At 37.6% G+C, this 60,948-nt stretch overlaps 1 protein-coding gene across 1 annotated transcript; it reads left to right on the top strand.

Moving 5' to 3' along the window:
* The first annotated feature begins 454 nt into the window (after positions 1–454).
* On the top strand, positions 455–8,955 carry NMBR (neuromedin B receptor). Its single transcript, XM_069598915.1, has 3 exons — positions 455–876; positions 5,932–6,280; positions 8,331–8,955. Exons 1-3 carry the CDS (start codon positions 455–457, stop codon positions 8,730–8,732), a joined length of 1,173 nt encoding a protein of 390 aa, XP_069455016.1. The 3' UTR covers positions 8,733–8,955.
* The last annotated feature ends 51,993 nt before the right edge of the window (positions 8,956–60,948 follow it).

Here is a 60,948-nt window from a genome sequence, read left to right as displayed (position 1 = left end):
GCTAACCGCCCCACTGCTAGTTCCTAGCGTTTCAGCGGCTGGACAGCGACAGGATGACTTCCTGCCTTCCCCGCGAAAAGTCTGACAGGGACTTCAATTAATTTCAGAGCGATAACTCTTTATTCACAAAAGGGTTATTCTCCGCTAGCTAGAAGCGAGGACAGTCCCTTGAGAACTGGAACAAAGACTCAACTGCTTTGCCTTTTTTTTTTTTTTCCTTTTTCAATTCGGAGCCAGCAGGAGCCAACGCGCCCCTTCTAAAAGTGAAGGGCTGGGTCCTGCGGACACTTCTCACCCGCCGGGTCTTCCTGGGGATCACGCGGTGTGACCCGATCCTCGCGGGCGGGAAGCTTGTCCTGGCGAGAGGGAAATCCATTCAGCCTAAGAGTGAGTTGCACTCTTCTGGGCACCTGGCCGCACGGAAACTCCAGCGAACTCTCCCGGAAAAGAGACCATGCCACCCGAGTCTCTTTCCAACCTCTCCCAGCCCGCGGGCGGGAATCGGAGCGGTTTCGTTCCCGGGATGTCGGAAAGAGATTTCCTACCCGCCCCGGACGGGACCACTCCGGAGTTGGTGATCCGCTGTGTGATCCCGTCCCTCTACCTGCTCATCATCACAGTGGGCTTGCTGGGCAACATTATGTTGGTGAAGATCTTCATCACCAACAGCGCCATGAGGAGCGTCCCCAACATCTTCATCTCTAACCTGGCTGCTGGGGACGTGCTGCTGCTGCTCACCTGCGTCCCGGTGGATGCCTCGCGCTACTTCTTCGACGAGTGGATGTTCGGGAAGGTGGGCTGCAAACTCATCCCGGTGATCCAGCTCACCTCCGTGGGGGTGTCCGTGTTCACTCTCACTGCCCTCAGTGCCGACAGGTAAGGGCAGAGGCCGCGGCCGTGGAGAGTGGCAGGAGTGTACCCGGGCAAGGAAGGGTAAGAGAAGGGCAGGGAGGAAGAAGTAGAGGGGAGAGAAGGAGAGAGACTCTATCAGAGAATTAGAGTAAAAGGAGTTAAAATGGACAGAGATGTGAAGCTTGAAAAAAAATAAGAAAATCATTATTTTATAAATATTTGCATTAGTTTAAAATTGCACAGCCTAGCCTTTCCCTTCCACACTTTTTTGTTGTTCAGGGGCTAAGTCGTGTGTGAGTCTTTGCAACCCAATGAACTGCAGCTCCGCCAGGCTTCCCTGTCCTTCACTATCTCCCTGAGTTTTCTCAAACTCATGTCCATTGAGTCACACACACTTTGGGGATCTTCATTATCCATTTCATAGAAAAGCTATAGAATAGATGTGCAACAATCTTGTAGAAGCTATTGGTGTGTCCCTAAAAAATTAGAGGTGCACTTTCCTTATTCAGTAGTTTAATAACCTGATAGGTAAGACTGTCTGCCTTAATACTAGGAAAGTGTTTGATTTTGATTTTTTTTTTTTACAAATAAGGAGAAGACTTATTTCACTAACTAAATGCTGCTATTTATTTGAAGCAAAAACATCTAGAATAGTACATGTTCTTCAGACATGATTTTATATATTCTTCTAGTTTTATTACCTAAAGTCCAGTGATATGATTTTCCCTCCTACTATAGGGTAAGATACTAAGTTTCAGTATCTTAAAACACGGCTGAAAAATGCATCTTTGACATAAAATCTTCTTTCCATATATTTCAAGAGTGGGAAATGTCTATTATTCTACCTTACGGATCAACTAGTTCAACTGTGTTATTTTTCAGATGAGGATATTGAAGCCCAGGCAGACCTGGGAGGAGAATCCAGTCCTGTTGACTCTTGGTCTAGTACCCTATCCCAGACTCTCTACAATCATGATTTGGGGAATTTAAGCAGGAGGAATATCTGGATGGGTGTGGGGAGAAATGTGTAATTAGACATCATTGCATGGAACCCTGGTCAAATTTCCTTAGGAGTAGGTTATTGACTTAAACTGTTTAGATAAACAACTTAGCTTGAATGATTAAGGTGGTGTTCATGATCTTTCACTTTAATTTACATATTAAATCATTAATGAAAAATGAGTCCATCTAAATTTCTTGGCATTTGTAATAACGCTGTTACATCACTTTGGCATTGAGAAGTTAATCTTCGTTGATGAGAAGACAATATTCAATAGAAAGTTGAGAGTCATTGTCTTTTAAACCAAATACTACTGACCTTTTAGTTTGTATAATGTATTCTTTCTAAAACCACATTCCTATAAAGACGGGTGACTTTGAGTAAGTTATGCATCTCATTTTGTTTCTATGACCATTTCTATTCAGTATTATCTTTTAAAACACTTTTTTTTGTGTATCAGAAGTAAAATGTGATGTTTTAGTTTAGTTGCCCTTCTTCATGAAATCCATTTTAATTAGAATGTGAAAAAAATTCTATTTAGTGATTAGAATAAAACTTAATGAAGAGCTATCATTATAATAGTTACTCTCTTTATGCTTTCATTTTTAAAAGTGATATCAGTAGCAAGACCTAGGGCTTGAGTTTATTTCATACTACTTCTCTCAATCTACTGTTTTGGAAATTGGTAAACTGGCTCTCACAAGGGAAAGAGAAAATGCTATTCTTTATATATTTACTGACTTTTTTCAGTTTACATGTATCACATACTTTTGTAAACATAGTGTGGGTACTTTAATAACAGCATAAAGTTGGTTGCCTCTTCTGTGTGGTCCAGAGCCTACTCTTGCTTCTCAGTGTGCATTTTGAAAATTTAAACCAAGAAACTGGAATTACTAGTGGTGAAATTACATAGTACATTCCAATATACACTTCAAAGGGTTTGGAAACACTTTGTTATATGTTTATACTTCTATTTTTCTCCCAGAACATAGTAATCAAGTGTTGATTAGTAATTAACCTCATACTTCATCTCACTGAACATTTTAATTTCTTATGGATTTGGAGATAGGTGTAAGATTAATTGCCCTTAGTACTGTGCTAACTTTTTTTTTATCCTTACAACGCTATGAAATAGGCACTGTAATTATTACCATTTAAAGTGAAGAAAATTAAGACCTGAAATTAAGCAACATTTCCACGATCTTGCAGTGATGGAACCATTGTCTGAACCCAATTCAAAACCTGGACTCGTCACCATTAAGATGCATTATTACTTTCCCTGGTATAAGAAATTCTTAATGGCTTTTCCTATTTAATGGCAGACTGAAAAGTTAAGTTTAAACATCATCATAATATACAACTTAACTCTGCAGTGAGCAATATTTGTTTAGCCATAATAATGCTGCACTGACTATCTTGTAAAAATGTAATATATCTTACTAAATCAAGAAGTTAGGAACAAGAAGAATAAAGGTGGTATAAGAAAGAAAATCTTTAAATATCATAACAGGATGTCAAGAGCTAATGTCTGTAATATTTAATTCAAGAGACAATGGCAGAAGTACATTTCTTGGACGTAAGGAGGTAATGATTTGGAATTTGTTTTAACTCAGGAGTGGGACCAGATATGGAATGAGAGACTTCTGCTTTGTAGCACTCAGTGCACTCTGATTTGAAAAACAAACCAGCCTATTTGAATGTATTCATCTGATAAAGTTTAGAAAAGAAGATACATTAGCTCATTCTAGTTAGTGATTGTATTTCTTTCAGTTTTGGAAGAACATGCAGTTAGTTAGAATAGGAGAAAGAAACTCATGCCTGTTGAGTTCTGCCATGTGCAAAGTCTGTATGTGTTTGCAACTTCATTAAATTTGGAGTTGAAGCTGCTTGTTGTTACTTTGCTTTCATTTCTGTATATTTCGTGGGAAGACCCTCTAGATGAAAATGTGAACTGCCACTTTCCTGTTGAGGGTCTGGAAATGACATCTGGTGCAAGTCAGGAGGGAGAAAGACTATGTTATTGAGGTTGGGAGCTGCTCCTCTCCTATGGGCAATGGGATGAATTCTTAAAGAACCTCAGAGGGAGACTTTATCTGCTTGTTTTATAGCTTAAACTATTCTGAATTTTTGAAATATAAAACTAACTCAAACATAAATAAAGAGAAGGAATAGGTTCATGGCATGGTAACTAACGGCTAGGTGCCAGGCATTGTAATAGGTAGTCTGTACAGTTTTTCTAATCACAAAACTTTGAGGGAGATGGTTTTATCCCCACCTTACAGATGCAGAAAAACATCTGAAGTGATATTCTAAAAGATATCAGAGATGAAATAACAGTGCTAATTTGTTTGACTAAAATCACTTTTTTCTGTATCTTGTTAACCTTCTAGGTATATGGGTAACCTGAAATGCTTTTAAAGATAGATGTAAGTGATTTGAGATTTACATATGATTTTGTTTTGTTTGCATTATTATTAACTTACTTAATAGTCATGTGCAATTGAATGAGGTTTAGAAGGCTTGGATTGTTTAAGCTATTGTGTCCTGGAGTGTGGTTCATTTACTACTATGATGGTGTTAGGTGGGAGAAGACTTCATGAGGTCTTGACATTAATGAAATTTGAGCTATAAAGACGGAATGCTATTCAATTCCAGTTCTTTCTGTCCTTGTGACTAAATTAAGGAGAAAACTCCCATCTAAATTCTTCTCTAAGGTTTCTCAATGTCCTTAGGGGGAAAAAGACATAGGAGACTCAACCTCAGAAGCCCTAGAAAAGAATTCAGGTAAATTTTAATAATACTATTTTGTGAACATTTTATATTTATGATTATGTGTTATAGTAATTGCAGTAGTATTTGGAAATAAAAGTATTTAATTAAAATTATTCAATATATGATAATACTTGCAGTATGTGTAGATGGAGAAAATACTGGTGAAGGATGTAAGCAAATTATTGAAGTTTGGGAAATGACAATTTAAAATTTTTTCTCATCTTTTCTGTGCTCATAGGCAGTGGAATGACTTGTGGGCAGAGAGACACCAGGGTTCTTAGTTATTCTACACACTACATAACAGCTTGGGGTATTGGCACCTCTCTCTTTTTAAAAAAACTTAAAAATTTGATTTTGTATTGGAGTATAGCCAATTAACAACGTTGTGATAATTTCAGGTGAACAGCAAAGGGACTCAGCCATACATATACATGTATCCATTCTCCCCCAAATCCCCCTCCCATCCAGGCTGCCACATAACATTGAGTAGAGTCCCGTATGCTATACAGTCAGTCCTTGTTGGTTATCCATTTTAAATAGAGTGGTATGTACATTTCAATTCCTATCCTTCCTCCCATCCTTAATCCTGGAAACCACAATTCTTTTTTTTTTTACATTACTAAGTGTAAATTTTTTTTTTCATTCTGTAAGTCTATGTCTATTTCTGTTTTGTAAATAAGTTTATTTGCATTATTTTTTAAAGATTCTTTATAAAAGGGAGGTCATATGATATTTCTCCTTCTCTGTCTGACTTTGTTAATTCAGTGTGACAATCTCTAGGTCCATCGATGTTGCTGCAGGTGGCATTAGTTCACTCTTTTTAATGGCTGAGTAGTATTCCATCGCTGAGAAGGCAATGGCACCCCACTCCAGTACTCTTGCCTGGAAAATCCCATGGATGGAGGAGCCTGGTGGGCTGCAGTCCATGGGGTCACTAAGAGTCGGACATGACTGAGCGACTTCACTTTCGCTTTTCACTTTCATGCATTGGAGAAGGAAATGGCAACCCACTCCAGTATTCTTGCCTGGAGAATCCCAGGGACGGGGGAGCCAGGCAGGCTGCCCTCTATGGGGTTGCACAGAATCGGACACGACTGAAGCGACTTAGCAGCAGTGGCAGCAGCAGTATTCCATTGTGTATCTGTACCATATCTTTATCCATTCCTCTGCTGATGGACATCTAGGTTGCTTCCTTGTCTTGGCTATGGTAAACAGGTTGGCATCTTAGTAAAATCTCTCTCTCTTTTCCTTTCTCTTTTAAATTTTTCTTTCTTAAGAGAGTAATTTGAGATGTATTGTCTGCGCAGGTACAGAGCCATTGTAAACCCCATGGATATCCAGACATCAGGGGCAGTGCTGTGGACCTGCGTGAAGGCCGTGGGCATCTGGGTGGTCTCCGTGCTGTTGGCTATTCCCGAAGCCATATTTTCCCAAGTGGCACGCATTGGCAGCTTGGATAACGGCAGCTTCACGGCGTGTATACCCTACCCTCAGACGGATGAATTACATCCAAAGATTCATTCAGTGCTCATCTTCTTGGTCTACTTCCTCATACCACTTGTTATCATTAGTGTTTATTATTATCACATTGCAAAGACCTTAATTAAAAGTGCACATAATCTTCCAGGAGAATACAATGAACATACCAAAAAACAGGTAAGCTCTGTAGGTGTGTATGTTGAGGGCATGCTGGTGAGAAGCAGTCAGTGCTATTTTGAGTTTCTAGTTCATGGGCTTTCAGTACCAGGAATGATTAGAACAGTAAGAGGACACTGGGACACATAGTAGCCTGAATTAGAAGGGATGTTGGAGACAGTGGTCTCTATTTTGTGGTCATGTCTTAACAGTCCATGGGGTCACTAAGAGTCAGACACGACTGAGTGACTTCATTTTCTCTTTTCAGTTTCATGCATTGGAGAAGGAAATGACAACCCACTCCACTGTTCTTGCCTGGAGACTCCCAGAGATGGTGGAGCCTGGTGGGCTGCCATCTGCGGGGTCGCACAGAGTTGGACACGACTGAAGCGACTTAGCAGCAGCAGCAGCTTAGCTGTAAAAGTCTGCTGAGGTCCAATTTATCTGACGCCTGAACATGCCTGTTAGAATGTCTCTGATGGCTTTTCTTTACGTGCAAATGTTTATGCAAAGAAACACATAACAAACCAGAAAAAAATTCATATTTTAAGTATGTGTGTGTGCTAAGTCGCTTCAGTTGTGTCTATTTGCGACCCTATGGACTGGATTGGGAAGATCCCCTTTTCCAGGGGATCTTCCTGACACAGGGATCAAACCCAGGTTTTCTGCCTTGCAGGCGGATTCTTTACCATCTGAGTCACATTTTGAGTATACATTTATTCAATAATTGTTTCTTCTCCCATTAGCCCACAAGGGATGACAGAAAGTCTGGGGGAAGGTTACATCAGAAAAGGACTAGGACACTACCCGGGGACTCGGGGTGAGGTTTGGTTAAAATACCGAAGCAAGAGACTGGGAACAGAGGGCCTCAAAACAAGAGTGAAAGGGAAAAGAGGGCGGGCTGGAGCCAACGTCAGACTTGGTCTAATTCAACTCTATAGCTTTTCCAATAAATAAATAGTAAATAAATGTATACTGCAGTGAAATTCTTGCACCTAGGCTCAACCTGCTATGGAGACCCATGCTTAGTGATATAAGCTTTACATCCACTTCCCTAATTCACCCAAGTTGTCTAATTGATGCTACTGGACTATATCCAGAGCGCCACATTCTGCTTCCTGGTCTAGACTCCTTCTCACTTACACTTTTGTTTATCATTCACCACTACTTACTCCCCAGATCTGTTTTAATCCTAAACCTTTCCAGGCTTCCCTGGCATATTCTAGTCAATTACCAATAGTTTAAGCTCAGAAAATACCTTGTCTACTATAAATATCTTGGTAAATTATGTCTTCACTTTCATGTTGCCTTATTTAAATATTCAAACAAATTAGACAAATGTGAGCTAAACTTGGGGCTCTCGATGTTAGAAAATGATTTTTAGATTTAAAAAGATTACTGTCTCATATTTGAATTTTGTCTATTTATCACATTCCTGAAGACCTTCCTATAAAACCCTAAACATACTAGGTGAATTTTATGAAAAGAAAATGTTTTTATTTTAAGGGTACATAGTCTAACATAATAATGTTTATAGAAATGACAGTTATATCAGATGCTTTTGATTTATGAGAGGCTGGAGTTTAAATTAAATTTCAAGTTTTTTTTTCTTGTGTGTGTGTGGAGAAGATTTTTAAAAAGTCATGCCCTATTTCAATAGATCAAATTTTCTTATTTAAAATACTCTGGTTTAAAGTTTTTTAAGCTTGAATTTATTCTGTGGTTTTTTAATTCAATGAGTTTAATACAAACAGAAATGATTTATGTTTATAGTGATCGTGATAAGGCTTTAAGCAAAAGGAAAAGTTAAGAAATGTTTAAGATCACAGTTTTAACATGAACATAGCCTTTTATAAACTGTCAAACATTTTAAAGTGAAAATAGTGTAATGACCAAAATAGGCTGCATCAAATTGTTAAAGTCATTATCTTGGCAAGGAAAATCGTGTTTGTGCTTTTGGATGCATTTGCATGCTATGCTGAGTTTTACATCTTTCGAACACAGTGTGTTTTAGAATGTGGCTGCCTCCATTTTCATTTTAATCAGAGGGACTATTTCCTTATATTTGCAGATGGAAACACGGAAACGCCTGGCCAAAATCGTGCTGGTCTTTGTGGGCTGCTTCATCTTCTGTTGGTTTCCAAATCACATCCTCTACATGTACAGGTCTTTCAACTATAACAAGATTGACCCATCTCTAGGCCACATGATTGTCACCTTGGTTGCCCGAGTTCTGAGCTTTTGCAATTCCTGTGTCAATCCATTTGCTCTTTATTTGCTCAGTGAAAGCTTCAGGAGACATTTCAATAGTCAGCTCTGTTGTGGAAGGAAGTCCTATGGAGAGAGATCCACCAGCTATCTACTCAGCTCCTCTGTAGTGCGCATGACTTCCTTGAAAAGCAATGCTAAGAACGTGGTGACCAATTCTGTATTACTAAATGGGCACAGTGTGAAGCAGGAAATGGCACTGTGATTTTGTCCTTTCAACTCACTACCTGAAAAGAAAGTACTCGTATTTCTGTTGAGTAGAACAGAACTGAGCAATTATTTTTCTTAGTAAATCTCAGTTAATTCATTAAAGGATTTCACAATTGACTCAGAAAAGGCAAAACAGACATTGTTACCATTTTTCTCTGAACAAGACTTTAAATAACATTAAAAATGTATGTATTCCTCACATTAAAAGTGATTCAAAACGCAACTCTATATTTGTATAAGTCAATATTGCTTCGAGATTGAAGTCGGTCCTAGGGCCATCTCTAGGGCATTTATCTTAAATTTGTTTCATTTGGGAGCATGAAATAAATTTCTCTTTTGACTCAATCATCTGATGAGTGTAATAGTCAAGCTCCAAATATTTGAAATACAAGTCATTTTTTTCCTGGTGAATTTTATTCATAACTAGTTCATGTATGTATCTGCATTGTTTGAGTAAATTAATAGAAAATTCAAAAGGTGGAACAAATCTTTGTGCAATTAATCATAATTTATAGAAATAATTTATATCTGTAACTTCTAAGCATGTGATTAAAAGGTGTAAAGACATTTGTATTATAGTGAAATAGATATCATCTGAATATGATTTGAATATAAAATAGGCATCATATGTCCCAAATTGTTAAATTATAACTCATAATTTGGCATGGCCATCTTATTGTACATTGCTAAATGTTTGGATATTTGGGTGATTCTGTGTAGCTGTGATGAGCTATAATACTGGTGAGTTCAATCATTTACTCTGGTGAATTCAACCATCCTTTCTTGCAAGAGCCACCAGATGAGTGTGTATATAATCTACTTGGATAGTTTATTCTGTATTAGTATCATAATTATCTCAATAATTTTGGATTAAAGTTTCAAAAATGAAACTTTAAGAGGATTCCACAGCCATGTGGGAGAGATAGGATTTAAAACCATACCATGACATACGTACTCACTATTCCATCATCTCTTTCTTTCTTTCTCTTTTCTCTATTGGCTTTCTTGTATCTCAAATAGCTGCTCTTAACCTTTAGGAAAGTTGGAGAGTCCTTCATCAGAAAAGTGTAAAATATCACAGATAAATTTTATATTGTCTCTAGGTATTTTGTAAATCTTTTAAGTATCATCCATTAAAATCTAAAGAACCATGGGTCTCAGGGTGAGAATCTTTGGTCAATCAATAACCATTCTTCTTGCTAATGATAAGGTGAGGGTAGAAATAGGTATGTATGAAAGATTACAATATATATGCGCATCATATTACATATATTTTTCTTTTAAATTCTAAATTTTCAGGACCTTACAGTTAAAAGGTGCATATGTCACTTTATCTTCATATATATATATATATATATAGTATATTCACTATATAATAAATATATCATATATTACTGGGCTTCCCAGGTGGCAGTAGTGGTAAAGAATCCTCCTGGCAGTGCCAGAAGTGCAAAAGATGCAAGAAATGTGGGTTCAATCCTTGGGTCAGGAAGATCCCCTGCAGTAGGAAATGACACTCCACTGCAGTATATTGCCTGGAAAATTTCATAGGCAGAGGAGCCTGGCAGGGTACAGTCCATGGGGCCACAAAGAGATGCACATGAGTGAGTGACTGAACACACACATACTTTATTACTATGTATAAGAATATATATACAATACATTGTATATGTAATTTCATATATGCTGTAAACTAAAAAGACATACATCTTAACTATAATGATCTAATAATTTAAGGGATAACATTGTTAAATAATCTGATATCTGATTTATTTTTCAAGAATGAAAAATGTAAAAAAATTTTTATTTTATTGAAAAATTTTAAAATATTTTGTTAAAAATGTTTTTCCTTAATACTACCAATGGGGTAATAATGGCACCACACCATAAATTTCAATTTTCCTTGTTTTTATTTTATTTTATTTTTTTAATTTTAAAATCTTTAATTCTTACATGCATTCCCAAACATGATCCCCCCTCCCACCCCCCTCCCCATAACATCTCTCTGGGTCATCCCCATGCACCAGCCCCAAGCATGCTGTATCCTGCGTCAGACATAGACTGGCGATTCAATTCTTACATGATAGTATACATGTTAGAATGCCATTCTCCCAAATCATCCCACCCTCTCCCTCTCCCTCTAAGTCCAAAAGTCCGTTATACACATCTGTGTCTTTTTTCCTGTCTTGCATACAGGGTCGTCATTGCCATCTTTCTAAATTCCATATATATGTGTTAGTATACTGTATTGGTGTTTTTCTTTCTGGCTTACTTCACTCTGTATAATCGGCTCCAGTTTCATCCATCTCGTCAGAACTGATTCAAATGAATTCCTTTTTACAGCTGAATAATACTCCATTGTGTATATGTACCTCAGCTTTCTTATCCATTCATCTGCTGATGGACATCTAGGTTGTTTCCATGTCCTGGCTATTATAAACAGTGCTGCGATGAACATTGGGGTACATGTGTCTCTTTCAGTTCTGGTTTCCTTGGTGTGTATGCCCAGCAGTGGGATTGCTGGGTCATAAGGCAGTTCTATTTGCAATTTTTTAAGGAATCTCCACACTGTTCTCCATAGTGGCTGTACTAGTTTGCATTCCCACCAACAGTGTAGGAGGGTTCCCTTTTCTCCACACCCTCTCCAGCATTTATAGCTTGCAGAGTTTTGGATCGCAGCCATTCTGACTGGTGTGAAGTGGTACCTCATTGTGGTTTTGATTTGCATTTCTCTAATAATGAGTGATGTTGAGCATATTTTCATGTGTTTGTTAGCCATCCGTATGTCTTCTTTGGAGAAATGACTATTTAGTTCTTTGGCCCATTTTTTGATTGGGTCGTTTATTTTTCTGGAATTGAGCTGCATAAGTTGCTTGTATATTTTTGAGATTAGTCGTTTGTCAGTTGCTTCATTTGCTATTATTTTCTCCCACTCAGAAGGTCAATTTTCCTTGTTTTTAAAAAAGAATTTTAATAATAGCCACATATTTGATTACATACTGTTATCAATATTATCAAACTTTTGACTACATTTTAGAATTTTCTCTCTGGTTTCTATTTATATTAATATTGCAACTCAGATTGTTGTTAATGTTGAACCCTGTTTTTAGGAGACATGTTCAATACTTGGAACTCTTTTTGTGAATTAAGCAGGTTGAGGATTATCTGTACAAACTCTTTTGTGAACTTGACTTGCATTCTACTGTTGAGTTATAATTTTAATTCAGTCACTAAACTGTTATGACTTCTCATTTTCAAAAAATCTCAAGAATTGCATCACTTTCTCAAATATTTCCTTTCTTTGGAAGTCACCTGAAAGTTAAAATAATAGTATATAATCTGTGGTTTATGATCATGCTATATACAGTATGAGAAGTAAATATTTAATATTTACTTTTTTTCCCCCAAAGTATTGTGTTTATAATGGTTAGTAACAGGCATCTTTATTTATTATCTTATTCATTTTTTAAATATTTAGGTCTTTATTTTTTATTTTTTTAAATTTTATTTTTACTTTATTTTACTTTACAATACTGTATTGGTTTTGCCATACGTTAACGTGAATCCACCACAGGTGTATACAAGCTCCCAATCCTGAATCCCCCTCCCACCACCCTTCCCATACCATCTCTCTGGATCATCCCCATGCACCAGCCCCAAGCATCCTGTATCCTGTGTCGAACATAGACTGGCACTTCATTTCTTACATGATAGTATACATGTTTCAATGCCATTCTCCCAAATCATCCCACCCTCTCCCTCTCCTTCAGAGTCCAAAAGTCCGCTCTACACATCTGTGTCTCTTTTGCTGTCTTGCATACAGGGTCATCATTACCATCATTCTAAATTCCGTATATATGTGTCAGTATACTGTATTGGTGTTTTTCTTTCTGGCTTACTTCACTCTGTATAATCAGCTCGAGTTTCATCTATCTCATTAGAACTGATTCAAATGTATTCTTTTTAATGCCTGAGTAATACTCCATTGTGTATATGTACCACAGCTTTCTTATCCATTCAACTGCTGATGGACATCTAGGTTGTTTCCATGTCCTGGCTATTATAAACAGTGCTGCAATGAACATTGGGGTACATGTGTCTCTTTCAATTCTGGTTTCCTTGGTGTGTATGCCCAGCAGTGGGACTAGTACAGCCACTATGGAGAACAGTGTGGAGATTCCTTAAAAAATTGCAAATAGAGCTGCCTTATGACCCAGCAGTATTTACTTTTATTATTTATTTTTCAACTCAAACAAAACTTCATGTCGTACACACACATACATATACTGACACACATGAGATTTGGTTCATATTAAAATTGGAGTTTCAACTTTGCTCTTGATCAGGTTGTATCTATATTTAGCTAATGTGCAGTTATTTTGCTTACATTTTGAAATATTTCCATTTATTTCTGGGAATTTAAAATTTTAATTGTTCTTATTATTAAGTAATGAAGTTAAAGGAATAAGCTTCAAATTTATCTATGAAATAATACAACAGAAGCAAATCTAACTGATTATGCTTATCAGCCAGAAGTAGAACAAAAATACCAAATTCCAAATCTGTTAAAAAATGTAGGGTAAAATAGATCTTCAAGGATATACTCAATTTATTGATTTATATAATTTCATCTAATAGTACTGTAATTCAAGGAAATATTAGGAAAAAAGCTGTGTCTAATGTGGTAATATCCCCATAATGGAGGGAATTCCTCATCAAATTTCTCTAAATTATTTTTAATGTAGATATAGGCTATGTCTTCTCTGAATCTCCTCCTTAAACCTAGAGAAGTTTAAAATAAATTTAAAAATATAGTATCTTTAAAATTCTTGGGACTAGAGAATGCTCCCCCTTAATTATTTTGTCTGTAAAATGAATTTACAGTGTTGTAATGGTCAAGGTAGATAATGAATGTAAAATATTCACATGGTGCCAAATTATATGCAAAATAATCACACATTAGCAAAATATAGATACAACCTGATCAAGAGCAAAGTTGAAACTCTAATTCTAACAGTAAGTGTTTGAGAAATATTTTTATCATCATTTTAAAAGTCATCTTTCCTCTTATAGTGAAATAATAATAAAATGTATTAAACATTTACTATGTGGCTGGTTTTATATTCTATCCTTTACAGGAAAGCCTCCTGTCAGCTCATAAAGAAAACATTATTCTGATTCCCATTCTATTGGAATTAATAAGCAGATTAATTCTATGAGGATTAATAAGCAGATAATTAAAGGAGTGAAGAGATTGTTACTGAACTCTTATCTATCTGACTTTAAATTTATATAATTTATCTATCATCGATACTGCCAGGAAACTGGAATTCAGATAATTCATTAGAAGAAAGAAGGAATCATGCGAATTTTCCTCCCTAGAATGTAGAGCTTCTCTGTCAATAAAGGACACAAAAAAGTAGTTCTCTGAGTTTATATCATTCTAGGGTAATGATAAAAGCTTAAATTCTGGTTGTCCATGTGAATACTTCTACAGAAATAAATTTCATATATAAAAATGTGGGATTGTAATTTCTCTCCCCAAGTTTCTTTCTCTTTTTTGTGCATATTATACATTAAAAAAAGGAGATGATAAATAATAAAAATTAACAGAACATCTTTTGACACCAAACATATATTTTATTGGACTATTTGCTTGTTAGAAAATTTCTTAAATGTTTATGATTCTATAGAGGTGTAAAATAGTGGATTTAGAACAAGGACAATTTTCCACTTAATAATATTTTATTACTGTCTTCACTGCACAGTCAGGAACTATTTCCATTAAGTTTCTGAGAAATGAAATATTTCAACCATCAGATTTCTCTTAAAATAGGATAAGCATGTGTATTTCAACTTAAAATAACTTAACATGTGTGCTTGTTTTCCTTAGACGTTTTTACACAATGAGCAAAGTGTGAGCAAATAACTGTGAGCAGGTTATGCAAAGTTTTAGTGTAGAAAGCCATTTTTGTAATGTTATAAAAAAATAAAATAAGAGTGCTAAGGAAAGTCTGGTAATAACTGTGTCTTTAATGGTTATTGGAGGAAATGTTACTTATGTACTGTGGTTACAGCATTTTATACCACTTCATTTTCTAAATTATTTTACCAAGTTATTTTAAGAGCTGTATTTTTTCCGTATGTTGTGTCTCACCAAAACTTCAAGCAGGAAATTTTCTTATACAAAGAGACATGTCTTAATCTGTGGTGGATAATTTGTTACAAGCTGGAATCAAGATTGTCGGGAGAAATATCAATAACCTCAGATATGCAGATGACACTACCCTTATGGCAGAAAGTGAAGAGGAACTAAAAAGCCTCTTGATAAAAGTGAAAGAGGAGAGTGAAAAAGTTGGCTTAAAGCTCAACATTCAGAAAACGAAGATCATGGCATCCGGTCCCATCACTTCATGGGAAATAGATGGGGAAACAGTGGAAACAGTGTCAGACTTTATTTTGGGGGGCTCCAAAATCACTGCAGATGGTGACTGCAGCCGTGAAATTAAAAGATGCTTACTTCTTGGAAGAAAAGTTATGACCAACCTAGACAGTATATTCAAAAGCAGAGACATTATTTTGCCAACTAAGGTCCATCTAGTCAAGGCTATGGTTTTTCCAGTAGTCATGTATGGATGTGAGAGTTGGACTGTGAAGAAGGCTGAATGCCAAAGAATTGATGCATCTGAACTGTGGTGTTGGAGAAGACTCTTGAGAGTCCCTTGGACTGCAAGGAGATCCAACCAGTCCATTCTGAAGGAGATCAGCCCTGGGATTTCTTTGGAAGGAATGATGCTCAAGCTGAAACTCTAGTACTTTGGCCACCTCATGCGAAGAGTTGACTCATTGGAAAAGACTTTGATGCTAGGAGGGATTAGGGGCAGGAGGAGAAGGGGATGACAGAGGATGAGATGGCTGGATGGCATCACTGACTCGATGGACATGAGTCTGAGTGAACTCTGGGAGTTGGTGATGGACAGGGAGGCCTGGCATGCTGCAATTCATGGGGTCGCAAAGAGTCGGACACAACTGAGTGACTGAACTGAACTGAACTGAACAGCAAAATTTAACCAAGATTTTATTTTGGGGGATGAATTCTTCCCCTGACCAAGAAACAGATGATAATTATCTATTATTCTGCATAGTAGAAGAATAATATAAATGTAACCCAGTTAGGAACCTAAAAAGCATTTTACAAAATATTTAGTGGTACTTAACAGAATAATTTGAAATGGAAAACCTTCAATCATTTGAGGTATTTTGACATTGTAGATAATCAAATCTGAGAATCAAGCACTGAAATGTTAAATTGTTGTTTGTATATGCTGCAAAACTTTAGTTGGTAGACACAAGCCTATGCTTAAAATTTCTAATTTTCTTCTGAATTTTAGAAATGCATCCATTTGTTTTAAGTGTTGGTATTCCACTGCATTCTTCAAACCAAGGAATGTGAGTCCTCATCAGTATGATCCATTTTTAAAAGACCATTATACATATTTATTTATGTGCATGTGTAAAAGAAAAATAAACATGGTCTTATAAGGGTCCCAAAGCAGGAGTGAAAAACCCACAAGTCATTTTAATACGACTTTGTTGTCTCCATTAGTCTTACTCATTCACCTGAGTTTATGGTTTTCAATCTTCTCTCTGGCAAAGCAGAAGAGTTTGGTCAAACAATTATTTGGTATCTTGCAGACAGTTAATAAAATTTGATGGGGAACTGAATTTAGTGTAGATTTCTAACTTATTTTAAAAAGACAAATTTATCCAAATAGCAAGTTACCAAGAGCTGCATTGTTTCTGCTTACATGGTCAATCAAATAAATCTCTTGGAATCAATAAGGACCATATAAAAGTGCATGCTGAATTTCAGGAGTACTTGATCTTCCTGCATTCATTTTATATTTTAGCATAAACTATAATAAGCTGTCTAGAGTATTTAAAAATTAGAACTTGTTTCTCCTCTCCAGGCAGTTTGCCAAGAAGCATGTTAATGAAACATATCATTGTTTAAAGAAAATGACTTGGCATACTTCACTGCACAGGACAGGAGAATACATTTTCTTTAGGAGAATTTGTTATTAGTGAATGAAATCAAGACATAGAAAATATAGATAAATGTTTGAACACTTTTAAGGCTTTTTGTCTGTGTGTGTGTACTCAGTTTTGTCCAGCTCTTTGCAGCCTCATGGACTGTAGCCCGTCAGGCTGTCCATGGAATTATCCAGGCAAGAATACGGGAGCAGGATGCCATTCCTTCATCCAGTGGATCTTCCCAACCCAGGGATCGAACCCACACTTCCTGCATCTCCTGCATTGGCAGGCAGATTCATTACCACTTTGACGATTGGGAAGCCCTTAACACTTTTAGTTCTTCATTATATATTGACCTCACATTTGGAGTACATATTTACTTCTTTTTAACCAATAAAATATTACTTAATAAATGGAAAGTTACACATCTTAGGACAAAAAAATCACTAAGTTCTGGAATTGAGTTCTGCAATCTTAAAACACCGTTTGGGTTGTCAAGTAGAGACTTTTCTCTTGAAGTTATCAAATAACTACATCCTTTTCTTTAATAATAGTTCCTTAAATCATTCAAAATCGAAATATCACTGTATATATAGTTTTTCATTAAGGTAATTGCATAAGTTTCAGTTAAAACTAAATATTTTTGAAGAACATTTTATTTCTTCTTTCAGTTCAGTTCAGTCACTCAGTCGTGTCCGACTCTTTGCGACCCCATGAACTGCAGCACGCCAGGCCTCCCTGTCCATCACCAACTCCCAGAGTTCACTCAAACTCACGTCCATTGAGCCGGTTATGCCATCCAGCCATCTCATCCTCTGTCGTCCCCTTCTCCTCCTGCCCCCAATCCCTCCCAGCATCAGAGTCTTTTCCAATGAGTCAACTCTTCGCAAGAGGTGGTCAAAGTACTGGAGTTTCTTTTTTACATTATTTCAAAATATCAAATTGGCTATAAAGTCACAGAAGAGAAGCCCATTTCACTACCCTCAAGTTTCAGCTCTCTCTTTCTCAGCTTTAAATATAAAGAATATTTTTCTTTTGTTAGAAAACAATGAAGGTTTTGAAGTTTACAAAATTGTATCTCTTTCAATTTAATGACATACCATCCTAATCCAGAATTACGTAGGGTATTAGTGTGATTGTTTCCATCAGAATCTGCTCTTTAGATTTCTAAGGTGTGTATAGGACTATTTTCCTAATTTTGAGCTTTTGGCTCAAAGAAGAGAGCTTTTTTCTGTGTTATGTTTTTCATACTGATGGGGGTAGATGAATGCCAACTTGAAGTATTCATTAGAGAAAACAATAGTAGAAGTAAAAAACCCATATTTTTGTTAGAATTTTAAACACATTTAATTTTATAATGTTTACTGTTATTATTAGTTGATATTCTTTCTACTATTTGAAACCTCAAAGAATTAGATGTCATGATAAGAGGTAGTCCTCTTTAAATTTCAGTTTATGATTTGGCAACATACAGATTGCGGGAATGTGCAGAATTGGGGAATTAATAGTTCCATTTGATGTATTAGTATGACTGTTCACTGTTATTTTAAAGGAATAATAAATTTAATTCAGGTTGAATTAGAATCAGCTTTAACTCATGTTTTTTTCCTATCTCAGAATCTATGACACAATTAAATAAATAATCTTGGATTTATTTTGATCCTTGTTCTTTTTAGTAATTGAATTTTCACTGAGAGACTAATCAGAAGTTATTAATTGCAATTATTGTATCTTTTAAAGTATGTATGATTATATTTTGTTCTTTGACTTAATAAATAAGTTAGTGCATGAATACATTTATTTAAAAAATTTTATTGGAGGATAATTGCTTTACAATATTGGGTTGATTTCTGCTATACAACAACATGAATCAGCCATAAGTGTATATATATATATCCCTCTTGAGCCTCCTTCCCACCCATCCCCCCATTTTTTCTTGTAATAGCATTAGTTCATAAAGCTCAATTGTGGGAGATGTTATCTAAGAGAAAGCACACAAAAAAGATAGAAATTTATAGTTGCTTACAAAGCAGAGGAGATCACGTGTCAGAAACTTGTAACCTATAAGGGTTACAGAGAGATGAAAGGTGAAGTAGATATTTCAGACACAAATACTTTGACTTAAAAAACACTTGGGTTTAATTTCAACTGTATATGCTAATAAAGGAGATAAGTCTTGTCCTCTCAGAATGCTTGCTGAGAGTTTTTGCTTCAAAGTACAAGATTGAGAAGGCTCTTTTGTTTTAACAGATTAATTGGTTGATGCATCATGATATTTGGTAAGCATGTGAATTACCCTCATGGCTTTCTATTGCATTAACTATCTTCTGTAATGATTAAAACTATTGTTAGAGAAAGTATTTCTTGGCACATATTCTTCAGAACTGTATAATAAGATTTAATGCACATCAGTATCTTAACCTCTCCTAATAGAAAGACAGAAAAAGTGGTGACAAATGAGTGTCTTACCTCAAATTTTCATAAGGTAATGCATAGTAAAGTGAAAGATGGATCTGGAATCTTGAACCAAAAATTATTGCACTTGATTAATCTTTAAAGGGTATTTTTCATTCCTTTCTGTATATGTACTTTATGGTTGGATAGCATTCTTCTCATTAGAAACGTACAAACCAATGGTATTTCAACAGAGTGCCAAATATCTGGATGGAAAATAAAACATCCATACAGCTACTTACTATGTCTTATTATTTGGTTTTTAGGTGAATTATATATATGATCATGTCAATCTTTCATCTTATTGCAATATTTTAGTGTTGTTACAGCTTAAACTCTCATAGTAGATCTTAGTGGCTAGGTTAACTAATAAATGATTTCATTAGTATATGTTTGCTATGCTTTTTTTAAGTTGAGTTGGTTACCTCAATGTATATGAAATCACTATTTTCTTGATGTTTCTGCCTACCTTTTACTCATGATAAAAGGAAATTTATGCTTTAATAGTTTCTTTACCTAACAAATGAGAATTTTTTTTGAGCTCTTAGCAATAATAATAACCACTGCAAATATTCAGTGAATGCCTCTGTGGCTCTGTTTATTATGTATAGGATGTGGATGACAGTAACAGAGCAAGTACAGCAAAAGATTTGCCTTCTTATATATACTTTCTTATGGAAAGGCAGTATTGACTTATTTTTAGCTAAAAATATTCATAGAATAGACAAAAATCAGAAGTACAACTGATGGGAATTTATTTTCCTAGGTATCAGAGGAAGAGTCAAAATGTTTTATGATCACTTTTATGTATTTCAGAGAGCATTCTCTTGTGCTGATATGGATTATTTAGCTACCTTTAATACACTTCTTTTATGAAGGTTCCAAAAAACTTAAAAAACTTCCCTTGAATGTTGCAGTCAAATCATTTCATAGGATGCTCCACAACTTGTGAAACAAATCAAAGGGATATTGGTTATTACTCTGTAGTGAAGACTCTGAAGAGAAACCTAAGACTTCAGTTGAATTGGCCCACTAAACTAGAGATGTAGCGGGTAAGGGCTTGATTTGGAAGGGGCTTTCAGCAATCGGTGTGGTAAGGGGATTGTGACTGACGGGGACTCACCGTCAATCATTAGTAAGAGAGCAGAGATAGGAATAAATTCTTTTGATAGAATGGGTATGCTAAAGATCAAATATAGGATCATTTGAAGTCCCAAAGCTTATAGAGTCCTGGTCTGAACAGTTTATTTCTTTGGGAGTAAGAAAAAGAAGAGTTCCACAAAGGCTGAGAAAATAAAAGAGAAGAAAAGGGAAGGGATTTTGGTAAGACTAATTTTTAAGTTTTACCTCAGAGACTGATATGCTCCAGAGCAAGTGACATGGGTGCTGGATGGGCCTTGAAGAGGGCAGCGACTCTGGTCAAGACCTGCAAATCAGTGTCTGCGTGGATCGTTCAAAGTCAACTGAAAATTTATGTGTCTGCAGCTAACTCATCATTCCCAAACTTGGTTTCCACTTACTTCCACATTTTGGCAAATGTCATGCCTTCTACCCTTGCCATACTTAATTCTTTTTCTGCTTCTCCACCTCCCCTCCATCAGCAAACCCTATTGACTATACTTCTGAAATATATCTTAAGTCTTTCACTGTCTCTCCATTTTAACTGTGTCCACATGTTCTAAGCTAACCACCCCCGCCCCTTGCCTAGATTAATGCAGTAAATGCTTAACTAATCTCCCTGTTTTCACTCTAGTTCAAATTAAATCCATTCTCCACACTGTAAACAGAAATCATGATTAACTTAAATTACATCATGCCACATGTTTGTTTCCCAATACCCTTAGAATAAAATAAAAACTACTTGCTTAGAGCATGTAATCTGGCTCCTGAATACCATTTCACAATCACTTCTCACTTAGCTCACTGAATGTCAGTCTCACTGGCCCTCTGTTTTGTTCCTCTAGCACACAGACAGCTTCCCACTTCAATGCCTTTGAACTTGTGCATTGTGACTAGGAGTCTCTTTACACAGATATTCACATGGCTGACTTGTCAGAAAGGTTGTCAGTCATCAAACAATCTATAGAGGCCTCTATTAGATCCTTCCATTCCACTGCCTTGTCCTGATTTATTTTCCTATGGTGGCATCCATCTATTTTGTTTCTTTCCTTACTCACTTATACGGTCTTTTTCCTTTATCTTAAATAAAAGTCCCATAAGAGCAGGCACTTGTTTGTGTTGATATGTACCATGTCTTCAGGGTTTGAAGCAGTTCCTGGAATACAGTTTAATGTTGTTGGTGCTCACTAAGTAAAAAGTTAAGGATTAAATGGCGCTGGGCAGGGAAGGTCTCCAGGGATTATCCTGTAGTTCTCTTTCTTAAGGAACTAAATGGAAACCCTTCTTTTAAACAGGAATGGAAAACAGTTGGGATCATCATAATGTTATACTTTGACTCTATCTTCTGCACTGTTGAAGTGAAGTGAAGTGAAGTCGCTCAGTCGTGTCCGACTCTTTGCCACCCCGTAGACTGTAGCCCACCAGGCTCCTCTGTCCATGGAATTCTCCAGGCAAGAATGCTGGAGTGGGTTGCCATTTCCTTGGCTTTCCTCATGCCAGGCAAAGCTTGGAGTGCCTGACAAAATGTCATTTAGATGACATCTTTCAGGGAAAATGCAAAGGGCATAAAGCATAATTGAACCCATTTTTCTGCAAGCCACGTGAGATGCTCATACCTTTAGACTTGCCTTATTCTTTTTTTGGGGGGGGGGGTTTATTTTATTTATTTATTTTTTAAAATTTTTATTTTTATTTAACTTTACAATACTGTATTGGTTTTGCCATACATTGACATGAATCCACCACGGGTGTACATGCGATCCCAAACATGAACCCCCCTCCCACCTCCCTCCCCACAACATCCCTCTGGGTCATCCCCGTGCACCAGCCCCAAGCATGCTGTATCCTGCATCGGACATAGACTGGTGATCCGATTCTTACATGATAGTATACATGTTTCAATGCCATTCTCCCAAATCATTCCACCCTCTCCCTCTCCCTCTGAGTCCAAAAGTCCATTATACACATCTGAGTCTTTTTTGCAATGATGACCCTGTATGCAAGACAGCAAAAAAAATAGACTTGCCTTATTCTTAAACGTCTGATAGTTTGAAGTGAGAAGAGAGCTCATCATAGTTTGTCTTCAGGAAGAAACTTTTGGATACCTTGAGGACTCTTGCCATTAAAGCAGCCACTTTGTGTTGTGGGACCATATCCACTATAGCTGAGAAGAAATCCACTGACTTCCATTACTACTACATGAAAACTTCTTTCCCTTTTTAGGGACTTATAACTAAAACCTGACTGCATTCTGTTCTATTTGAAAGTTCCACTAAGTGAGAAAATGGAAAGAGTCACTGCATAATATTATCTTAGATGGTATGCTTAATATTATGAGCAGAACAGAAAAATTGGGTTTCCCTAGTGGCTCAGATGGTAAAGAATCTGCCAATGCAGGAGACCTGTTTGACCCCTGGGTTGGGAAGATCCCCTGGAGAAGGGAATGGCAACCCACTCTAGTATTCTTGCCTGGAGAATTCCATGGACAGAGGAGCCTGGCAGGCTAGAGTCCATAGAGTTGCAAAGGAGTCAGACACCACTGAGTGTCTAACACTTCATCTGAGTGCAGATAAATTAGTCTTCTAAGACGTGTAATTTTCACAAAATATTTGTCAAATATTTTCCAATTAAAATGATTATGGTTAGATTTAATTGACTGATTAGAATAAAATGGCCAGAGACTTTGGGTCATTGCTATTGTGTCTGCATTTCTAAGCTATTGGGTTGGCCAAAAATTTCATTTATTTTCCATAATATGGTAAGGAAAAACTTGAATGAATTTTTGACCAACCCAACAGTTCTTTTATTGAAAATTCTGAATTCCTGAGTGCTGTAAACTCTATACTTTGCATGATTTACTACCTCCTTGCTACACTAAATTTGATTCACTTATTCATTGGGATGCAAGTTGCCTAAAAAGGCTTGAGGTATAATGGAGTAACAGCATTGAGAAAGGCTAAAATTATAGCTTTTTTTTTTTCCTTCCAGCTGGGTGTCAGAGGTTTCCTTGATTGAGAGAGACTGTTTCATTGACTTACTATATTTTCATTGAAAACACAGGTGTAGATAAACATGGCTGGCCTTTCCGCCCCCAATCTCTGGTTAGTAAAAAAATGAAAATAAAGTTGCCCAGGATGTATTTTACATTGGTAAAATACTAGTAGGGGGAAAATAACCTTGAGGAAAATGTGAAATCTAACATATTAAGATAACCAGGTACTGTATTGTACTGGTCCAATGTAGGTTCTGATCCTGTTCCTATCTTCAATTTTTGCATGGCAAATGGCATTTAAACTGTAGATATGATAAGCGGTTTCAAGTATGGTGGTTTCTTACAGATTTATTGCATTAACTTCTGAACAACTGTAGATCAAGGAATCTTAATCTGTGCCAAAGCTTTATCTGCTGTAAGCTGACATCAAAACCACTAGTAAGAGAACTGTTGTATCTCATCTTGAAAATCTCCATGAAAATAGCCTTCTTGGTAAAGTATAGCAGTATACGACTTCAGTGTCAGAATAATTTTGTCAATAGTTTACTATTTGACCTTACTTTTCTTTTGTTATGGAGAAGAAACAATTTTGGGGGGCAGCCTCAAGATTGTTTCCCAAGACAATATTTTTGCATTTTATTATGACAACTACTCAGCAGACCAAAATCATAAAGAAGGTATGCATAGACTGTACAATTTAAATGAAACTCTCATAAACAAATTATTACTCTGCACAGTGGTCTACTTATATTTGATGATGTCGATTTTAATCTCAGAATCTCCAGATGACTGGAGTCCCAATCAGGTGGAGAAACATTGGTCTCCTGGGTTTCAGAATCACTTGCTGCCTGCCTGAGAAAAAGCTCTTAAAATGGGCCCCTTGCCTATACTTGTTCAAAGAGTTAGTGCTCAACTGTATTGACTTGATTATTTTTCAAAATTTTTTTGTTTGGGGATTATAGGAACAATTCTTAGACCTGTTTTTCCTTCATGAAACAGCATAAAATTTTATTTAAGCAAATATCTATGTAGAAGCACTATGTATATAATGGGTCCCTTGTTAGATCCTGGGTATACAGTGTAAGTGGCTTCCCAAGTAGCTCACTGGTAAGGAATCTGCCTACCACTGGGATATGCGGGTTCAGTCCCTGCGTCAGAAAGATCCCCTGGAGTAGGAAATGGCAGTAGGAACTCCAGTGTTCCTGCCAGGGAAATTCTATGGACAAAGGAGCCTGGGAGGCTACAGTTCATGCAGCTGCAAAGAGTCGGACATGACTGAGAGCACACGCACATGCAGTGTAAACAAAGCAAATGTGGACACAGGAATCTTAATTGTCATGAATGGGCAGTAGCTAACTAAAACAGAGGTAAAACATTGGGGAAGAATATTCAGAATTCCCCAAACAAATGGAAACCTGAAAGCTAGGCAAGAAACATGGGCAAGAAAAAACCAAGAAAATAAAAAAATCAATATAGAAACTCCAGTACTTTGGCCACCTCATGCGAAGAGTTGACTCTTTGGAAAAGACTCTGATGCTGGGAGGGACTGGGGGCAGGAGGAGAAAGGGACGACAGAGGATGCTAGATGGCATCACTGACTAGATGGATGTGAGTCTGAGTGAACTCTGGGAGCTGGTGATGGACAGGGAGGCCTGGCGTGCTGCGATTCATGGGGTCGCAAAGAGTCAGACATGACTGAGCGACTGAACTGAACTGAACTGAACTGAATGTGATTGATGCTGGTGATGTTAGAGAAATAGAGGGCTGAGACAGAGAATAACAATCTGTGGGTAGGCATGAGAAAGATCTCTGATGTTTAAGCTGAGAGGAAGGATGGAAAGACACCTCCTAGTAAGCTTACTTTCAAAATTATTTTACTATCAATATTGTTTTATTACACATATTTGAAAGAGATTGGACTGATACCTAGGAGGTTAAGAGTGGGTTTGGTGGGCAGTGATGATTAGAGGAGTGTCCCAGGCAAAGGAAATAGTGCATATAAAATCTCGATGGCAGGAAAAAAAACAAAAAAAGCATGATATATTTGATGGACATGAAAGAGGGCAGTGTGACTGAAGCAGAGTGGATAAGGGGGAGGGAAAAATAAGATGAGATTTGGAAGTTAGGCAATGGTCCTAACTCCAGACTTTGGAATCTATTTGAGGGGAAATTGGAAGTTTTAAAGGGTTTTAACTAAGAAAGCGTATACTTATTTTTACCTATTAAAAATTATTTTGGCTGCTTTATGGAGAAGAGAAAGAAACTGTGAGATGAGCCAGGGGTTTGCTGCAATAAAACACATGACAATGATCTGTGTTGTCATTGATGTCTTTGTATCAGCACAGTGACAATGTATACTGGGGAGAAGTGATCAAAGATATGCTATAAATGGGAGTATACAAACAAGGAATTGATGGATTATATACCAATTTTAAGAGAAAGATTTTCCATTTTTGAATGGAGAATTTTACTTATGTGAGTGATATTTACTTATTAGTCTAGATGCTTTTGACTACAAATGACAGAAATTGAATTAAAATTAGATTAAGAAAAAATTGATTGGCTCATATGATTGGAAAACCTAAGAGTGGATTACGACTTTATGCATCATTGTGTCCTAGCCTATGGATATTTTTGAGCTTTTTATGAACCTCTGCTGGTCTTCCCTGGTGGCTCAGATGGTAAAAGTGTCTGCCTACAAGGCAGGAGACCAGGGCTCAATCCCTGTGATCCCCTGGAGAAGGCAATGGCAACCCACTCCGGTACTCTTGTCTGGAAAATTCCATGGATGGAAGAGCCTGGCAGGCTCCAGTCTATGGGGTCGCAAAGAGTCAGACACGACAGAGCGACTTCACTATGAACCTCTTGTCTCCATTTGTTTCTGTCCACAAAAGAACATGTTACTCTCCTTGCTCCAAGCCTTAGCACACGTTATGTCAGGCAACCCCAGGTTAAAAACATGAGAAGAACAGGAGACATTTCTTATGGTAAATCACATATTAAGACTCTGAGAAGGACTCTGATAAGCCCTTCTTGGGTGTCTCACATGGCAGTGACTATTAGGCTATCAGCCTGGGTTTAGCTTATTACAATGCCCGTTATAGAGTGCCCCTCAATACCTGATAGAGTCCAATTCAAAGTCAAGTCCTGTTTCCTTAAATCCTGCCCCAATCATCTAATACAAGCTCAAATCCTATTATAAGTCTTCTCTAACACCCTCTTACTGAGTCAGCTCATGGGAACCTGTATGTGCCTTCATCCTCAGAGCAACAAGCAAAAAATCAATTTGTTCAGCTACAGTGTTATTCTTGGTGGTGTTTGGCTCAAAAACATTAACATAAATGGTTTTTTTAAATTTATTTTTTTTAATTGAAGGATAATTGCTTTACAGAATTTTGTTGTTTTCTGTCAAACCTCAACATGAATCAGCTATAGGTATAGGTATATATCCCCTCCTTTTTGAATCTCCCTCCCATCTGCAGCCCCATCCCACCCCTCTAGGTTGATACAAAGCCCCTGTTAGAGTTTCCTGAGCCATACAGCAAATTCCCATTGGCTGTCTATTTTAAATACAGGACATAAGTGTTTTTTATCATTAATAAAAATAAAACAAAACTGTATAGCATAGGGATCTCTACTCAGTGCTTTATGCTGATCTAAATGGGAAGGAAAGCCACAAAAGAGGGGATATATGTATAAATATAGCTGATTCACTTTGCTGTACACAGAAAATAATACAGCATTGTAAAGCAACTATACTTCAATAAAAATTTAAACAAGCAAAACGCCCAAACAAACAATAACAACAACGAAAAATTCTTTCAAGTTTACGTTTTAAGTTGCAACCTATAAACTTCATTTGGCCCTGCCTGGTAATCTCTTTTTCTCCCTCATATTTTCATTTTGAGCATTAATATAAAAGATAGCAATAGTGAGGAACTTAGGGAAAGTAATTGTCAAGACATTGCTAGGATGGTGATGAACTTGAACTTTTATGATATATCATGTCATGCCCATGTTCTACGTGTGTTAACCAACTCCACTGTGACACAAACCTGTCCTGGTTCTTTGATGAATGAGGAAGCCTTGGTGCTTCCTTTTAGCAATCAAACTGATAACACAATGCCATCAAGTTTCCTTTGACTTCCTCTGATTTTAATCATTCATGATTTTCTCCAGATTTTTCTCTAGGACTGTATCAGCCAAAGGCTGGCCATAGTACTGAAAAAGAAATCTTTGTTCATGACTGACTGTTTCCTGATCATTAAAGCAGGCTGAAGGTATAGTATAAGTAAAGAAAGGTTTTTTTTTTTTTTTTTTTTTTTTTGGCTGCTTGGAAATGAGATGAACAATTTTACCATGGCTTCTGTTGAAATCGTTGCTTTTTTTGTATTCTTTTAGTAACCAGCTTTTTCCTAAACTGTACAAAGATTGAATGGGTTTTATGAAAGACTGTGTCTCTCTTGCATGTGTGCTGTCACTTCAGCTGTGTCTGACTCTTTGCAACCCTTTGGAATATAGTCCCCCAGGCTTCTCTGTCCATGGGATTCTCCAGGCAAGAACGCTGGAGTGGATTGCCATGCCCTCCTCCAGGGGATCTTCCCAACCCAGGAACTGAACCTGAGTCTCTTATGTCTCCTGCATTGGCAGACAGGTTCTTAACCTGGGAAGCCCTGTATCTTTCTTGAAGGAAGGAATTTATTATTAAACTGTAAGTTTTTAACAACTATCCTTATTTATGATATAAAGTGGGTACTTAAATATTTGGTGAAAAAATGAAAGGATACAATTATAAGTAAACTTCACTCTCTTAACATTGCTCCTAAAACAAGATCCAGACTCTATCCATGACCTTCACAGCTTGGCATGATCTAACGAATGGTCCAAGCTGCTCCTACACCAGGTTATACCCTCTACCTGGGCTTTAAATAATGTACCAAACCACTAATATCCAGGACTCGGCTCTTGTAGTTTCTTCAGCTGGAATGATCACTCTGAATGCTTTGTTAGTCAGTTTCTTCTCATTCGTCAAGTCTCAGCTTAGTGTTTTTTTCAGTGTAGTCTTCTCTACTACCTTAGGTAAAATTATCTCTCACATTTATATCACCATCTTTATTTCCTTTATAGAATTTGTCCCAATAGCTAGGCTACATATTTAGGCTACTTCACGTACAGTCTGTTTTCCCATTGGAATGTGAGTTCCAGGTGGCAGAAATCCTTTTAGTATGTGCATAAATCTATCCCCAGTGCCTGTCATGGGGACTAGGATTTAGTAGGTCCTCAACAAATGTTTATTGATGTTATGAATAAAAGACTGATTTCAAGTTAACTTTGTAGCTGACTTAAAGAATTCATATTTAGGGTAGACCTAAAAAATATCATAATATCTTGAGGAATATTAGATATTATAGGATAAATACAAATAATGAGAGTTTCTTATGCTTGTTATCAGAAAAGGGTTGAAGAACTAGTCACACTTAAGCAGGGCCTTGAGAGATAGTTAAGATTTAATAAGTGGAGATTTGGGATGACACAGTATCAGGGGTGGCAGTTCTTTAAAATGATAATTGGTCTATTTTGGCTGAAGCATAAACTTTCCAGATGAAATTGTTGACATAAGAATTAGGAAGGAAAATTGATACCAGACTGTGCATGGTTTGAAAGGCATGCCAAGACTGGATTCTGTGTTGCAAGCTAAGGGCAAGCATGGATTCTGAGCAAATGGACATTCTAACAGAGTTGTTTCTTCAGGTAACTAACATGATAGCTGCATGGGGGATGGTCTGTGGAGGAGAGAAATTGTTAGAAACCAGTTGGAGATTATTTCCTGGAATAGGGCAGATGAAAAAGTGAAGACTCAAGCAAGAGTGTTGGAAATGGGACTAGAAAGAAGACAGAGTGTAAAAGACAATTTAAAGGTAAATCAAGCTCACAGGGTATTCAACAGGGTACATAGAGTTGTACTAGGTGTTTATTCTGCTCTCTAATAATTGTCTTAGCAAGATATTTTTACTGGTACTATTAGCTTTTTTATTGAGGGAACCTGTGAAGTGGAAAAGTACTTGATCTGGAAAGAGAGCAAGGACACTCTGACCAAGATGCAAATTTCAGAAAAAGAAACCTAAAGTCTACACAGCACAGACAAATTTACTAACATTAGCAATTCCAGAGAAATGTCTGTTGTTGTGCAGGGTAAACTGACCAGTTGCAGTTAGAAACGGATCAAAGTTGGGGCTTGGTGCTGGAACACAACGTCACACTGACTATCGAGCCAAAAATCAATGTCTAATTATAATATTTCAGCTATTTTCACAGGGGTATGATATGAGGGTAAGTGCTTTAAAGTTCCATCTTGGTCTTTTTGAGCCAGTTTTACTTGAGGCAATCGGTAGTAATATTGTTTAAATGGAGTAAAAGTATTTTACTACTATCCTTGCATATTATAATGTTTCATAGTTATCTCAACTAATCAATTATTGATGAGCAGACTCTAGCTCCCATTTGGGACCACCTCCACATAATCTTTCAGTTTGTAAATGAAAGGCTTCATGGAGCCATTTTTCACTTTGTGAGTCTAAAACTCCACAACAGCACTGGACTTAATCATGAAGGAATATTTTCTTTTAGGAATGGTAGTATCTTACTAATATTAGAATAAATAACTAATTTTTCCAAGTAATTATTTATTGTGCCTAACCTTAAAAAGAACTGATATTGCAACAATAAACTATTCTGGTAGAATAAATATCTGCCTTTGCATTTAAAGCTTAATTCACTATGATGTCAGTAATAATAAAAAGGTAGTGCTGAAATATACACAAATCCCAATTAAATTACTCTTTCCTCCTTTAATCTTTGATTTGGCTGGCATCTTAACATTTTGGACTGATTATTATTTCTTACTCACAAACAGCATTTAGTTGAAATGACTTTATCAACTCTGCATACATTTTAATCAGCTCTTGTTCCATGTTGGAGTATAGTTCAATTCTATTAAATAATTCACTTTGCCATTAAATTCACCTCTCATTGGTGTTGCCTGTTAAATATGGTGTTTTGGAGAAAATCCATATTACTGAACATTCACTGGTGACATGAATTATCTCCTGAAGATGGTGTTGTGATTCAATGCCATAAGTTATTTGGACAGCTCTTACGGTAACTCTGTTTTACTCTGTAACACCTCATAACTCACCACTGTCAGCTGAAAAGGGTGGGAGGAAGTCCCCACATCCTATATGACTTCTTCCATTAGTCCTCCTTCCTTTCTCTCCTAGCAGAGAAAAGCTTGTCATAGCAATCACTGGTAGAATTTCCTTTTGAACTGCATGGTTTATTCTTTGAATTGTTTTGAATCTGAGACAATTAAATAACCTCTTGAAAGAAGGGGGAAGATCTTATCCTTTTAGTAACAGTGCATTTATTGTCCAACTTTCTGAAACAAATATTTGCCTTAAGACATCCTCTCTTCTTCATGTTCCCTGTGGGACAGAGGTTTATTTGCAATTTGATGAGGTCACCCAAAAACCGTCTGAGTGTGTGTCACGTCATTGTGCTGGGTTGGCAATAGCAGGAGGAGATATGAAGGGGCAAATCTGATGGTTAGGATGCAGAATTGGTAAAACTGTCATTTCAGACAAATGCCAGAAGATGGCAGTCCTATTTGTTCAGGTCTTTATGAATTTTGCAGGACCCATGAGTGTTCTTTGGTTTCAGCATGATCATAGCTCACGAAGAAACCCCAGAAATTAGGTTTTGTTACTATAGAAACCAAATGGAATGACTGATTTTTTTTTCAAAAGAAGCAGTCTCAAATATCAGAATACTAGGGAAAAAATGTGCTAGAGAAAGCAAACACTTATTTATTTCTTCTTATGGCAGCAGTGAGAAACTCTTGAGCCCTTAAAAGTATTTTTGCTTCTTTGTTTTAAACAGAAATATATTCAAGCTTTTGAAAATCATCTATTGCTTTAAAATAAACTAACAATTTGTAATGTTGTAAGTACAATAAATATACGAGAAGGAAACTGAAATGATTTTTTTTCAGTACAAAAAGTATATCAGGATATTTTTATGCTTTTTGGTTGAATATAAAAGATTCCATGCCAGAAATTATCTAAAAATGGCTAAATTTAGAAAACAAAGTTGTCCTGCTTCCTCCGGCTCCTCTTCAAGGTGTTTTTACTGTTGATACTTTGTAATTGCTTTTGTTGAACTGATTTACTATATGAGCTACCAGATAAATGATCATTTTTGACTACTCCAATCAGCACATTTAACATTAGAGCACTCTCTAGAGCACCTCTCTCCTTGTATTTAGGATTTAATGGGGCCTATTTTACTATATTTTAATTTTGCATGGAAACTACTAAGTAGCAAGCATAAGCAATAGATGTAAAAACTGTATGTTAAAGCACCCTTTTTTTGATCTCTATTTTGGGAGTAAACAATTATATGCCTGTGAACAGTAACAATTCAAGAGGAAGCAATGAGCTAAATAATAATGGAGAGGAGCTAGTGCAAATAAGTTGAATACTGTTATACCTTGTGTGGTTCCCATACTCTAAATTCCTCCTCTAGCTTCACGTGGCATGTATAACCCTCTCTTATATGTCATAGGGCCACCATGACACAAGGACTGCATTTATTCTATTGCTGGATAGCTCAATATATTTGTCCTTTACTGGTGCTGTGCCTCTGAACTTGGACACCAATCTGGATAGCTAGATTTTGTTTTTCCATGAAATCTACTCCATTCTTCTATTACTTAGACTCCCTCCTCATACTATTGCCCTTGTTTAGGTGATTTGATGTCTCTATTCCTTAATACTTGTCACTGTTTATTGTAGCTACTACTGTTTTTGGAGACAAGAACTTTGGCTCTGAACCACAGCTGCTCTTCAGCTCAGTTCAGTTCAGTCACTCAGTCGTGTCTGCCTCTTTGCGATCCCATGAATCGCAGCACACCAGGCCTCCCTGTCCATCACCAACTCCTGGAGTTCACTCAAACTCACATCCATCGAGTCGGTGATGCCATCCAGCCATCTCATCCTCTGTCGTCCCCTTCTCCTCCTGCCCCCAATCCCTCCCAGCATCAGAGTCTTTTCCAATGAGTCAACTCTTCGCATGAGGTGGCCAAAGTACTGGAGTTTCAGCTTTAGCATCATTCAATGGCACCCCACTCCAGTACTCTTGCCTGGAAAATCCCATGGACAGAGAAGCCTGGTGTGTTGCAGTCCATGAGGTCACGGAGAGTTGGACATGACTCAGTGACTTCACTTTCACGCATTGGAGAAGGAAATGGCAACCCACTTCAGTGTTCTTGCCTGGAGAATCCCAGGGACAGCGGAGCCTGGTGGGCTGCCGTCTATGGGGTCGCACAGAGTCGGACACAACTGAAGTGACTTAACAGCAGCAGCAGCAGCAGCATCATTTCTTCCAAAGAACAGCCAGGACTGATCTCCTTTAGAATGGACTGGTTGGATCTCCTTGCAGTCCAAGGGACTCTCAAGAGTCTTCTCCAACACCACAGTTCAAAAGCATCAATTCTTCGGCACTCAGCTTTCTTCACAGTTCAACTCTCACATCCATACATGACTACTGGAAAAACCATAGCCTTGACTAGATTGCTCTTAAGGGCCTGTTAATTGATGCTTGATACCTGCTATACCCACTGTGACTTCACCTGTCTTTCCACGCCTCTCCTCCGCATCTCTTGAGACTCATGCCATTGCTGCCATGGTTACCCATGGGCTCATTTAAGACTGTGGTCTGGTGTCACAAATAGATCCTTGCTTGTCTGGTGGAAACCTACAGCTGTTGCAAGCTGTCCTTGCAACTTAATATACTGCTAAGTTGTGCCCACAACTTAGTTCCAGAATTTGGCTTTGTATCTCTTTGTTGGAAATGCTACAAAATGAATGTTACTACACATCTCTTCCCTATTCTGTGACTTCATCTTGGCAGTTTGAAATAAGCTATGGTGGGAGTATTTATCCCATATAAATTGGCAAGTGATATAAACTAGGGCTTCCTCCCAACATATCCCTCAGGAGAACAAGTGTAAAGCAACTATCAGAACATCACTACCCCTCAATTTAGAGGTGCAAGATCACCATTTTCCTTTTAAAAATAATTATATAATGAATGAAAATCCAATTTATGGAAACATTGGCAATGTAGGAACATAGTTTTGGGACTTGTAATAGATGATGAGAAAAGGAAAACACTAACTAAAAATGAGATTCATATTTTTTTTTTAAAAATCACTTACATAAGTTGAGGATATAGTTCATAGGATGATTATTGTGGTTAGTCCATGGAATTTTCCAAGTCAGAATACTGGAGTGGGTAGCGGTTTCCTTCTCTAAGGGATCTTCCCAATTTGGGGATTGAACCCAGGTCTCCCACACTGCAGGTGGATTCTTTACCAGCTGAGCCACCAGGGAAGCCCAAGAATACTGGAGTGGTAGCTTATTCCTTTCTCTAGTGAATCTTCCTGACCCAAGAATCGAACTGGGGTCTCCTGCATTGCAAGCGGATTCTTTACCAGGAGCTACCAGGGAAGACCCAAGTTAGCAGTTCAGATCAGTTTACTCGCTCAGTCGTGTACGACTCTTTGAGACCCCATGAATCGCAGCACGCCAGGCCTCCCTGTCCATCACCAACTCCCGGAGTTCACTCAGACTCACGTCCATCGAGTCAGTAACGCCATCCAGCCATCTCATCCTCTGTCGTCCCCTTCTCCTCCTGCCCACAATCCCTCCCAGCATCAAAGTCTTTTCCAATGAGTCAGTTCTTCTCATGAGGTGGCCAAAGTACTAGAGTTTCAGCTTGAGCATCATTCCTTCCAAAGAAATCCCAGGGCTGATCTCCTTCAGAATGGACTGGTTGGATCTCCTTGCAGTCCAAGGGACTCTCAAGAGTCTTCTCCAACACCACAGTTCAAAAGCATCAATTCTTCGGTGCTCAGCTTTCTTCACAGTTCAACTCTCACATCCGTACATGACCACAGGAAAAACCATAGCCTTGACTAGATGGACCTTAGTCGGCAAAGTAATGTCTCTGCTTTTGAATATGCTATCCAGGTTGGTCATAACTTTTCTTCCAAGGAGTAAGCGTCTTTTAATTTCATGGCTGCAGTCACCATCTGCAGTGATTTTGGAGCCCCAAAATATAAAGTCTGACACTGTTTCCACTGTTTCCCCGTCTATTTCCCATGAAGTGATGGGACCGGATGCCATGATCTTCATTTTCTGAATGTTGAGCTTTAAGCCAACTTTTTCACTCTCCTCTTTCACTTTCATTAAGAGGCTTTCTAGTTCCTCTTCATTTTCTGCCACAGGGTGGTGTCATCTTCATATCTGAGGTGATTGATATTTCTCCCGGCAATCTTGATTCCAGCTTGTGTTTCTTCCAGTCCAGCATTTCTCATGATGTACTCTGCATATCAGTTAAATAAGCAGGGTGACAATATACAGCCTTGACGTACTCCTTTTCCTATTTGGAACCAGTCTGTTGTTCCATGTCCAGTTCTAACTGTTGCTTCCTGACCTGCATACAGATTTCTCAAGAGGCAGGTCAGGTGGTCTGGTATTCCCATCTCTTCCAGAATTTTCCACAGTTTATTGTGATCCACACAGTCAAAGGCTTTGACATAGTCAATAAAGTAGAAATAGATGTTTTTCTGGAACTCTCTTGCTTTTTCCATGATCCAGTGGATGTTAGCAATTTGATCTCTGGTTCCTTTGCCTTTTCTAAAACCAGCTTGAACATCAGGAAGTTCACGTAGTGTACTATAAAAGAAAAAGAATTTGATATGAAGAAACAAGAAGTATTAGAGAAAGAAGAACCATCTCCTTATCATATTGGAAAATTTATTATTTACAACCCTTTCAAAATTTGATGTTTAAAATCATTGTACATGCTGGTGAATGCTGTTGAATGTCTTATGTCTGTTTAAAATACTTGTCTCGTTATGTCTTAAAATTTCATTGTCATACTTTATTTATTTATTTATTTTAGTTTTTTTTTTTTAAAATTTTAAAATCTTTAATTCTTACATGCGTTCCCAAACATGAACCCCCCTCCCACGTCCCTCCCCATAACATCTCTGTGGGTCATCCCCATGCACCAGCCCCAAGCATGCTGTATCCTGCGTCAGACATAGACTGGCGATTCAATTCTTACATGATAGTATACATGTTTCAATGCCATTCTCCCAACTCATCATTGTCATACTTTAAAGCAAAAAAAGCAAAAAAAAAAAAAAAAGGATCCCAACAAGCATTTATGTAGCAGCTGCCAGTTTGCTAAGAAAGAAAAAGAACAATAAGAAGCACTGCTATTTGAAGGGTGAAATATCATCAAATACCCTTAAATACTCTTAACATGAGCCTGTCTTAATTCTGTTTCTTTCTGTGGCATCTTAAAATGTTATCTTTTTAATACTTCTAACCATCTGATAGAATCAGAGAAAAGACTATATCAGCCATGAATGTTAAAAAAAAAAAATTCTTGATTTGAAGCACACAGAAAATCAAGAAAAGGCAAAAAGTGCAAGGAAGGAAATTTCTCTGTTTATCAGCCATGAATGTTAAAAAAAAAAAATTCTTGATTTGGAACACACAAAAAAAATCAAGAAAAAGCAAAAAGTGAAAGGAAGGAAATTTCTCTGTATATTTTATAATCCCCAGTGATTTATGGAAAAGTTGTTTTGATTAATGGTATTGTGAATGAATTAGGCTGACCTTTCCTCTTCTTTAGCAGCAAAAGCTTAAAGTTCTACCTGTTATGCACCTCTCTTAAACAGCCAGCCACCTGGGCCATTCATATGGAATCCTGCATCCTGGATTTGAAGTGATTTCCTGTATCATTAAAAGAAACTGGAGCTTAGGGGATGCAAAGAACAGCTGCATAAAATCAGGTTTGTCATTATTTAGGAGCTAAGACACAAGGGATTAGTCTCTACTGCCAGTGCTCTTCAGGCCCTCAGAAATAAACTTTTCTTCCCACCCCCCGCCTCCACCCTTATTGTGTGACTTAAATAAATTAATACAAGTATTACTCTTAGAATGCCTGGAGAAGGAAAGGGCAAACCAGTCCAGTATTCTTGCCTGGAGAACGCCATGGACAGAAGGGCCTGGTAGGCTACAGTCCATGGGGTCACAATAGATGGACACGACTTAGTGCCTAAACTACCACCCACTCTTAGAATAGTGCCCGGCACACTGTGTTTGTTATAATTTTTATACCAGTCAGTAACATTTATTAAGTTGCTTCTCCTGCCATTAAGTGGACTGAATATGTAGGTGTGCAGGGCTCTGCAGACCCTTGATATGTAATGCACAGGACAATTACTGACACTGTGTTCCCTCTATGTAATCACTCCACACGTGTACTGGAGATGAGTGGATGTGAACTGTTACGTTTGAAAGTAAAAGATAAAAAAGGGGCTCTGGAATCATCTGAACATTTGAACGTAGGTTCAGCTACAATTCCAAGTACTTTCTACATGTAAAGTAGGACAAGACCATTTAACAGGCAGTGCTACACTTAATCTATGAATTAGATGTAACTATCACTATCATTTATTGCTGGTCACCAAGGAAAACAACAGAATAGGAAAGACTAGAGATCTCTTCAAGAAAATTAAGGATACTAAGGAAACATTTCATGCAAAGATGGGCACAATAAAGGACAGAAATGGTCTGAGGAGGCCTTACAAACAGCTGTGACAAACAGCTGTGAAAAGAAGGGAAGCGAAAAGCAAGGGAGAAAAGGAAAGATATACCCATTTGAATGTAGAGTTCCAAAGAATAGCAAGGAACAGCAATCACTGCAAAGAAATAGAGGAAAACAATAGAATGGGAAAGACTAGAGATCTCTTCAAGAAAATTAGGGATAACAAGGGAACATTTTATGCAAAGATGGGCTTAATAAATGACAGAAATGGTAGGGACCTAACAAAAGCAGAAGATATTAAGAAGAGGTGGCAAGAATACACAGAACTCTTCAAAAAAGATCTTCACAACCCAGATAATCACGATGGTGTGATCACTCACTTAGAGCCAGACATCCTGGAATGTGAAGTCAAGTGGGCCTTAGGAAGCATCACTATGAACAAAGCTAGTGGAGGTGATGAAATTCCAGTTGAGCTATTTCAAATCCTGAAAGACGATGCTGTGAAAGAGCTGCACTCAATATGCCAGCAAATTTGGAAAACTCAACAGTGGCCACAGGACTGGAAAAGGTCAGTTTTCATTCCAATCCCAAAGAAAGGCAATGTCAAAGAATGCTCAAACTACCGCACAATTGCACTCATCTCACATGCTAGTAAGGGGATGCTTAGAATTCTCCAAGCCAGGCTTCAGCAACACATGAACCATGAACTTCCAGATGTTCAAGCTGGTTTTACAAAAGGCAGAGGAACCAGAGATCAAACTGCCAACATCCGCTGGATCATAGAAAAAAGCAAGAGAGTTCCAGAAAACATTTATTTCTGCTTTATCGACTATGCCAAAGCCTTTGACTGTGTGGATCACAATAAACTGTGGAAAATTCTGAAAGAGATGGAAATACCAGACCACCTGACCTGCCTCTTGAGAAACCTGTATGCAGGTCAGGAAGCAACAGTCAGGACTGGACATGGAACAACAGACTGATTCCAAACAGGAAAAGGAGTACGTCAAGGCTGTATATTGTCACCTTGCTTATTCAACTTATATGTAGAGCACATCATGAGAAACGCTGGGCTGGAGGAAGCACAAGCTGGAATCAAGATTGCTGGGAGAAATATCAATAACCTCAGATATGCAGATGACACCACCCTTATGGCAGAAAGTGAAGAAGAACTAAAGAGCCTCTTGATGAAAGTGAAAGAGGAGAGTGAAAAAGTTGGCTTAAAGCTCAACATTCAGAAAACTAAGATTATGGGATCCAGTTTCATCACTTCATGGGAAATAGATGGGGAAACAGTGGAAACAGTGGCTGACTTTATTTTTTTGGGCTCCAAAACCACTGCAGATGGTGACTGCAGCCATGAAATTAAAAGACGCTTACTCCTTGGAAGAAAAGTTATGACCAACCTAGATAGCATATTCAAAAGCAGAGACATTACTTTGCCAACAAAGGTCTGTCTAGTCAAGGCTATGGTTTTTCCAGTGGTCATGTACGGATGTGAGAGTTGAACTGTGAAGAAAGCTGAGCACCGAAGAATTGATGCTTTTGAACCGTGGTGTTGGAGAAGACTCTTGAGAGTCCCTTGGACTGCAAGGAGATCCAACCAGTCCATTCTGAAGGAGATCAGTCCTGGGTGTTCTTTGGAAAGAATGATGCTCAAGCTGAAACCCCAGTACTTTGGCCACCTCATGCGAAGAGTTGACTCATTGGAAAAGACTCTGATGCTGGAAGGGATTGGGGGCAGGAGGAGAAGGGAACGACAGAGGATCGAATGGTTGGTTGGTATCACCGATGCAATGGACATGAGTTTGAGCAGACTCTGGGAGTTGGTGATGCACAGGGAAGCCTGGCATGCTGCAGTCCATGGGGTCCAAAGAGTTGGACACAACTGAGTGAGTGAACTGAACTGATCACCCTCATAATGAGGGGTCTGCAGCTTAGAGGGTGGTGCTATTTGATCAAGATTGCATGTCTAGAGAACAAAGAACCTGAATTTGAACTTGGACCTTCTGACCCCATATCAGAGGTTATCCCTACTCAGCTGGTAGTTGACCTTGCCATAAAATGGTCTTCCTGGGTAAACTGTTCTCTACTTTTGCTCCATAACTGCCCTGAAATTCTAAGATGGTGGTTTTATAGTCTCATGTTATCCATTGGCATTAAACCAGTCTGTGAGATGTGGATGGGAATGAGGAAAGCCATAGTTACTGAGAGTAAAAGATTATTGTATATATGAATAACTAGGCTATGGCAAGCTTCAGAGGGAAGACTTCTCTTTATAAGAACAGCTTTCAGGCTATTAAAATGTTAGATTAAGCTCCCTAAATGGTACTCCAGTTATCTTAAAATGTTACCAACTGTCACTAAATGCTTACTTGACATAGTAGAAATTATTTCCCAGGTATAGTTAGTATCACAAAAATATCTTTAAAATGACTTAAGAAAAAGAGCCTATTTCTGTTTCATTCTTATTAGGAGTCAATTATTTTCATACCTCAGATTTTTAATGTTCACTGAATCCCTTGTTTTTTATTTTCAGATATTGGTTTATTTTTTCATGTAACTCTCTTTGCCCATTCTGTATTTCCTTGAAGTTTTGCTCCACAGACTTTATGCTACTACCAAAGTTCTCTAAGTGAAGCAAATTGGTCAGTGAAATGCACAACTCATTCACTAAAGCTACCTGCCTCCAGTGAGTTGAGGATGATGGATGTTATTACCTAAGACTGTTTTATCACTACCCAGGTAACACTATCATCCCCAAGCATCATTTTAACTTGAATACTCCTAACAGAGCCAAACGGATGATCTGCAAAATTCTAAAAAAATGTTAACCCTTTAGGAAAAACTCAGTAAATGATAACCAATTTTTGAAAACAAACCTCAGCATAATTTTGTGTCTTAAAAGTACATTAGACCATGGGGATATTAACTTGTTGCAAGTTGAGCATGATTAATGCTTCTCTGGGAATCCATTTTTTTTTATAGCTCTTACTCAAATTTTGCACTTTTCCTGTACTTTCTGAAACATTAATCCCTAGAATGGTCCTCAAAATACCGTGGATCTCACTGATGTGATATTTATAAAGTGCTGATGGTAAGAGAAGTGATTGGAGAGAGGGAGTTACTATATGTAAGAGAAGACATCTCTGCTGACCAACTGGAAAAGTGGGCCTTTTAATTCATATTACATTACATAGGTGATATTTATAGAGCTAATATCTCAATTATTGAATGGTCAATCCTAGACAGGTATTTGAGTCATTCTGAAAGACATTTTTTTATCATACACTTATGTTTAAATGTGGAAAATTTAATGATTTCCTTTTCTTCCTCTTAAACTGACCATATTTAAATGAGTATTCAGACATAAAAAGTGGATACACATAAGCTACATCCTGAATTTTAGCATCATCAAGAAAAGACAGTCATGGAAATATATGATTCAAACAGGGAATGTTTCGATACTCTGTGTGAACTTTCCCTACTAGGTTACTATCTCAGCTTTTTTTTGTAAGGAAGTGGAAACCAGAGAAGTGGCCTTGAGGAAGGAGACCTGGTCTCTGCAGCAAGGATTCGGCTTCTCAGGAAAAGAAAAGAAACCTCTAGACTTGCTTGACAACGCAACTCTTGATTTCATGCAGCTATTGTTACAACACCAGCAGCATATCTAATGGAGGGAAAGCTATGACAAACCTAGACAACATATTAAAAAGCAGAGACATCACTTTGCTGACAAAGGTCCATAGAGTCAGTTCAGTTCAGTTCAGTCGCTCAGTCGTGTCCGACTCTTTGCGACCCCATGAATTGCAGCACGCCAGGCCTCCCTGTCCATCACCAACTCCTGGAGTTCACTAAGACTCCGGTCCATCAAGTCAGTGATACCATCCAGCCATCTCATCCTCTGCCATCCCCTTCTCCTCCTGCCCCCAATCCCTCCCAGCATCAGAGTCTTTTCCAATGAGTCAACTCTTCACATGAGGTGGCCAAAGTACTAGAGTTTCAGCTTGAGCATCATTCCTTCCAAAGAAATCCCAGGGCTGATCTCCTTCAGAATGGACTGGTTGGATCTCCTTGCAGTCCAAGGGTCTCTCAAGAGTCTTCTCCAACATCACAGTTTAAAAGCATCAATTCTTTGGCACTCTGCCTTCTTCACAGTCCAACTCTCACATCCATACATGACCACAGGAAAAACCATAGCCTTGACTAGATGGACCTTAGTCGGCAAAGTAATGTCTCTGCTTTTGAATATGCTATCTAGGTTGGTCATAACTTTTCTTCCAAGGAGTAAGCGTCTTTTAATTTCATGGCTGCAATATAGTCAAAGCTATGGCTTTTCAGCTAGTCATGTATGGATGTGAGAGCTGGACCATAAAGAAGCCTGAGCACAGAAGAATTGATGCTTTTGAACTGTGGTGCTGAAGAAGACTCGAGAGTCCCTTGGACAGCAAGGAGATCAAACCAGTCAATTCTAAAGGAAACCACACCTGAATATTCATTGGAAGGACTGACGCTAAAGCTGAAGCTCCAATATTTTGGCCATCTGATGAGAAGAACTGACTCACTGGAAAAGACTCTGATGCTGGGAAAGATTGAGAGCAGGAGGAGAAGTGGGCGACAGAGGATGAGATGGTTGGATGGCATCACTGACTCAATGGATGTGAACTAGGGCAAACTCTGGGAGATGGTGAGGGAAGTCTTGCGTGCTGCTGTTGTGGGGATACAACTTTGTGAATGAACAAGACGCATATACAAGTGTATCTATAGCTACTTTCCATCCTTCATTCATTATATTTCACACTGTAATCTGATAACACCTCTCTTAATCTGAGAAGTTTGTCTTCTCTTTTTTTTTCATAAGGAACCAGGTAAAATTATGAGCAATGCTAGACTGCCAGATGCTTTTATTTGTGTCCCTCCTTTGGCCATTTTCCTCAACGTGCTCCTTGGAACCAACTGTATCCTGTCATGGGAAGAGGGTTTGGGATGGAGCTTATTAAAAGTGCTAATATAAAAGTCAGAGTCTCTAGAATTTTCAATTTTTCTCCTTTGATAAACCTGCTCTCTCTCTCTCAATGTAGTACATATAGGCCTGAATCAGAAAGGATCAACTAAAATCATATCATCTACATATAGGTGTACAGTTGGAAAAAACTGTAACATGACAAAGTTAAAACCCCAACTCCATCAAACTATAGGCAAAGAATAAGTCCTAAACTTCTATCTTACAGACTGTATGAAATAATAAAAAAGACATAAGATAATACAGTGTTTTAATAAAAATGAATTAGGAATGATTTTCAATGTACATATTCATATAGCATTTATCCTTTTTCTTCTCATCCTGTTGATTGGAAAGTCAAGAGGATCAGTAACCCTGACGTGAAGCAATGCCTTTGGAAATAATTTAAATAGGAATGGAAAAATGTCTTAGTTCTTTCCCTTAAACATGAAATCATTTTCACTTAATTAGTTTTCACAAGGTCATTAAATCATATGGAGAGAGTCCTGAGAGACAGATCCAAGAAAGGATTCAATGATAGAAGGCATGTAAAGCTTCCAAAAATCTTGTTGCTAAATAATAATAATAAGATACTTCTATATACTATTCTATATTATGTTGCCAGGTGCTATTTTAAGTACCTTATATAAATTTAATCATTCACTCCTTCATCACAACAGCTCTAAGAGGTATGTTCTTTTATTATACCCATGTTACAGATGTAAAACTGAGACCTAGTGAGTTCCTATAACTTGGGCAAGATTATGGAGTTAGATGTTATAAAGGTGGGGTTTTTAACCTGTACAGACTAGATTTGGAGTTAGTGTTCTTAGTCACTGCTGTACCAAACTACAGCAAAAATGGGGACTTCATTCTTACCTTAAAGAATAAGCAGACGTGAAATGTCTTGAAACTTCTGTAAGCAAGGATAATAACGAGGGACTAGCCCTACAAGCGGAGAAGGCAATGGCACCCGACTCCAGTACTCTTGCCTAGCAAATCCCATGGACGGAGGAGCCTGGTGGGCTGCAGGCCATGGGGCGGCTAGCAGTCGGAGATGACTGAGCGACTTCACTTTCACTTTTCACTTTCATGCATTGGAGAAGGATATGGCAACCCACTCCAGTGTTCTTGCCTGGAGAATCCCAGGGATCGGGGAGCCTGGTGGGCTGCCGTCTCTGGGGTCGCACAGAGTTGAACACGACTGAAGCGACTTAGCAGCAGCAGCAGCAGCAGCAGCAGCCCTATAAGACGGACTTCCCTTGTGGCTCGGCTGGTAAAGCATCTGCCCGCAATGCGGGAGACCTGGGTTTGGGAAGATCCTGTGGAGAAGGAAAAGGCTACCCATTCCAGTATTCTGGTCTGAAGAATTCCCTGGACTGTATAGTCCATGTGGTCGCAAAGAGTCAGACACACTGAGAGACTTTCACTTTCACTTTCAGCCCTACAAGATAATAAAACTTTCTATAAGACTAGAATAATTAAAGGTGTAATTTAAATGATTAAACTATAGTAATTAGTGGGTGAAAAATAGACTGGCAGATCAATATAATAGAATAGCTATCACAGAATCAGTGTCTGTTATGCAGTGCATGACAAACGAATCCTGATGATTCAGGTGAAAGAGATAGATTAGTCAAAGTGCACTCCTGAGTGTATTGATGAACCAGTTTAAAAACTCCATTTTGATTTTATGTTATCCTAGTTCATCAAAATAAATTATAAAGGACCAAAGAGTTAAGCAGAAAATGAAGCTAAAAAAGAACAGGAAATATAGGTGAGTAGTTATCTGATTTGTGAATGAAGACAAATTGTATGAATCTGAATAAAATCAAGCACCTAAAAATGACCAATGCATCTCACTGTATGTCAAAGCTTTCAAGTCAATAATGTACAAAGAAAACAAACAAGCAAAAAACTGAGTTAAATGAAAAAAATATATTAAAGTATACTTGAAATAAAATGTGATAGAGTGTTAGTTTTATTAGTTTACAAACACATTAAACCACTTGAAAGAGGGGAAAATTCGCTAAAGTAAGCTGTAGATAATTCAGTGAGACCCAGGGACTAGTCACCAAACAGAAAGACAAATGATTAACATTTGAAAGAGATTACTTTTACTAATAGCTAGTAGGAAAATCTTGTGTGGGTGCTAAGTCGCTTCAGTCTTGTCTGACTCTGTGACCCTACAAATTATACTCTGCCAGGCTCGTCTGTCCAAGGATTCTCCAGGCAAGAACACTGGGATGGGTTGCCAAGCCCTTCTCCAGGGGATTTTCCCAAACCAGGGATTGAACCCGAGTTCCCTGCAACTCGTGCATTGCAGGTAGATTACTGCTGAGCCACCGGGGAAGCCCAGGAAAATAGTAAGTATTATGCATTATTTTCAGCAAATTACAAAAGATGTGGAACATTAACAATCACTGTACAACTATTAGCGCAAGTGGAGGTAAAAACTCCAAAACAAGTATTTTAGAAACAGAATCTATGTTCACACAGACTTTTACCTGGAAAATTTTTTTAAATTTGTGAGTATGTACACTATGGTGGCTGGTGGTAAAGAACTGGCTTGTAATGCGGAAGACGTGGGTCTAGTCCCTGGGTCAGAAAGATCCCCTGGTGAAGGAAAAGGCAACCCACTCCAGTATTCTTGACTGGGAAATCCTATGGAGAGAGGAGCCTGGCAGGCTACAATTCAGGTGTCACACAAGAGTAGGGTAGGACTTAGCAACTAAACCACAACACTATACACTAAGAGCAGGTAAATTAGGACTCTGGGATTAACAGATAACCGTACATATATAAAACAGATAGTCAACAAGGGCCTACTGTATAGCACAGGGAACTCTGATCAATGTATACTACATATATGCCATATAGCTATATATATGTATACATAAGTAAATAACTTTGCTGTACACATGAAACTAACACCATATTGTCAATCAACTCTATGTGCTCAGTTGTTCAGTCTTGTCTGACTCCTTGCAATCTTATGGACTATAGCCCACCAGACTCCTCTGTCCATGGGAATTTTCAGACAAGAATACTGGAGTGGGTGCCATTTCCTCTTCCAGGGGATCTTCCCAACCCAGGGATTGAACCTATGTCTCCTGCATTAGCAGGCATTTTCTTTACCAGCTGAGCCACCAGGGAAACCCGACTCCAATGTAAAATAAAAAGTTTTTTTTTTTTAAAGAAAAAACATCAAAGCTGAGAAAAAAGGGAAAAACAATAGTGGTTGCATCATTTTAAGTGCAAATGTTATGTGTGATTTCTTGTTTGCTAAACAATCAGCATAGTAATAGAAAAATGAATCCAAAAGGTTGAGTGTTTAAAATTCGAGAAATCTTTCTTTATTACCTTCTGTATTTCTGTAGTATCTCTTTTTCACAGTGAAGGCCTGCTCCTTTTGCATTAAGAAAAGTTGTTAGTTTTTTGTTTTTTAAGAGGAGAAATATGTTAGAAAATTAAGGCTAGAGTGGTGATAATATGGAGAAATCATTCCTTGTGAGGGTGGTCACTTCTTCTTGTACCCACAGTTATATATCTCCTATATAATATCCTACTTAAGTCTGTTTGGATTCACGGATAAGAGTAGAACACACTTAGAAAGTAATGAGAAAATATTCTAGAATTGTTTCACGATGAATGGGGACATGTTTTACTGAGGCAAGAGAACAGGACTATAGAGCCAGAGATCAGGAGCTAGAGGTAAATAACCAGGCTTTGGAAGTGGTTTCCCAAAAGGTGCAGCAGGATGCAAAGCAAAGAACTGCTCTGAAAATAGAATGTGCTAATTCATGTTTAGTTGCCTTGGACTCTTCTGTGACCACATGGACTATAGTCCATGAGGCTTCCCTGTTTATTGGAATTTTCTAGGCAAGTATACTGGAGTGGGTTGCCATTTCTTCCACCAGGGGATCTTCTTGACCCAGGGGTAGAACCCACATCTCCTGCATTGGCAGGCAGATAATTTTCTACCAAGCCATCTGCGAACAGAAGATAGGACACAGGGACGCAAATGCAGTTGTATTTAAAGATATGGTTCCTGATACCTTTTATTATCAGGTTCTTCTTAGATATGCCACCAATTTTTTCTCTCCATTATGTCATTTCCATCTGCTTACAATCATGCTGTAATTTTTATACAAAAAATTCTTCTCTCGATCCATTTTATTCTCTACAGATGCCATCTCCATTGCTCAGTTTCCTTTTACTCCAAAGTCTAAAAGAATTGTCTGCATTTGCTGACTCTAATCCTATCTTCTGTGTGTTTTCCCCTGTCATGCCATCAGAATTGTTCCTGTCACCAGTGACTTTTAGATGGACAAATCCCATGGCTATTTCTTAGTCCTCATCTTACTTAAATTATCAGCAACATTTAGCATGGTTAACTACTTTCTCCTTCTTTCCTGGCACACACTCATTTCTTGCTTTGTAGGACATCATTTTTCCAGTTTATCAGCAACCTCTCCAGCTTTGATTCTTAGTTTCTTTTATAGTTCTTTCTCTGTTTTCCTCAACTCTTTCTTCTGTATCCACACCCATTTAGAATGTGACCTCATGTGCTTTAAAAAATTTTTTTTTATTGGAATAGAATTGCTTGACAATGTTGTGTGTTAGTTTCTGCTGTATAGCAAAGTGAGTCAGCCATATATAATATATCCCCTCTTTTTTGGATTTTCTTCCCACTTAGGTCACCACAGAATACTGAATAGAGTCCCTTGTGCTATACAGTAGGTTCTCATTAGTCATCTATTTTATCCATAGTCATGTATGTATGTCAGTCCTGATCTCCCAATTCATCCCACCCCTTCTTCCCCACTTGGTATCCATACATTTTTTTTCTATGCCTGTGTTTCTATTTCTGCTTTCCAGATAGATTCATCTGTACCACTGAGGCTATAACTATCTAGTTGTATGATCCCTTCATGAGAGTAGGGGATTTTTCAGAGCTTTCAGCAATACCTGGCAATATAGTAGTTGATATCTACTAAATATTCATTAATTGAATGAATGGATGTGGATCCTAGCATAACTTTTCAGAATAAAAACCAAGCTTTAAAGGACCCAATATAAAAAAATTTATCCTCATCATAATATAGTCATTTCATACTTTGTACATTTTTATGATTTTGAATTTGAGAGAAAAATATTAAAACTTTCCCTTCTTTTCCACAAATTTAGATTGCCATTCTGCTAAGGTTTTTTTTTATTTCTACTTTCTAAAAGACTTGGAGTTCTGAAAGAATGATAAAATTTACACACAAAATGTTTTTCATCATGTTAATCTCTGTATTAAAATATGAGTCAAATGCAGTTTTATTGTTGGTAATTGTCTTCTCAAGAAAAAAGATCGCAGCCCCCATTGTTGTTAGTTAATACCTTCAGTAAGAGTCTATCATATCATTAAGTATTACACCCTGGTGTGAATGAGAAAAGACACTCTTACAATCTTTTTAATTGCTTGTTTTACATTGTAGCCAGGGCAACCATAATTATATAATGCCAGTCTCAGTTTTTCTGTGGTTCATGTAATTTTTGTCAACTGATGTTTCATAGTGAAGAGGTGGTGTTGGCTTTGTCAAGCAAATTAACAAGAGCCAGCACTGAAAAGAAGGAGGAATCAAAATTATAACGTGGAGCCCTGTTCTTGTGATGTTCTAAGATTTTCTGTGTCAGTCTTGGCATAATACATAGAAGATTTGGATTCTTTAATATTCATGCATGGGTGGGGGAATGTCTCAGACAGTCATGATCCACATTTATTCTAGAAAAGAAACATTCAGTGTCATAGCTGTCCAGAGCATTTTCAGGGCATGCTCAAGACTGAGTTCAGCTTAAAACTCTTTTTTCACTTTTAGACTGTGGACACGGGCTAGTATTTTTTATCTTCTACTGACATTAAACTTCTGTCAAGACTATAATGGTTTAAAACAACAATGTTTTATTATTTTTCATGATTCTGCAGATTGCATTGATAAACTAGACTTAAAAAAATTGAACACCTCTGTTCATTAAAAGACATCTTTAATAAAACAAATAAATAGGCAAGTTACAGCCTCAGTGATAATATTTGTGAATAAGAAACTGCTAAAGGACTAGTACCCAGAATATATGATGAATGCCCACAACTCAATAATGAAAAGACAAATAATCCAATTAAAAATGGGCAAAGTATTTTAACAGGTACTTCATAAAAATCCCTGGTGGCTCAGAGGTTAAAGCTTCTGTCTGGAATGCGGGAGACCCGAGTTCGATCCCTGGGTTGGGAAGATCCCCTGGAGAAGGAAAATAGCAACCCACTCCAGTACTCTTGCCTGGAGAATCCCATGGAGGGAGGAGCCTGGTAGGCTACAGTCCATGGGGTTGCAAAGAGTCAGACATGACTGAGCGACTTCATTTTCACTTTCACTTTCATAAAAGGAAATGTACAAATGTTCACTAAGCATATGTAAAACTGCTCAATACCATTAGTCATCAGGAAATAAAAATTAGAATATAAATAAGACACCACTATACATTTACTTGAGTGGCTAAAATTGAAAAGACAGAACATCAAATGTTGGCAAGGATGCAGAGTAACTGAAATATCCATGTTATTGATGAGAATGTAAAATGCAGCAGCCACTTTGGGGAAGTATTGGCAATTTCTTATAAAACTAAACATGCACTTACCCTGAAAAAGAAGCAAACAAATAGAACAACAGGAGCCCCTCAGGGGAGTCAGGGGATTGACTAGGAAGGGGCAGGAAGGAAGGAACATTCCGGGATTAAAAAGAATATTTTATGTCTTGATAGGTGTTTGGGTTACACAGATGTATTCCTGTTTTTCAAAACTTGCATTTTATGTATTGCATTGTATGTAACTGTTACAATTTCACAAGATTGAAGGAAAATGTTTACAGTACTTCAAAGAGCATACTCACATAGGGGTTTAACCATGGTACAGGAAATGGCACAGCATGTTCTGAGTACAGGGAAGCATGGGGGGCCAGAGAGACTCCTGGACTCAGCTTCCCAGGAGTCATTTTTATTCTCACAGAGTGCATTTGTTCTGTGGATGATGAGCCATGGATTTGTGAGTGAGGAGTCTTAGTTTCAGTCACCACGAGGAAAAATCTCCAGTAGACTCTTTTGTGCTCTAGTTGTATCTCCATGCCAGAATGGTTAATCCATTTCCCCAGATGTAAATAATCTTTGAGCAAGCTAGTTTTGGGTATAAAGTTTTAGGTTTGAGATTTAAGGAATACATTATAAATCTTTGGTTAACTCATTTGTTTTTATCTTGGTACCAGACATCTAAGCATCTCTGGAGATAAGCAGGGAGCTGTTCTAGTTTAGCTGTCAGATAAAGGAATCTTATGGCTTCCCAGTGGCACCAGTGTTAAAGAATCTGCCTGCCAGCACAGGAGATGCAGGAGACGTCTGCATCTCTGATGTTCGATCCCTGAATCAGGAAGATCCCTTGGAGGAGGAAATGGCAACCTGCTCTGGCATTCTTGTCTGGGAAATCCCATGGATAGAGGAGCCTGGCAGGCTACAGTTCATGGGTTCACAGAGGGTTGAACACAACTGAGCGACTAAGTGGCAGCAATGGTATATATACATTTTACATTTAAAGAAAAGAAATTATTTAAAAATTAAACTCTTTATAATGCACATTCTGAAGTGCTTAAGCTGTACTACACAGATTCTGAGATTTACTTTCAAAAACAGAGAGAGATTGTTGGATGGATAGATAAGTAGATATGTGGTTAAAAAAGCCTAAAATATCAATGGCACAATCTAGGAAGTGAGTATATGGTTTTTATATTAAAATTCTTTCATTTGCTGCATATTTGAAGTGTTTTAAAATGAGATCTTAGGAAAAATACTTAGTGCACAGGCTTATCAAGTGTGCTATAGTTTACAGTTCTGAACTCGGAGAAGGGGATTGCTTCATTAAAAATGTGAATTAAACAAAGTGGGTCGTCTTCACTCTTCTGTGATTCTTTATTCGCTCTTCTGTTTCCCTTTCTTCCTCCTCCCTGTGTCCGGATCTCATGGGGTTTCTGCTCACCACTAACTTTCTGGTTTATTTCAAAATTACTGCTCCTCCAACTCTTGCTTTTCATTTCCTCCCTGCACTAAAACCAGTTAACTGAAAAGGCAATTTACACTAAGGTGCTAAAAACCATAAGCAAACTTTTAATGAGGTCTATTCTCTTTGAATAGCGTTGGCAACTATGTGTCTATAGGAATTTAAGGAAATTCCATTTTCCTGAGATAACTTCACTTTGTGAAAAAAAAATATGTTCACATATGGAAGTGATTCACAACTCAGGGAGGAATTTTCTAAGTATAAAAATCAGTGGTATTTCCTAGACGAATTTTGTTCTGGAGAATGAGAACGTACTTGACTGAAGGGAGGGCAAGAAAAAGTTTCAAATTGAAGATGCAACTTAAAGGAAGAATAAGTTCTCTGACATGAATATAGCGTTCTGGGTAAAGGGAATTAAATAAGTAATGGGACAGTAATTGTCAATTTGCTGGATTATTTTTTGAGAATAATAAAGGGTTTTTGAATTTTATTTTGTCTATATTGGAAAGCAGGATGTTCAATCGTCTTCCCAACCCAGGGATTAAACCTGGATCTACTGCATTACAGGCAGATTCTTTACCATCTGAGCCATCAGGGAAGCCCAATCTATCTCCAAGGTAAGTAGAAATCCAAGACTATAGGCTTGAGGCCAGAATTAGAAAGGTTAAGTGAACATGTGGAACTAAATATGGTTTCATAAGCTACACAAAAATCTACTTCATAATTCAACCAAGGTACACATTACATAGATTTTAGAAGTATTCGTATCCAGCTCATCACTTAATGTATTGTTATCTCTGAGGAAGAACTATAGAGAATGGGGCAGAGATGCTCAGGAAGGAGAGATGGAAGGTAATATCCCAAACCTAAAAGATAGGTTTTCTAAGGGTGCTCATCCAGTGATGAGCAGATATTTCTGTCCCGGCAATGTTTATGGACACGTGCACATGGACTGCTGCAATAATCCACCAGCCAACAGAAATAGGTTTTCAAATAGGAACATATGAAAGAAAACCTAGCTCCAGATTGAAACCAAAGTCAATGAGTAAAATAATTAAAATAATTCAGAAAACTTGGGAAAAATGGGCAAGGATATTCTCATGCAATGCAAACAAAAATAATGGAGTTTTGACTATTTTTTTCTTAATGTGGGTAAAGAAAATTTAAATGGTTTAAAGTATAATGAAAAGGTTTACTAATTAAAGTAGTGTGGTACTAGTACATAAGATTTATACAGATTAGAGAAATTAAATAGAAAGTATAGAAATAAGTCCAAACTAATATGAGAATTTAGAAGGAAATGGCAACCCACTCCAGTATCCTTGCCTGGAGAATCCCATGGACGGAGGAGCCTGGTAGGCTACACTCCACGGGGTCACAAAGAGTCGGACATGACTGAGTGACTTCACTTTCACTTTCATATGGTGGAAAGGTTGTTTTCAAGTCAGTGGGGGAAAAAGGGTTAATCAATAGAGTTGCACAACTAAGTAAGTATCTGGAAAAATTAAGGATAGATTTATATTTATATCTCATAATGAATACTAGGAAAACATCCAAATATTTCAAAAGTTTAAGCGTGAAAATATGAAGTCATATGTACTCAAAAAAATAAAAGAATTTGCTCAAATTCTTGGAGTGGAATACTCTTTCTAATTAAAAACGTGGATGGTATAATGGTCTAAAATTAAAAGCATTTGGATTGCTCTCCAAAAAATAGCATAAGTAAATTTAGAAGATAAATAACAAAGTTAGTTTCCTATTTTCTTGTATACTGAAAGCACTTAGAAAAACACCATCAATCAGGGTTAATTTTCCTTTGGAACATGATCCCACAGGCATTCCAGGTGTTTACACCTGACATCCATTCTAATTAGACTGGCATCCTTTCTCATTGATGGCTGATCATGCTAAACTGTTCAAATTTTTAAGCATCAAACTTTCCAATAACTTTACAGAGAAAAGTACATATAAATAGTTCACAAAGATAATGCCGAATATCTCTTTAACATGTGGGAAGAGTCTCCGTCTCACTCATTATAAAAGCTTGAAGTGAAGTGAAATGAAGTCGGTTAGTCGTATTCGACTCTTTGCGACCCCATGGACTGTAGCCTACCAGGCTCCTCTGTCCATGGGATTTTCCAGGCAACAGTATTGAAGTGGATTGCCATTTCCTTCTCCAGGGGATCTTCCCAACCCAGGGATCGAACCCAGGTCTCCCTCATTGTAGAGAGACACTTAACCATCTGAGCCACCAGGGAAGTCCTATGAAAGCTTATTTAATGTCTATTTTTCATTAATTCAAAGAAAAAAAAATAAAAAAGATTAGATTTACTCAAGGGTCAGGCTCTAGGGCACAGGCTCTCGTAAATTTCTGGTAGGAGCTTTAATTGGCACTGTCTTCATGGAGGGCAATTTGCTAATACCTAACAAAATTGCCTTGGCTTCCCTGGTGGCTCAGATGGTAAAGAATCTGTCTTCAATGCAGGAGATCTGGGTTTGATCCCTGGGTTAGGAAGATCCTCTGGAAAAGGAAATGGCAACCCATTCTAGTACTCTTGCCAGGAGAATTCCATGGACAGAGGAGCCTGGTGGGCTACAGTCCATGAGGTCACAAAGAGTAGGACACAACTGAGTGACTATCACTCACTCACTCACCAAAATTGCAAAGACAAATAGAAATTGACACATCCATTTGGTTTCTGGGGCTTTATTGCTCTAATATACTTGCACACATATAATATGATTCACAAACAAGACCATTCATTGGAGAATTACTTGTATTTGGAAAAGATTAGAAACAACCTAGATATATACTAAGTGGATACTAGTTATAAATTATAGTCTTCCAAATACAATGCAATGATGTGCAACTGTAAAATATAAAAAGAAACTGTGATATCACATAATGATTGTTCAGATACCTTAAGTAAAAAGCATAAGACACTGAACATGAAGTGCAGCATGTTGACCTGATATAAAAATGGTAGAAAATATAGAAAAAATGCCTATTTTTTTACACCTGAAGGAATTTTGGAAGGATACACACATCACAGTGATAATGTTGGTACTGGCGAGGAAAGCGTGGGGGAGGAGTGATGAGCAGACAGAGGACAGTTGTAGGAGGGAGACTTTTTTCTTTAATTAATTTCTTTAAATTTTTGTTTGTTTGTTTTGTTTTGGAACCATGTGAAATGCACTAGCGATTTGAAGATTAAAACAGAAGCATCAAAAAAATATATAAAAAGCTATCGCCATACAAGAAACAGAAAAATATATCTCGCTGTGGAAGCTGCACTCTATTTTGCCTGATCATAAGATTAGTCCTACTTTCTATCTGCATTTTTTCCAGGGAGAGTGATGCTACTCTTTTTCCTCTGGTAAAAAGCCCTCCTTTGTCTCTAAAAATAATGCTATTGTTTTGATTAGTAGAAAACATTTTCTTATCCTTATGCTGATCTTTCTCTGTAGATACTTTGATATTTCTATCTTCAGCTGAATGCTGGAACGAGTATAAAAATGTGATTTTGTTCTATTTACTTGTTATGCGACAATTTGGAGTTCTTTTTCCTTTGACCTATCTTGTTGGACTTCATCGATCTGACCAGCTTCACTGCCTGCTACTATTTCTGGCTCTTAACCTAGGGGTCTTTCTTTCTTTTTTCAGTTCCTTGGATATGGTGACAAAGTTTTGTCTTGACGGCTTCTATTCTGGAGTATACTCAACTATTTGAACTTAGTTTTGATGGATATTTCTTATTACTATACTTACACTTCTTATTTGATGGAAAGAAAGTTGTAAATCATATCTGCCACATTTCCACTCAATTGAAAATCCAGTTTACATCTTGATCTTTAAAATAAATGAAGGTTGATATAACTACATATTCACCTTTTATTCAAAACAGATGAGCTGATACCTGTTCAGTTCAGTTCAGTCGCTCAGTCGTGCCCGACTCTTTGCGACCCCATGAATCGCAACACGCCAGGCCTCCCTGTACATCACCAACTCCCAGAGTTCACTCAGATTCACGACTATCGAGTCAGTGATGCCATCCAGCCATCTCATCCTCTGTCGTCCCCTTCTTCTCCTGCCCCTAATCCCTCCCAACATAAAAGTCTTTTCCAATCAGTCAACTCTTCACATGAGGTGGCCAAAGTACTGGAGTTTCAGCTTTAGCATCATTCCTTCCAAAGAAATCCCAGGGCTGATCTCCTACAGAATGGACTGGTTGGATCTCCTTGCAGTCCAAGGGACTCTCAAGAGTCTTCTCCAACACCACAGTTCAAAAGCATCAATTCTTCGGCGCTCAGCTTTCTTCATAGTCCAGCTCTCACATCCATACATGACCACAGGAAAAACCATAGCCTTGACTAGACAGACCTTTGTTGGCAAAGTAATGTCTCTGCTTTTGAATATGCTATCTAGTTTGGTCATAACTTTTCTTCCAAGGAGTAAGTGTCTTTGAATTTCATGGCTGCAGTCACCACCTGCAGTGATTTTGGAGCCCCAAAAAATAAAGTCTGACACTGTTTCCACTGTTTCCCCATCCATTTCCCATGAAGTGATGGGACCAGATGCCATGATCTTCGTTTTCTGAATGTTGAGCTTTAATAATAATAATTCTGAAAATAATCAGACAGAAGGAATAAGTACCATGGTAAGGTATGTTTTTCATGTTTATCCCAAAGGAAGAGAAAAATGGCCGAATTTTTTTTCTTGCCAACCCTGACTTTCCCCAGAAGAGTGTGTGGTTATTCTTTGAGGAGATGGACAGGCATCTAGAGAACAGTCTTGGTATTGTCCTCCGTCTGTTACTTGTTTGGGGAACATTTCCCTGGATTCAGGAATTACATCCCCTTTCTCAAATAGCTTCCTATACTTTTCCATCATAACATCTAGCATAGGTTAGAATGTGCGACTTTCTGATATATATCAATCTTTCTTTCTAGAGTCTTAACTTCTGGGAGGGCATTGTTCATGTCTGTTGGCTAAGTTTCATATCCCAGTGGCAGGTAATGCCCTGGCACATGGTACAAGTGTGAATGAACAAATGAGTGAATGAATGAATAATCTTCTGGAAGAGACTGCAGGTAATTATCTGGAAGTGAAAAAAAAAGTCCTCTTTTAAAGTTTTGATTTCTGAGCAGGCTCAGGAAGTCCAATATTAAAAACTGATTGACCTTCTAAGCAGGAACATAAGTATTTCTATTTTTAAAGGAAATTTTAGAGTACTTCCTCTAAGAAGCTTTACTGTCATATAATGATGGTGAGCAAGATAGGGTTGCATACCAAGAGAGATGAGACAAACTGGAACAACCTGGAAATAATATGTAATTTGTTTATTTATACAGGTGAGACATGGTTCTTAAGACTACTTGTCCTTAAATCTGAGTGTACTTTAGTCACCTGGAGGGTGGGTTGAACACAGATTTCAGGCTTTACTCCAGAGTTTCTGATTCAGTAGTTCTGAGGCAGGGCTGGAGGTTTTGCATTCCTAACAAGTTCTCAGGAATATGACTGCTGCTGTTGGTTCAGGCACCCATACTTTGAGAATCATTGCTTTGTCCCTTATCTCTTTTGTAAATTTTTATTGGGAAATGGACTAACTGCTTCCTCTGCCCTTTTCTGCCTGGCCTCCCCCCTACTATTTCCTTTAGAATCTTAATTCCTACCACACTCTGTCCAGCATTTATAGTTGGTAGAATTTTTTGATGACATTCTGACCAGTGTGAGGTGACACCCCATTGTAGTTTTGATGTGCATTTCTCTAATAATTAATGATGTTGAACACCTTTTCATGTGCCTTTTGATATTTACCTTGCTGAAAACCTGAAATTAACACAACATTGTGTATTAATGTACTTCAATTAAAAAAAAAAGAAAAGAAATTGTTACATCCACCCCAGCCTTCTGCCGCTTGATCACTCAACACCCATCAACACTGAGGAAAGACCCTTGCAAAAAGACTTCAAATCACTGAAGGTTCAGATAGTGATTAGCAATTTTTAGCAAAAAAATATTATTTTATATAAAAAAGTATGTGACTAGGAAATTGACAAGAAAAATTTCATTGGAAGGACTGATGCTAAAGTTGAAGCCCCTATACTTTGGACACCTGAGATGAAGAGCTGACTCATTGGAAAAGACCCTGATATTGGGAAAGATTGAAGGCAAGAGGAGAAGAGGGCAGCAGACGATGAGGTGGTTAGATAGCATCACTGACTCAGTGGATGTAAGCTTGAGTAAACTCCAGAGGATAGTGAAGGACAGGGAAGCCTGGCGTGCTGCAGTCCATAGAGTTACAAAGAGTTGGACACAACTTAGCAACTGAACAACAACAAATGAAAATATATTCAACCTCACTTATAATAAAATAAGTGCAAATTAAATAATATAGTATCAGATTTTGCTTGAGGAATTGACAATACTTTTAACAATGTTTTTTTCTGGTATAGTAGAAGGTATAGCAAAATAGGAATTTTCAGATATTGCTGTATGCTATAAGAAGGTATGAAATATTTAAAACAATAAAAACCACTCTATGTTACGAAATGTCATGTTTAAAGGCCACATATTCAAAAAATCTCCCTCCTATATTTACTTTCCTCTTAATCTAGATTTCACAGTCCATAATTTGACCAGAATATTTTCCTTCTTAATAAGTTAGATGAAATAATATGGTCGTAGAATGGTGAACTCAACTCGTGGGCTTGATTTTGAGAGGCAATCATTGGCGTATTTGTCTTAAAAATGCAAGGGACTAAGACACAAATAAGGAGACAGACTTAAGATTTTTGGGTATATAGATGGGTTATCACAAATGTGAAATATGTACATGCCTACTCATCAGTAGAATTATTGATTGGCAAATATCAGAAACATTTCACTAATGTAATACCAGATAAGAGGAAAAGCCACTTGAGTCAACAAAGTAAGAAAAGCAAAATATTCAACTGCAATTCTACTGCTTTATTGTATAAATTGCAACATTCTAAGCTAATGAACTGTTGTGAAGTTAAGAATGATTTGACTTAGTCCATTAGTTTTTCTGTTATTTTGTGTTAATAAAAATTCTAAGTACTTGAAAACAATTTATTTTAGTAAGTAGGATAAATTCTCCCTCTCAAGTCCTGTATATATTATTCATTGGCTCTAGCAAAATCTTTTTCTTAGGCCAAACCAAAATAGCCCCAGACCTTGTTTGAATGATATAATGCCAAATGACTGGAATCTAACTTAATTAATTTTATTACATTGTGTATATGAATAGCTAACTGAACATGAATGATTGACTACCAAATGGTGTGGCTCACATTTGTTATAGAAAGAACAATAAATGAAAACATTCCATTTGCTGTGTCTCAGTTTTCTTTGTTGTGTAACAAATTGCTTTTAAGATTTAGTGGCTTAAAATAATGTCCTTTATTTTGTCCTTGATTCTTAGAACAGCAGTTTTGGCTAGGTCTATCTGGGTTGTTTGGTCTCGGCTTTTTTTCTCTAACACACAAAATATTTCGTTAGTTGTCAAAATAATTTCAGCTATTTTTTTCACAACATGAAACTATTTGTTGCCATGGTGAATTTTGGTGACAGTAATCATTTGATTTAAAATACAAAATTTAATTTATTTGTATCCAGCTTTCTGGATGCTCTGTCCTTTAATGGCTTCTCATCGTCTACAGAGAAAGAGCAACCAAATTCCTTAAGAATCTGCAATTCATGATCTTTCCTTTCCCTGTCTCTAATTTTCTCCTTCACCATCCCTGGACTCCAGCCATTGGCCATGGTTTGCTCTTTCGTGGACACCTCATGGGCTTTTATGCCTCTGTGTATATGTAAGTGCAGGAATTAATTCACCTCCTGTGAATGCTTTTTACCTCGTTAGCAGATTATTTATTCCTCAATTCTTTAAGCGTAAGCTTAGCTCTGTGAGCCTTTCTTGATGATCTCCCTTGCCCCTAAGAAAATTTCAGGAGCAGAGACTCAATGCCCTATTACCTGCTATGAAATTAAAAATATTTGTGTTCAAGTGTGATTCTACCTTTAAAAGATGGACTTCTTGGATAGACAACAAGGTCTTACTGTAGATCAGAGAGAACTGTATTTAGTATCCTATGATAAACCATAATGGAAAAGAATATATAAAAAAAGAATGCCTACATATGCATAGCTGAATCAATTTGCTGTGCAGCAGAAATTAACAAAACATTGTAAATCAACTATACTTCAAAAATATTGGCACATTTTACATATTTATATTTTCTTGCATGCAACAAACTTTTCTTTCTTTGTTTTTTTTTAGATGAGCTTCTTGAGGGAAAAGAATTTGCCCCAGTCATGTTTGTGAAGGCAGGGCTTAGCTCTGTATTTAGCATATAGTATGTGTTCAAATTTTTTTAAATTAGTTAGTGAATGAAAGAGTTTATAAGTGATGAAGTAGTCACTGCATTATTCTCCTTTTAAAAAATAAGGCAAATACTTTAAACTTCTTGACCTTCTCATACATTCTCATAGCTTCAGACATCAGAGTTGCATAGATGATTCTTAAATCTTTCATTTGTCTGTTTGCTTTTGTATTTTTGTTTCTGTGTTTAGCTCAACTGTTTATCTGAGGACCAAGGCTACTTCCAAATGGCCTTTGAGATATTGACACCTGCTTATCATGCTGCTTTCTTAAATATAATATATTATTATCTGAACTACCCACCTGCCTCAAAGCTTTCCAGGGATCTGCTTTCCTACCTCTGATACCATCTTACTAAAAAAACCTAAGGGGTCTTTTTGCATATTTTCATTTGAGTTGAGTGATAGAGATAACCCAATTCCAGGATCATCACTATTTCACAGTCTACAAAATCCAATCTCAAGGAAACTAACAAGTTTTCCCACAGTCCTGTGGATCACAAATGGTGGAACTGAGACTTAAACTCAGATTTATCTAACTTAAGAGGATTACATTCTTATTTTGCTTCTAATTTTAGAGTTGTCATGGGATAGACTTGACAAGCTTTACCAACTCAGTGGTTTTGAGTTAGAAAAAAAGGAAAATATTTTTATTCCTCATTCTTCCCCATTCTCCACACCCAGTTGGTTTGCAAAAGCTCTTGATTTATCTTAGCAACATTTTCTCATTAGTATCTCCCTTTTTCCTTCAGTTTATTCTTCCTTCATTCATCCCTATTCTTTTCATAATTATTGCAAAAGCTTTCTAATTTGTCTTCCTTGCCTGAAGATCTCCTGGGTTTTAGGGCAGGACAATAATTTTTATTTTAATATCATCATGCAGGCTAGCTAACCATGCATTTAGTAGGATGCTTGATAGAATTTTTAAGTTAAATTTTGCCACTGTATTTCTTAAAATGAAAAGATTTTTACAGAAACACTAAATAGCTTTAGAAAATGTAATGGGTAACTACATGGCAATATTTATTCAGCTAATCTAATTAAAGTATAAACCAAAAATTTTCCTTTCAGAAATTAGCAGGAGGTGTTGCAATTAAAATATAGACAGCATATTATAAAATGTATTGGTAAAATGGACACAATCCCAGTCATTTAGCTGTGTTCTGCTTACCTAAATCCACCTGCTGTTGAAGCCAGATAAGTGTTTATTTGCATTTATGTGCTAACATTTACAGACAGACATTGTTTACAAAATTTTGTGTATTATATCCTAAATATACGGATATTTATTCTTGGCCGTTATACACATATTTGTGTTTTCTAAGCCAGGAGAGAATATTAGAGAAAGAAGAAATTTGTCTGAGATGGTGAATTAATATTAACTAATGCTTATGAGAATTGATGCTTTTGAACTGTGGTATTGGAGAAGACTCTTGAGAGTCCCTTGGACTGCAAGGAGATCCAACCAGTCATTCTGAAGGAGATCAGCCCTGGGATTTCTTTGGAAGGAATGATGCAAAAGCTGAAACTCCAGTACTTTGGCCACCTCATGAGAAGAGTTGATTCATTGGAAAAGACTGATGCTGGGAGGGATTGGGGGCAGGAGGAGAAGGGGACAACAGAGGATGAGATGGCTGGATGGCATCACCAACTCGATGGACATGAGTCTGAGTGAACTCCAGGAGTTGGTGATGGACAGGGAGGCCTGGCATGCTGCGATTCATGGGGTCGCAGGGAGTTGGACACGACTGAGTGACTGAACAAAACTGAACTGAATGCTTATGAGTGTTTTGATCTTTCCAAATTGTGGTGCTAGAGAAGACTCTTGAGAATCCCTTGGACTGCAAGGAGATCAAACCAGTCCATCCTAAAGGGAATCAATCTTGAATATTCATTGGAAGAACTGATACTAAAGCTGAAGCTTCAATACTTTGGCTACCTTATGTGAAGAGTGGACTTGTTGTAAAAGACCCTGATGCTGGGAAATACTGAAGGCAAAAGGATAAGGGGGCGACAGAGAATGAGATGGTTGGATATGACTTAATGGACGTGAGTTTGAGCAAACTCCAGGAGATGGTGAAGGACAGAGGAGCCTAGCATGCTGTAGTCCACAGAGTTGCAAAGAGTTGGACAACAACAAATGAGTACTTACCATATTCTAGGAAACGCACTAAACACTTAAAAGCATTGTCCCATCTAATCCTCACAATAACTTTATGAAATAGTTATTCTAATCCCCATTTTACAGATGGGGAAATGGAGGCTTAGCTACGTGAAATACCTTGTCCAAGATCCTTCAGCAACTGAAAGAATAAGATTTTCTCTTTCCAGTAGAGGATTGGTTGCAGGCCACAGGAGGTAGCAGAGGTCTCCTAGATTAGGAGGCTGCATTTCAATTATGGGGACTGGGTCTCAGTAGCAGGACTTAATCTCTAGATGG

This window comes from Ovis canadensis, chromosome 8 (genome assembly GCF_042477335.2).
Source record: "Ovis canadensis isolate MfBH-ARS-UI-01 breed Bighorn chromosome 8, ARS-UI_OviCan_v2, whole genome shotgun sequence".
Lineage (NCBI taxonomy): Eukaryota > Metazoa > Chordata > Mammalia > Artiodactyla > Bovidae > Ovis > Ovis canadensis.
The sequence above is the reverse complement of the archived record's forward strand: the minus strand, read 5'-3'. Positions and strand labels throughout refer to the sequence as shown.

Coding starts and splice junctions, on each gene's coding strand:
- NMBR (XM_069598915.1), top strand. CDS start 455: ATGCCACCCGAGTCTCTTTCCAACCTCTCCCAGCCCGCGGGCGGGAAT. Junction 877..5,931: donor ACTGCCCTCAGTGCCGACAG/GTAAGGGCAGAG, acceptor TTGTCTGCGCAG/GTACAGAGCCATTGTAAACC. Junction 6,281..8,330: donor ATGAACATACCAAAAAACAG/GTAAGCTCTGTA, acceptor TTATATTTGCAG/ATGGAAACACGGAAACGCCT.